At 41.4% G+C, this 60948-nt stretch overlaps 5 protein-coding genes across 6 annotated transcripts in view; 3 read left to right on the top strand and 2 right to left on the bottom strand.

The window, feature by feature from the left end:
- Positions 1-464: 464 nt before the first annotated feature.
- LOC120052902 (clathrin light chain A-like) lies at positions 465-8155 on the bottom strand. The gene is made up of 5 exons (XM_039000113.1): positions 7852-8155; positions 6717-6754; positions 6314-6431; positions 5923-6034; positions 465-1895 (listed from the first exon to the last, which is right to left on the bottom strand). The coding sequence occupies exons 1-5, from the start codon at positions 8042-8044 to the stop codon at positions 1724-1726; spliced, it is 633 nt and encodes a 210-aa protein (XP_038856041.1). The 5' UTR covers positions 8045-8155; the 3' UTR covers positions 465-1723.
- A 2783-nt stretch (positions 8156-10938) lies between these two features.
- On the top strand, positions 10939-20792 carry LOC120051990 (sialic acid synthase-like). Of its 2 annotated transcripts, none has more exons than XM_038998869.1 (6): positions 10939-11070; positions 12517-12732; positions 12851-12950; positions 13115-13269; positions 13501-13767; positions 18521-20792. In XM_038998869.1, exons 1-6 carry the CDS (start codon positions 10939-10941, stop codon positions 18722-18724), a joined length of 1074 nt encoding a protein of 357 aa, XP_038854797.1. In that variant the 3' UTR covers positions 18725-20792. The 2 variants fall into 2 exon arrangements, with proteins under 2 accessions (XP_038854797.1, XP_038854796.1); XM_038998868.1 differs by lacking the exon at positions 10939-11070 and adding an exon at positions 12311-12403.
- A 462-nt stretch (positions 20793-21254) lies between these two features.
- Positions 21255-25320, top strand: LOC120052901 (sialic acid synthase-like). The gene is made up of 6 exons (XM_039000111.1): positions 21255-21488; positions 22446-22661; positions 23303-23402; positions 23612-23766; positions 24135-24401; positions 24725-25320. The coding sequence occupies exons 1-6, from the start codon at positions 21357-21359 to the stop codon at positions 24941-24943; spliced, it is 1089 nt and encodes a 362-aa protein (XP_038856039.1). The 5' UTR covers positions 21255-21356; the 3' UTR covers positions 24944-25320.
- A 6892-nt stretch (positions 25321-32212) lies between these two features.
- Positions 32213-47461, bottom strand: LOC120052219 (sodium/potassium/calcium exchanger 2-like). Its single transcript, XM_038999043.1, has 10 exons — positions 47254-47461; positions 46520-47211; positions 36152-36184; positions 34783-34906; positions 34456-34548; positions 33962-34041; positions 33668-33808; positions 33405-33494; positions 32733-32899; positions 32213-32462 (listed from the first exon to the last, which is right to left on the bottom strand). Exons 1-10 carry the CDS (start codon positions 47459-47461, stop codon positions 32213-32215), a joined length of 1878 nt encoding a protein of 625 aa, XP_038854971.1.
- A 7691-nt stretch (positions 47462-55152) lies between these two features.
- The window catches only part of LOC120051989 (DNA repair protein complementing XP-A cells homolog), a 6551-nt gene continuing 755 nt past the window's right edge, over positions 55153-60948 (top strand). The window contains exons 1-4 of the mRNA XM_038998867.1: positions 55153-55630; positions 56174-56279; positions 58321-58486; positions 59623-59740. Coding sequence (XP_038854795.1) covers positions 55339-55630; positions 56174-56279; positions 58321-58486; positions 59623-59740 — 682 coding nt within the window. The 5' untranslated portion in view covers positions 55153-55338. The remainder of the gene's footprint in view (positions 55631-56173; positions 56280-58320; positions 58487-59622; positions 59741-60948) is intronic.

Raw genomic sequence — 60948 nt, 5'->3', positions numbered from 1 at the left:
CGAATCACTGAGCTGACAAGATAAAAATCTGTCATTCTGCCCCTGAACAAGGCAGTTAACCCACTGTTCCAAGGCTGTCATTGTAAATAAGAATTTGTTCTTAACTGACTTGCCTAGTTAAATAAAGGTAAAAAAAAACATTTGAGATACTGCATATGTTGAGATGGTCTTCGCCCTAATGATGGGAGTCTTCCCAAAGGCAGGCGGTCTGCTTACCGAGGACAGATTTTAACAGGAGTAAACCCCCTCACTTCACCTCTGCCATTTTTGCCAGATTCATTTGAACCCAAGGTCAAACAGCATTAGGCCCTCCACCACTAGGGGCACAAAACAATTTCATTGAAAATGCAGTATAAAATATGTTATTTGTCTCACCTGAAATTTTACTTCCACCAATTAGGTGCAACCATAATTTGAATGTTACGGACAACACTTCAATAACGATCCTGACGACAAAAGTTTAATTCATGTTTTACTGATATTGAAATCGATGGACAATGAACATTAAAAGCAACACTTGGTGCCACAGTTAATCTTTAAACCACAATTCTACTCTGTTTATGACATTAACATTTTTTATATTGCCTGTATATGTACATTAGGTACACGCATATAGAGTACATGATGTTTACCAGGGTTGGGGGCAATTCCATTTCAATTCCAGTCAATTCAGGAAGTACACTGAAATTCCAATTCTCTTCAATGCTTTTCAATTATCAAAAATTTGATGTGGAATTGTGTACTTTCTGAATTAACTGGAATTTAAAATGGAATTGACCCCAACCTTGATGCTTACACACACATATAGATCACGTATATTTACCGTACTTGATTTGTGGTTCAAATGGGAAAAAATGCATAGATTGAAATAGTCACAATAAATGCCACAAGCTGGTTCTAAAATGGTTTCCAACAACACACTTAATAAACAGAGTTTGGTCCTTAAAAGAATAGAAACAAAAAATAAATGTGTATACTTATTTTGTTCTTTAATGACGGAAAGGAAGATGGAGAGGAATATCATCAATCCATGTACAACAACGACCCCAGGTCAGGTAGGTGGGTTTGGTGGGAAATGACCCCCAGGTCAGGTAGGTGGGTTGGGTGGGTGGGAAATGACCCCCAGGTCAGGTAGGTGGGTTGGGTGGGTGGAAAATGACCCCCAGGTCAGGTAGGTGGGTGGAAAATGACCCCAGGTCAGGTAGTCGGGATGGGTGGGAACAACCCCAGGTCAGGTAGGTGGGTGGAAAATGACCCCAGGTCAGGTAGGTGGGTGGAAAATGACCCCAGGTCAGGTAGGTGGGTTGGGTGGGTGGAAAATGACCCCAGGTCAGGTAGGTGGGTTGGGTAAGTGGGAAATGACCCCAGGTCAGATAGTCGGGTTGGGTGGGAACAACCCCAGGTCAGGTAGTCGGGTTGGGTGGGAACAACCCCAGGTCAGGTAGTCGGGATGATACATTTCCCTATGAGAGTTTGGTTGCAATCTGGGTCCAGAGAGGGTTAGCAACGGGTAGAGATACAGCAGTCTCAATTCACTCCCTTCCCCTCAATGTTAACAGATCTGTAAGGTGAAAGCAACATGGTGGATTGTGGAAGCTCCACCACTACACTGCTTATACAGTACGTATGCAGAGCCTTCAGATATTCAAACACTGAATGGTTAGTGCCAAGGGGGAGGGGTAGGGACTGAATTGAGACATTAACAGAGAGAAGAGGGTTGGGGTTAGCGGACCAGAGGGGCCTGCTTGAGGGAGATGAGGACAGAGCGCATGCGGGACACATCTTTGGCCTGCTTGCTGGACTTTGGGTTGAAGTCGCAGAGGCGCGCCACGCGCTCCCACTCGGTGCCCGGGTTGTTCTCGTCCATGTCCGACAGCATGGCCTCCTCGGCCGCTCTGCAAAGGCAACACAGGAGGGGAACAAAGCTTTAGAGAGGGAGGGAGCAGGCCTGGGCCCCAGAGATCAGCAGAGCTTTACAGAGGGCCTTACTGCTTCCTGCTAACACACCACCTCCTCTGCAACACTTCAGGGATAGACATGGGGAATCCCCATATAAATACATGCAGGTAGTTTAGATCCCTTCAGCATGACATAATTTAATGAGTTGCCAATAACATTTAAAAAAAGGATTCATTATTGACCTTAGCATGGCTTTTTCATGTTGTAGTGCAACAGTTTTAGTGAGGTCTGAATTTAAAACTTTGCTTGAGGAGGAAGTGTCGAGTAGACAGCAGCGGAGGCCCAACTCAGAACAGTCCAGTCGACTCCACTACATTACATCCAAAAATAAACATTCGCCGGGTGGCCACATCAAAAACAGACGAAGAGAACAGGGCTGGATAAGAGCACATAGCATGCCCCTATAACCCCGGTCATACAGCTAGTTAGTCACCTGCTTTTCCCTGTCAGTCTAACCAAGGGGTTTTGGAACGGCTATAAAACGCGGTTTGGTTGGTTAAAAATGCAGTTCGTCACAGAACTGGGCGGGGTGACGCCCCTAACTTGCCTTTGGTTACGTTCAAATATTCTCTCAAGATCCCAAGTATAGCATTAGGAATATGTTTTGCTTTATGTCCTTTATACTTGATGAGAGCGCTTCGTGGCAAGTTAGTTTTTTAACAACCAAAACCTGAGACTTTGTCATGCATTTGCATTTTGCTGTGGTTGGAAAGCAGACCATTTGAAATGCAGCAAATACATGTCACAATCTTCACTGATAACTTATATCATCTTTACTCCAATACCAAACCCAAAAAGGGAATCTAATTCCACTAGAAGGCGTACAATACATAATACCTGAAATGAAATAAATTAAAATGGTACCGTGCCACAATCACAATAAGACATTTTGAAATGCAAGCCAGAGGGCATAGCAAAACCCAATCCCACCCACTTCCACTGCCAAGGAGTTAACAAAATGAAAGAACCCCTCTATAAACTGGAACACAATACACACAGCAAAATGGGGATGAGAAGCCAATGAAAATTCACTGTCACAACGAAACTACAGATACGCACAGGACCAGTGGACCAACGCATCACAGGAGGAGGGACACCCAGCTTCTAAAATACATGTAATTGGCAGTGGATTCGTATTCATCTACAGCAGGGCTCTCCAATCCTGTTCCTGGAGAGCTACCCTCCTGTAGGTTCACTCCAACCCCAGTTGTAACTAACCTGATTCAGCTTATCAACCGGCTAATTAGTCAAATCAGGTGCGCTAGATTAGGGTTGGAGAGCCCTGACTACAGTCTAGTCTAATTGTGCACTACTATTGAATATCGTTTTGCCATTTTTCTAGGCTAATTTACTTCTCCCTACTAGGATATTGTCTTAGTTTTTTTTTTTTTACTTAACTGGTCTAGGCGGTAGCAAGGATGGTTAATGTGTGTGCTTAAAGGTGCATAGGAAAAGAAACAAGGAGAAACAGATCACAAGTCAGATATATAGAAATGAAAAGTAAATGAGCTTTATGCAGATGACAAAAGCCAGCATGCATTTTCCCAGAGAAAAAATAAAATAAAACGGTCATTTTCAGGGGGGGGGGGGGGGGGATTGATGTTGTTGGTGCTCTAAGAAGTGTGCTTAGCTTGCAGCCTTCATCTGCTGTGCCATTGGGTTGGTTGGGTGAGGCAACAATACATGCCCTCTCTGCCTCTAGCTGTGGGTCTTTGGTTTGGCGGAGACAAGGACGCCGGGTTATACGGGAACATTTGCTCTTCAGCCATCAAATTAATGAAAAGTGGCAGAGAGATACAAGGGCTGCAATACTAAGAGGGCGAGTTAGGCAACAACAGTAGCGTGTCATTCTACTGTAGACAGTGGCTTGCTAGTAGGTACTAAGATCACATTTACAGACGTTTGAAGCAGCGGTGTGTCCAAGGCGCCTTCAGTTTAGAAATGCAGACGTACAAGCAACATCACCGCAACAGTTGACGGTCTACATCCAGGGCTCTGCGACAGCACCAGGCTATATGGGCTACTGAAAATAGACTTCAACCGTTGGATTTTGTCGCAAGCCGCCTCCTACGAGCCTTGGATTGTGCTAGCCGGAACGGCTCATAGGAGCAGGAGCTCATCTCCTGTTTCTGTGGCGTGCACCTCCCTGGACAGGACGCTAGTCTATTGCAGGGCCTTACCACCACATGGTATCAACACGCAGCTGAGGTAGCTACGGTTGCAGCTATACGGTTTCATCAATACATTTAACGTGGTACATCCCAAGTACCACACCTAACCAATGTTTTCTACATAGCGTCAAATTCTAGTTCTCCATGTACACATATGAATAATACAGGTATAGATATACAGGGATCTAAGAATACAAAACATTTGCAAGTGGCATGATAAAACGAAGGGACATATAGATGGATCATGGACGATGGAATTAAACAAAACCAAACTAAAACAAAATGGCCACTCGATGTACTACACTACAGTTATGGGAACAGAATTTATATGGAAACTGGGCGATGGAGCATTAAGGCTGATGCAATGACATTCAGCCTACAAATATTCACTGCATAAAAATAAAGACACCAGGTGGGTTTATATTCGTAAAAACATGCAAAAACAGTCACGCACACTCAAGATAAACGAAAGTCTACTTCTTTGAAGAATAACATCAAAACCAACAACAAAAATGAAGGGGAAAGCCGAACGTAAAAATGTGTGTTAAAATGGAAGATGCGGCGTACGATTGACGCGAAAAAAGAAACAATGTTAGTTTAGCAACATACACATAACCAATCAGGTCAGAGAAGGGTTGTTTGTAGAAATCCTCATCCAGCACCCTGGAGACACAGGGGATGTCCCAGAGGAAAGCAGCAAGCAGGAAAGAGAGAGAGAGAGAGAGATCGGTAAAAAGGAGAACAAACGACAGAACAAACCCAGCCCAGAGCTCACACACACACACAAACGTCCAAAATGGCACCCTATTCCCTACCTAGTGCACTACTTTTGACCAGAGCCCGAGGAGACTACATAGGGAATAGGGTGCCGTTTGGGACGTGATTTACAAAGACCAACAACATAAGAGGGTAGGTTAGAGGTAGCTAGACATTTGACAGAGACTGGAACATTGGCTGATATATTATTCAGAGCAGAGGGAGAGCTTGGGTTACAGACGCTCAAGTTAGTATAAAGTCTAGGTTTTCACTGTCTTGAACACTGTAGATCACTTGAAGAACGGCAAGGAGTTCCAAAACCCTTATCCTAAGACTTATCAAACTGAAATATATATATATATTTTTTTTTTTAAACATCCTACATTTCTGTTTGCTGCTGGGGCTGTCCTGTTACCTTTCGATAGATATTAACACCAATTGATATTATAATTCCTGATCTCAACCAGATATTTCGGAATATTCCGTGCTCAAATGGCTTGTGGTTCAAGGGTCAATTCTGGGGTCTCGTCATTTAGCAACAGCGTTTCACCTCTTAGCAACACCATGCATAACTTGGATTGCCGCTCCAGGTCATTATCAGAACTAAATTAACCTGTGAATGAATATACATGATTATTTTTCATTCCGGGAACATACTGTACTGATCTTTTCACTGTTCTACCATAGACTGCACACAGCTAGCCTACGTCTTAGTTTAGGTCTATTTGAACCTTGAAACACATAACAGGTAGTAGAGAACATAGAGGGACCAATAGGAACCATTGCAACACAATAACTAACTATTCTGCAAGGGGATTTCAGCAGGAGAGCATGTTATTTATACTCAAATGGACAGGGTTTCCTTTCCACGGCTCCTGTAGAGAAAAAGTGAGTCAGTGGACAAAAGGTTCCCTTGGAGTCCAGTGGGTTTTAGTCCTCCTGGCTCAACCTGGGGCTGTTTTTACATTGAAATACAATGACTAGACTATGCATTTTTTACAATGACTCGACTATGCATTTGTCTATGCATTTTTACCTGTTGTTCACTTTAGTCTTCTCCAGCTGCTCGTCCTGTCTAGTGTGCCACTCCTCCAGCTCTACCTTGGCCTTGTCCTTCCACTCAGACTCCTGCTTACGAGAATTAGCGTCTGGGGAAGGGGAGATTAGGAAGAAGAAGAGGTCTTATGATTCACACAGTACAGGCAATTCTCTTGAAAAGTAAGATCACATAAAGAAGCCTTCTAAAACCAGGGGCGATTTCAACATGTGCTTAGTGTTTTTCTTGCATTGCAAGTCAGGGACATACATTTTCCAATGGTTGTGGTGTTTTAAAGGGGCGTTCAGCGCTTTGGATTCCTTCTATTCTATTGTTATGCTGCACGCTGCTATGGTCCTCTAGCCAGGATATACCAGGGGCCTATCCTTACCTAGGACCTCGAGCCTCTCTCTCTGCTCCTCCCTCCATTTACGCAGGCTCTCTGGCTCAGCCTGCAGCCGGTCGGCACTGGAGATGGCTGAGTATGCATCAGACGGGCCGTTGCTCTCCTAACAAACACATGGCTGGTGTTCAACAGGGCACACTGTAGCAAAATTAAAACGTTTCTCATTGGACAAGTCGATAGCATGTCCCCCTTTTCACTCTGAGCATTTTCCCCCCCCGTTTTGTGCATACTGAACACAACCATGGTCAATAATGACACAACCATGGCATTTAGTATTCATTAGGCTATGTTAAAACAAACATGCATGGTTAAGTATTCTAATGTTCTCCTTGAGTCAATATAATCACAATCTCTACTGTATGACAAAATGGAAAACTTAAGATATTACCTCATGAATGTCTCCATTAACAGCACCATCCACTGCATCTGCAAAATAAATTAAACATTTATCATGAACAAAGCCACATCAAAGACAAGGAAATGGCCTACATCATCAATTAACATTACAGAGCGGCTGTGCATCAGACTTTTCTATGCGTCTTATATTATGGAATAAGACAGATAGGATGGTTGCATTTGCTTTCAAAACCACCACGACCCATCACAAATCAGCAAGCTTTCACAATGATCAAATTCAGATTAATTATGGATTTGTCATTGTAAATTTGAAAAATACTAACGTTACACGTAGGTTTGTTCTAGTCTAGTGCATTGGTGCATAAACGCTTGGTTAGGCAATATCTTTACGATGAGCGATTCATTCATTGTAACTAGCTAGCTACATCCCTTCCTTAAAGAGTTGAATAACATGAAAATGTTTCGGGCCAATGTAGCTAACTAATCGGTCAATAATCTCACTTCCTGAAGGCGACAGTTTTGTATGAAAATCCAATGGTCATTGAGCCATATATCAAATTGCAGTAATGAAGTGGCCAGTATGTTGGTGCAGTGGGATCAATCAATGACAGGCTTACGTTAGCAAGCTAACCAGGAAATAGACGTTATAACTAGCTAACCTGTCATTTAAAGACACGATATTTTCTGTTAGTTGATTCACGACACTTCACAAAACATCAAGATGTCAATAAGTAAAGTTGCGTGTAGCTAAATTAGCTAGCATATACACATGTAATGTAGCTACTAACTAGCGCCGTTAGCGAGCTTACAAAATGGGGTAACTAGCGTTACCTTGCGCATTACGAGCTAGTTTCCCGAATTTTTTTAAATAGATGCCCTGAAATATTGGATCCAGCCAGCTAAAATGACGTAACTTGTTTTTCTCACGATCTCTTTCATTCAAGTCCCCTGCAGACAGTCGATGTAAGTTAGCTAACTAGGTAAGGTATCTCGTTGGCTGGCTAGTTTCCTAAGTAAGATGGCTAGCTTCAGCTAGCTAACTGTGTAACTGGCTAGCACATTGCTAGGTAATTATTGCCAATTTGCTAGGCTTTGACTCCACAAAATTATACGAACGAGCTAGCTAATGTAACTTGATACGTTAAGAGTTCAGGGAACATTGTTACCGTTTGTGTCGCCTGTCAGATTGTTGTCTAGCGACGTTGGAACCTCTCCGCTGTCCAGGATGCTGAATCCTTCGTCGTTCTCAATCCCCGCGATCTCGCTTTCTTGCTGGGCCAAGAAAGCGGCAGCGGGGTCTTCGTCCGTCCCATTGCCGGCCGCAGCCTGTGGTGCGCTGAGCATGTCAAAATCGTCCATATCTAGCTATTTGATGATGGTGGCTACCTATCGATAACGTTACAGTATCTAACGGGGAGTAGATCAGTGGATGAACTCGAGAGTTAAGGGAGGAGAGAATGAAAAAGCGGAAACGCTAGCAGGGCCAGTCAGAAACTAGGAATTGTTATTGACTGTGCTGTGCACCACCCACAAAAGGAATATGATTACACCTGATACGTAAGGGTCCCATGATCTACAGCGTGCCTAGGGTTTGCCAATCTTGAATCTCAAGGGTACTATAGAATTAGGAATTAGAATATTAGTAATTTAATTTATAGCCATCTATATGCAGGGTACAGCAAGTGTGCATCATATTTTCTGCACTATAAAAATGTGTAAAGCAACGATTGTTTCAAAGAAGAAAAAAAACATTTTAAGTGCAAAGACACGTGAATTACACTGTCAACAATACTGGCTAGTCTATGATCATAATTTTCAACTCTCCTGAGGTCAATCGAAGATATAGAGTCAATGGGATATGGGATGTCTCTGATATCTATACGCAATTTGATAGGCTTCTAATTTCACTCAAGTGGTATATTTGATAATTGGTGTCTATTATAGCAGTGATGGGCTACTGTCGGCCTATACTGTATTAGATTCCAAATGCATATTTTTTTTAAAGAGCCGTTTGGGAGCCAAAAGAGCCGTCTCTTTTTGGTGAGCTGAGCCGAACGAGCCGGCTCACTGAAAAGAGCCGGAAAGCCCATCACTAATAGGGTGGCGCACAATTGGCCCAGCATCGTCCGGGTTTGGCCGGGGTAGGTCGTCGTTGTAAATAAGAATTTGTTCTTAACTGACTTGCCTAGTTAAATAAAGGTTCAAAAACAAAGAAACAAAAACTAATAGAGCAAGCTAGACCACTGTCCTCTTAGTACTGAATAACTTACTTGCGTACACATTTTCTTCATGTTTTCAGTGGTTGTGTCAGGGTTGTGTGGTGGTTCTTCATGCCTGCAGATTTCCCCTCCATAACTAATCAATATCTACGGCCTGCTCTGGCTTTTCCTGGAATGCACGTCTTGGCTGGGCTCCAGTGCTAGTGGGCATGTACTAATGAGCTCCGGAAACCAGAACTAGCAAGATGTCAGCCCCCACAAATCGGTGTCCGAGGCTGTCTGTAGTTCTTATTATAGCTCATTGATGACGTACCATGTTCACGTCTTTCAACACATCCTCTGAGATGTCCTTTCCTGTCTCTGGAAACGTACTGTGACTACCTCTATACCCACTTCTAAACTTCTCTTTTGCTTGCTTCTCTGTTTGTGCCCACCAGATTGTGGATTGGGAGGCAGAAAGAGCCATATCATCGGAATGCTCTCAGTCCTTGCCTCCCTTTATTTTTTGTTACAAAAGCTACTTTTCGACGGCTGACTGTATAGGTTCAATGAACTGGCAATGTCTCTCATTCCCATCATATTCCTAAATTGGAACCAAAGTTTATTCCCAGTAAGCAGTGACTCCTTCTAAAACGACTTTCATTCCAAGTTGTGGGTTATATTGTGACGCTTTTATAATGTATCCTTTCAGCACCAATCATCACTCACTAATTGTGTTCATTTTCTAGTCTGAATTTCTTGATTCATTCATTTATTTAGGAATATTTTTTATATGCACAATATATTCTCCTCCGGTGGGAATCTGTGTTAGATACAATTCCAACCCCAGAACCATACGCTGTTAAGTCCTAAATACTATCTCTATCCCCTCAGATTTTGTAACGGTTGCTCTATCCACCAGTTACTGACAGGATGTATCCAACTGTCTCACTCACTCACACACACACACACACAGGATGTTCCCTAAATGGCCATATCTAAGATTTGTTTAAACTTTTGAAACTCCACTCTCTACAGAAAACTCTCTGTTCCTTAAGTGTGATATCCTACCGACAACGCCAATTGATAAGAAGACCAGTATCTCAATATACCATAGACATATTTATCATACAAAAGAGCCCAAATTCAAAGTGACGTTTCAAACATGTACTCAACAAAGATGTCCAGCTGAATACATACATTCAATACAGTGCCATGTCCACTTACACCTACAGCTCTCACCCTCTCCCTTCCACAAAGATGTACTTCAGTACTTTTCCATCACCCAGGATTTCTTTGTGCATGTCACAGGATTTCTTATCAGTCAGGAGAGGCCTTGAGTTATTGGGAGTACGCATTCCTACAGTCCACTGCAGTCCACTAAATAATGACACTTCTCATACACAAAGAGCTCGAACCTAACACTACTTTCAATCCCTAAAGATACATAAAAACAATCTAGTCATACTAAGATGATATAATGCTATAAAAAGGTAAAGATATAAAACAGTAATATAAAACAGTATTTTACATTTTCTCAAAATAAATCATATTTTTAATAAACTGCGTTCAATGTGGGTATTTTTCCCCAGTAAAAAACAACATCCTACTTATAAGACCATCTCCTTCACTAATTGTACATCTCTAAACTGTACATGAGAGAGAACTTGGTCTCACTGTACAATTTCCTTATTGAATATATTTGCTAATATATTGGGTCGCCCACAAAAAAGGTGCCTGTCCCAGATTTGTTTGTGCTCTTGCCAAATTAGATTGACTAAGGAAGATTCCATGAGGTGAACAGAAATAGACTAGCACACAGACTACAAAAAACAGGTCCTAGCAGTCACTTGTTGCATGACTGGTGAGGACACTGGCTTATCATTGGATAGGCTGACTTTAGGGAAGTGTATAAAAGGGCAGACGATAAGCAATTTCTTCCTCGATCCACTGTGCAAGACTGCCTCTGAAAATCTCATCCTTAAAAAGATTGTGATTAATTTGCCATAGGCTCTTAATCATTTACCAACTTCATTTATCACTTTAATTTAAAAAATGCCTCTGAAATTCGAACTTGGTCCTGGCAGGATGATTGGGGGTTCTAACCCCTGTTTTATTATTGCAGAAATTGGACAGAACCACCAGGGAGATATTGAAATCGCCAAGAAAATGATCAAGATGGCCAAGGTAATGGAAGCTAAATGAAGAGACATTGTAAGACTTTAAGGACTAAGACTTTCCTGGACACAAATTAACCCTAGTTCTGGACAAAAAGCATGCTGAATGCAGAATTGAGTCTTTTTCTTGTCCAGGACTAGGCTGGATCTGTGTCAGAGAAACTGCCCTTTAGTGTGGCTTAAGCTTCAGTTTAATATAACAGGCTGGGCGACATCGGATAGAAAGGCACACATATACATGTATGAGTGTGGGGAAACTTAGTCATCCTGCATCCCTCCCATGTAAATCTTCCTTTAATAACCTCAAATCAAAAGGTAATGTAGAAATGGCAGGACTGCCTCCCGGGTGGCGCAGTGGTCTAGGGCACTGCATCGTGCCTATCCAATGATAAGCCAGTGTCCTCACCAGTCCTCACCAGTCATGCAACAAGTGACTGCTAGGACCTGTTTTTTGTAGTCTGTGTGCTAGTCTATTTCTGTTCACCTCATGGAATCTTCCTTAGTCAATCTAATTTGGCAAGAGCACAAACAAATCTGGGACAGGCACCTTTTTTGTGGGCGACCCAATATATTAGCAAATATATTCAATAAGTAAATTGTACAGTGAGACCAAGTTCTCTCTCATGTACAGTTTAGAGATGTACAATTAGTGAAGGAGATGGTCTTATAAGTAGGATGTTGTTTTTTACTGGGAAAAAATACCCACATTGAACGCAGTTTATTAAAAATATGATTTATTTTGAGAAAATGTAAAATACTGTTTTATATTACTGTTTTATATCTTTACCTTTTTATAGCATTATATCATCTTAGTATGACTAGATTGTTTTTATGTATCTTTAGGGATTGAAAGTAGTGTTAGGTTCGAGCTCTTTGTGTATGAGACCAGAGTCTCTGGGTTCGCGCCCAGGCTCTGTCGCAGCCGGCCGCGACCGGGAGGTCCGTGGGGCGACGCACAATTGGCATAGCGTCGTCCGGGTTAGGGAGGGTTTGGCCGGTAGGGATATCCTTGTCTCATCGCGCTCCAGCGACTCCTGTGGCGGGCCGGGCGCAGTGGCGCTAACCAAGGGGGCCAGGTACACGGTGTTTCCTCCGACACATTGGTGCGGCTGGCTTCCGGGTTGGAGGCGCGCTGTGTTAAGAAGCAGTGCGGCTTGGTTGGGTTGTGCTTCGGAGGACGCATGGCTTTCGACCTTCGTCTCTCCCGAGCCCGTACGGGAGTTGTAGCGATGAGACAAGAGAGTAATTACTAGCGATTGGATACCACGAAAATTGGGGAGAAAATGGGATAAAAATAAAAAATAATTTAAAAAAAATAAAAAATGGCAGGACTGAGGGGAAAGGTATTTTCTGCTATGATCCTGATACTGTACTGCTGCTGTGCATGGATCTGCATAAATGGAAGTAGGGCGTGTGTGTGTTTGACGCTATTACTCACGTTGGCATCAATTTACAGGACTGCGGGGCAGACTGCGCCAAGTTTCAGAAGAGTGAGCTTGAGTACAAGTTCAACAAGCGTGCCCTGGAGCGTCCGTACAACTCCAAACATTCCTGGGGAAAGACATATGGTGACCACAAGCGCCATCTGGAGTTCAGTCATGAACAATATAGAGAGCTCCAGAAATATGCAAAGGGGGTTGGAATCTTCTTCACCGCCTCTGGAATGGACGAGGTAAGAGGTTATTCCATGATTAATGTCTATTGAATTAGTTTGCTGTGACTGTGTAGATATTCTGGATTTCAAGCAAAAACATGCATGACTACCCCAACTGCTTTGCAACGCTTGTTAGATGGCTGTGGACTTCCTGGATGAGCTTGATGTGCCCTTCTTCAAAGTTGCCTCATGCGATGCCAACAATTTCCCCTATCTGGAACTGACTGCAAAAAAAGGTCAGTGATTTAAGTTAACACTGTGTTATATATGCACTACATCTTTGCCACACTACTGTGGTAAAAGTTAAATGTTATACTCTGAATGTGCTGTCAAAATGTGTAATATGTGTCATATCAGTGAAGTTAGTTACTGTAGAAATTACAACTTTGTTTAACTTCAGGACGGCCTATGGTGATATCCAGTGGGATGCAGTCAATGGCGACAATGAGACGAGTCTATCAGACGGTCAAGGAACACAATCAGAAGTTTACCATCCTACAGTGCACCAGTGCCTACCCATTGGATCCTGAGGATGTCAACCTACGTGTCATAGCAGTAAGACTTCCCATTGGTTTATTACAAGGAAGGGGTTGTCGAGCAGGATCAGCACGTTATCTGTTGTCACCCCGGGGTAATGTCATAAGGAAACGTCGGTTGAGTCAAGTGCACAGCAATGGAAGAGAGAGAGAGCGAGAGACAACAAGAATTTGACATATTTGTGTTCCGATGGGAAGGAAATGAATTGACCCATGGTATTTCACTCTCCATTTTCCTGACATACTGTAGGAATACCAGAAGGAATTCCCTGATATTCCCATCGGATATTCCGGCCATGAGAGGGGTATCAGCATCACCGTGGCAGCAGTGGCAATGGGGGCAAAAGTGGTGGAGCGTCACGTGACCCTGGACAAGAGCTGGAAGGGCAACGACCACGAAGCGTCGCTGGAGCCTTCTGAGCTGACCGAGCTGGTCAGAGCCATCCGCCTGGTGGAGCGGGCCCAAGGCACGGGCGTCAAACAGATGCTACCCTGTGAGAAAGCCTGCCATGACAAGGTGAGTTGGCCTCGGGAGGTTTAATTGAAAATAAATGTGACATACTTTTTGGAGACTGCCATTCATAATATTAACAAAGGGAAAATATTTATATAGTATATTTTTGACATAGTGTATTCGGAAGAATTCAGACCCCTTCCCCTTTTCCACATTTTGTTACGTTACAGCCTTATTCTAAAAAGTATTAAATCGTTTTTTCCCCCTCTCATCAATCTACACACAATACCCCAAAATGACTTAAGACAAAAAAAGGTTTTTAGAAATGTTTGCTAATTTATAAAACATTTAAAATCGGAATATCACATTTACATACAGTACCAGTCAAAAGTTTGGACACACCTACTTATTCAAGGGTTTTTACTTTATTTTTAGTATTTTCTACATTGTAGAATAATAGTGAAGACATCAAAACTATGAAATAACACATGTGGAATCATGTAGTAACCAAAAAATTGTTAAACAAATCTAAATATATTTACAGTTGACTAGTCCGAAGTTTACATACACTTAGGTTGGAGTCATTAAAACTAGTTTTTCAACCACTCCACAAATGTCTTGTTATCAAACTATAGTTTTGGCAAGTCGGTTAGAACATCTATTTTGTGCATGACACAAGTAATTTTTCCAACAATTGTTTGCAGACAGATTATTTCACTGTATCACAATTCCAGTGGGTCAGAAGTTTACATACACTAAGTTGACTGTGCCTTTAAACAGCTTGGAAAATTCCAGAAAATGATGTCATGGCTTTAGAAGCTTCTGATAGGCTAATTGACATAATTTGAGTCAATTGGAGGAGTACCTGTGGATGTATTTCAAGGCCTACCTTCAAACTCAGTGCATCTTTGCTTTACATCATGGGAAAATATAAAAAGAAATCAGCCAAGACCTCAGAAAAAGAATTGTAGACCTCCACAAGTCTGGTTCATCCTTGCAAGCAATTTCCAAACGCCTGAAGGTACCACGTTAATCTGTACAAACAATAGTACGCAAGTATATATACCATGGGACCACACAGCCATCATACCGCTCAGGAAGGAGACGCGTTCTGTCTCCTAGAGATGAACGTACTTTGGTGCGAAAACTGCAAATCAATCCCAGAACAACAGCAAAGGACCTTGTGAAGATGCTGGAGGAAACAGTTATAAAATTATCTATATCCACAGTTAAACAAGTCCTATATCGACATAACCTGAAAGGCCGCTCAGCAAGGAAGAATCCACTGCTCCAAAACCGCCATAAAAAGCCAGACTACAGTTTGCAACTGCACATGGGGACAAAGATCGTACTTTTTGGAGACGTGTCCTCTGGTCTGATGAAACAAAAATATAACTATTTGGCCATAATGACCATCGTTATGTTTGAAGGATAAAGGGGAAGGCTTGCAAGCCAAAGAACATCATCCCAACCGTGAAGCACAGGGGTGGCAGCATCATGTTGTGGGGGTGATTTGCTGCAGGAGGGACTGGTGCACTTCACAAAATAGATGGCATCATAAGGAAGGACAATTATGTGGATATATTGAAGCAACATCTCAAGACATCAGTCAGGAAATTAAAGCTTGGTTGCAAATGGGTCTTCCAAATGGACAATGACTTCAAAGTTGTGGTAAAATGGCTTAAGAACAACAAAGTCAAGGTATTGGAGTGGCCATCACAAAGCCCTGACCTGAATCCCATAGAAAATTTGTGGGCAGAACTGAAAAAGCATCTGCGAGCAAGGAGGCCAACAAACCTGACTCAGTTACACCAGCTCTGTCAGGAGGAACTTATTGTGGGAAGCTTGTGAAAGGCTACCCGAAATGTTTGACCCAAGTTAAACAATTTGAAGGCAATGCTACCAAATACTAATTGAGTATGTAAACTTCTGATCCACTGGGAATGTGATGAAAGAAATAAAAGCTGAAATGAATCATTCTCTCTACTATTATTCTGACATTTCACATTCTTAAAATATATTAGTGATCCTAACTGACCTAAGACAGGGAATTTTTACAAGGATTAAATGTCAGGAATTGTGAAACTGAGTTTGAATGTATTTGGCTAAGGTGTATGTAAACTTCCGACTTCAACTGTATATTTGTGATTCTTCAAAGTAGCCACCCTTTGCCTTGATGACAGCTCTGCACACTCTTGGCATACTCTCAACCAGCTTCATGAGGTAGTCACCTGGAATGCATTTCAATTAACAGGTGTGCCTTAATGCTTTTGAGCCAATCAGTTGTGTTGTGACAAGGTAGGGGTGGTATACAGAAGATAGCCCTATTTGGTAAAAGACCAAGTTCATATTATGAGTTCATATTATGACAAGAACAGCTCAAATAAGCTAAGAAACCGACAGGCCATCATTACTTTACTTCAGTCTATCCGGATTTTTTTTTTATTCAGGTGCAGTCGCAAAAACCATCAAGTGCTATGATGAAACTGGCTCTCATGAGGACTGCCACAGGAAAGGAAGACCCAGAGTTACCTCTGATGCAGAGGATAAGTTCATTAGAGTTAGTGCAGCCCAAATAAATGCTTCACAAAGTTCAAGTAACAGACACATCTCAACAACTGTTCAGAGGAGACTGTGAATCAGGCCCTTATGGTCGAATTGCTGCAAAGAAACCACTACTAAAGGACACCAATAAGAAGAGACTTGCTTGGGCCAAGAAACACGAGCATTGGACATTAGACTGAAATCTGTCCTTTGGTCCAATGAGTCCAAATTTAGTCAACAGATGATCTCTGCATGTGTGGTTCCCACCATGAAGCATGGAGGAGGAGGTGTGATGGTGCTTTGCTGGTGACACCATCTGATTTATTTAGAATTCAATGCACACTTAACCAGCATGGCCACCACAGCATTTTGCAGCGATACGGCATCCCATCTGGTTTGCGCTTAGTGGGACTATCATTTGTTTTTCAACAGGAAAATGACAATGACCCAACACACCTTCAGGCTGTGTAAGGGCTATTTGACCAAGAGGGAGAGTGATGAGTGCTGCATCAAATGACCTGGCCTCCACAATCACCCGACCTCAACCTAATTGAGATGGTTTGGGATGAGTTGGACTGCAGAGTGAAGGAAAAGCAGCCAGCAAGCGCTCATCATATGTGGGAACTCCTTCAAGGTTCAAGTCCGGATGATCAGGTTCAAGTCCGAGCTCTGGCTGGGCCACACAAGGACATTCAGAGACTTGCTCGAAGCCACTCCTGCATTGTCTTGGCTGTATGCTTAGGGTCTTTGTCCTGTGGGAAGGTGAACTTCACCCGTTGGAGGTCCTGAGCGCTCTGGAGCAGGTTTTCATCAAGGATCTCTCTGTTTGCAGAACTTTGCTCTGTTCATCTTTCCCTCGACTAGTCTTTCAGTCCCTGCCAATGAAAAACATCCCCACAGCATGATGCTGCCACCACTATGCTTCACAGTAGGTATGGTATTGGCCAGGTGATGAGCAGTGCTTGATTTCCTCCAGACGCGACGCTTGGCATTCAAGCCAAAGAGTTTAATCTTGGTTTCATCAGACCAGAGAATCATGTTTCTCATGGTCTGAGAGTCCTTTGGGTGCCTTTTGGCAAACTCCAAGCGGGCTGTCATGTGCCTTTTACTGAGTGGCTTCCGTCTGTTCTCTCTACCATAAAGGCTGAATTGGTGGAGTGCTGCAGAGATGGTCCTCCCATCTCCACAGAGGAACTCTGGAGGTCTGTCAGAGTGACCATCGAGTTTTTGGTCACATCCCTGACCAAGGCCCTTCTCCCCTGATTGCTCAGTTTTGCCAGCTCTAGGAAAAGTATTGGAGGTTCCAAACTTCTTCCATTTAAGAATGATGGAGGCCACTCTGTATCCTTTTGGACCTTCTATGCTGCAGAAATGTTTTGGTACCCTTCCCCAGATCTGTGCCTCGACAAAATCCTGTCTTGGAGCTATGGACAATTCCTTTTACCTCATGGCTTGGTTTTTGCGCTGACATGCACTGTCAACAGTGGGAGCTTAAATAGACGTGTGTGCCTTTCCAAATCATGTTGAATCAATTTAGTTTACCACAGGTGGACTCCAATCAAGTTGTAGAATCATCTCAAGGATGATCAATGGAAACAGGATGCACCTGAGTTCAATTTTGAGTCTCAAGCAAACGGCCTGAATGAAATAAAATAAAATACAATTTTATTAGTCACATGCTCCGAATACAACAGGTGTAGTAGACCTTACAGTGAAATGCTTACTTACGAGCCCCTAACCGACAGTGCAGTTAAAAAAAATATGGATAAGAATAAGAGATAAAAGTAACAAGTAATTAAAGAGGAGCAGTAAAAATTATAACAATATATACAGGGGGGTGCTGGTACAGTGTCTATGTGCGGGGGCACCGGAATACTAATGTAAATAAGGTATTTCTGTTTTGCAAACATTTCTAAAAAACAGTTTTTGCTTTGTCATTATGGGGTATTGTGTGTAGATTGATGAGGAGCATTTTTTATTTAATCCATTTTAGAATTAAGTAACAAAATGTGGAAAAAGTGAAGGTGTCTGAATACTTTCCGAAGGCACTGTATGTAGAAAATATACAACATATATCAATAATATACAAAATCAATATTTTTCCCATTGACATTTGTAATAATAACTTTCTCAAATTATAATGATGTTATATTAATTTTCTTTTATAAGGTAGGCCCATTATGTTTGTCATAAACCTCCCTTACATCAAGTATTCTCTTTGTACAACAGCACATACTGTAGGAGGAAATCTCCATATTATTTTCTCTTCCAGCTGGGGAAGTCAGTGGTGGCTAAGGTGGTGATACCCAAAGGCACGGTGCTGAGTATGGATATGCTGGGGGTGAAGGTGGGCGAGCCGAGGGGCATCTCTCCTGAAGACATGGGTCAGCTGCTGGGCAAGGCCATCACAGAGGACGTGGAGGAGGATGGGAGCATCACGCCACGTATGGTGGACGGCTACAACAACAAGGGCTGAGCCAACCAGGGGTGCGTTCGTTCAGCAGGACACAACGTTGTGGAACGTTCAGATAGAAAGATGCTATGTAAAACAAACATGTTAATATGCTGACTAGACAGGTGTTATGATATTGATGGTATGTCAGGACTGATCATCTGTTTACATTTCACCATTGTGGCTAGATGGAGTAGACCTACAACTTCATCTAGTGGACAACAGTTGTTTGACAACGTTAGTGTTGTAGCAACGTCTTACCCTAATCCTTTTCCTCACTTTAACCTCAGTCTCCTGACCTGTTATTTCACCTAACCTACTGTGTTGGTTCCCCTAACCTGCCACGTTAATTATCATAACCTGCTATGTAAACAGACCATCAATCCCAACTACTATCAGTATCACCAGACAGGCCACATTTCGTGCGGGAGCGTTGCAAAATAAATGTACCCATTATTCAACTATTTAACTGCTCACGGGTGTCTGCATAGCCTGGCGCTGAAATAGAATTTGGTTCTATTTCAGAACCTTAACACCTGCAAGTCCCCCTCTCCATTTTACTCATTGGTTTTCGCGAGCATACTAACCCACGTGGGTGATTGACAGTTGAACGAGAAGAGATTAATCAAAGAACCCTATCTAAAAACTAACTAGGTTTCCCCTTTAATCTGTGGATTAATTGTCGGAGTAGAGAACATGATTTTGTATGATAAAAAATTCTGCAAAGATCCAGCAAAAAAAGGGACCCTACATTTAAACTAAACGAACAACCCAACGTTCATGTCCCAGGACAAATTAGCTAGCAATAGCTAGCTAAATATCCATGAATGTGTTGTGTGTTTTGACCTGTCCCCAAATGAATATACCGTAGTTGGTTTTGCTAATTTAACCTGCGTGTCATGAACTAAAGTCTGATGGGGATAGTCAAAATCAACATGTGTATGCACTTGAGGGGCTGGTTTGGGGAAGTTGTAACCTGCTGACTACTGACAACACGCCTGCATCCGCATGCTTATTTTGTTCATCCACATCAGATGTGATCTTGACACTCAGGTTAAAACATCAAAGCCAACTGTGAACAGACTATATTAATTTGTGGACAGGTCGAAACAATCATGGACATTTAGGTAGCTAGCTGTTGCTAGTTAGTTTGTCCTGGGAGATGAACATTGGGTTGTTATTTTACCTGCATATTGTCCTGTTTTTAGCTGGTTCTTTGTAGAATTTTGACCCGGAGTCATACAAAATCGTGTGTTTCTCTACTCCAGCGATAAATCCACAGATGAAAAGGGAAACCTAGTTAATTATCTTTAATTATTCTCTCCTCGTGTCTGTCAAGCATCCACGTGGGTTTGTATCTTTTTCCTTATATCCAATAAGGAGGCGACAGTCAACACATGTGCATCTCAAATAGAACCAAGTTCTATTTTAGCTCTTGGCTACACAGAGGCACGTTTAAGCATGTGAGAAATGTGGGGGAAATGATTGAATAACATGTAAGTACAGTTGCAACGCTCGCACACGCAATGTAGCTGGCAAGGTTAAATATGGTAAACAAAAACTTAAAATAAAATAATTAAGAAAAACATTTGAAAAACTAAAGCTATACTGAAACTATAATTTAAGCCCTTTTTTACTAATGGGGTTTTCGAACAATGATGTGCATAAACCCTGGATGACTGACAGGTGGCGCTGTATTGAAGCCACCGTGCAGCCATCTTGGTAATCCTCCTCAATTAAATGTTTTTATTTTGGAAGTGATAGAAATGCATTTGTTAATGTCTACATTAGTTGCATCATCTCCCCCCCCCCCCCCAAAAAAAAATGATGGTCATTTCTGTGTAACAATCAATATACTGCTGGCTGTCACCCAATAATATATTTTTCAGATGCAAAATTCTACAATATCACATAAACATAACATGTTAAACGTGGATTTTTTTGCTGTTGTTGCAGCTGTTGTTGCAGCTGTTTTTTTCAGCTGTTAGTGAATGACAAGTTTAACCTTAATAACTCTAGCTGAAAATGTTATTAGTTACATAATATTTACTCTGCATCATAAGTGTTCATTGTGGACAATTAAAAAATGTTTGTGTGGCAGACTGTTGATCTTCATTCCTCTAAAACAGATGTTCATTTTGGTGTAACAAAATACACCTGGCTGTCATCCAAAAATATGTTTTTCAATTTCAAAATTCTACAATTTTACATAAACATAACAAATGTGCCTTGACTTCATTTTTTAAAATATAAGGTACATTTATTTATATACATGTGGTGGATGTTTACTTTTCTATATCGGAGGATGTGAAATTTAATTTTGTGTTAAGAAAAAGTCAAATATACGGTATTCAAATAATTATTGACGTTTATACTTCTTCTGTAATAATAATTTAAAAAGTATTAATTACAATGTCTCACATTTTGACTCTTGAGAATCCTGAAATGACCTGTGAGTGAAGGGAGAACCTTTATCTTGAAACATGAAGTGGAGAGGAAACCACGTGGATTCCGGATGTGCAACGTGGAAATTAGCTCGACTTCTTCCGCGAGAACACACACCTGACTGTCTCTGTACTACTGGTTCAGAGCAAGAGAACCTAGCCATCTTATCGCTACAAACATTTTAGGAAACCGCATTTATCACATTTCTAAAATGCCTCTGAAATTCGAGCTTTGTCCTGGCAGGATGATTGGGGGTTCTAACCCCTGTTTTATTATTGCAGAAATTGGACAGAACCACCAGGGAGATATCAAAATTGCCAAGAAAATGATCAAAATGGCCAAGGTAATGTTAGTAGCAAAATTAATCAGTTAACTTAGCTCAGCTGCTGTATTGGGGACCATGGTACTGACTTACTAGTTAACTAGCGGCCTCTTTAGTATAAATGCATTTGACTATTTTGGCCGTTTTAAAACTGACAGTCCAGTCTCTTGCAAGACACTGCTTCTTGTCTGACTGCTGCCCTGCTACTGTGCCAATGAGGAAATGATCGATTCCAGTGCCCATATGACTGTAAAATGACATTAGCCTGCTCTGTTGCTTGCTGGGGGTGTATTTCAAATTGTGAACTTGTGCAATTGAGACCATGGGCATCTATTGGTCAATTTATTAAGGACTGATATGGGTGGAAATGGATTTCCTGCCAGAGATATGGCACAACAGATACCCACCCCCATATATGAAATGATCACACCTTTTGACTGTGTTTTATGAAAGGCAGTGGGTGTGTTAGCTATAGATTGTTGCACATGATAATGTGATTTAACCAAAGATTTTTGATATCCATTCAAGTCAAGTTTTTAAGCTTTTTAATGTCACGTGCACAAGTACAGTGAAATGCCATTCTGGCCTTACTGTGAGTTAGGTTAGGTACTGTTTGGTGTAGCACAGTGACATTTCGACCAACCTTAACTTGGCGATGCTATCTTTGTTTTTCATTCAGCCAAACCTTTATCTTCCAAAATGTCATTGTCCAGTTGCAGGTTTGAATTTATTAATGTTTTGCTCTGAGGTAATCCGACAATGTCTGTCGCCATCTTGTCTATTTCAAGTCTTCTCTCATTGTTCGAGACAGGTGAGTGTCATCATGACATGCGGCACTTAGGTGGGTCCACACCCCAAAGTGCCGCACCCCAGTCGCAATAAATGATAGAAGATTTTAAACAAGGTTTCCTCCTCATCCTCCTTGGCAACACATTTTACAACTATGTGACCCTACTCGTATTGACAATCAATTCACAGGACTGCGGGGCAGACTGCGCCAAGTTTCAGAAGAGTGAGCTTGAGTATAAGTTCAACAAGCGTGCCCTGGAGCGTCCGTACACCTCCAAACAATCCTGGGGAAAGACATACGGAGAGCACAAGCGCCATCTTGAGTTCAGTCATATACAATACGTAGAGTTGCAGAACTATGCAAAGGAGGTTGGAATTTTCTTTACTGCTTCAGGAATGGACGAGGTAAGAATGATGGTGATGTGGAATAGGCCCATAGATCCCCACTGTGGAGGTGTCATAATACCCATAAAACCTAGCGGTCAAATAGGGAAATGGTTCCAATTGTTTCACAATTAATTTTTCCTATAGGGAATTTTAGAAATGCCTAAAATAAGGGCTGTGTTTACTGAATCCTCACCCTGGCGTGACGTTTTGATAACCATCTAAATCTCTCTCGGACAGGGTGATGATTTGTATATAGTTAATCCAGAGATTCTTACCTTTGCCTCGATTCAGCAGTGTCGTGGAGATCATCTTGGCATTTGTAGTTCTTTCTGACAGCCACATTAGCAGCTAAGTAGCATTTATTTTTTGTGGGGTAAATACAGGCAAATAAATTGATAAGTCACCTTGTCCTAGAGAGATTTACACGGTTATCAAAACGTCACGCCAGGGTGATCCTACATGAAACACAGCCTTTATTTTAAGAGTTTCTAAAATCCCCTATGGGAAAAATGAATGGGGGGGAAACAATTGGAACCATTTCCCTGTTTGACTGTTAGGTTTTTGGGGGTATTATGACTCCTACTGTGGTACTATATTGATTAGGCCTGTATAATGCATATAAAAACTGTATTAATTATTTGTTGTATATCTCTTGTTAGATGGCTGTGGAGTTCCTACATGAGCTTGATGTGCCCTTCTTCAAAGTTGGTTCAGGGGACACCAATAACTTTCCCTATCTGGAAAAGACTGCAAAAAAAGGTCAGTGGTTTTAAAGTTTACAGTATGATAGATATTGGGTGTCTTAGGCTGCTAAATGTAAAAATGAACATTTTAGCTTCTGAAGTAATTCGTTTATTTGGTCTACTTTATACTCGGGAAAGTGTAGTAAAACTTTTGCAATATCAAGAATAAAGCGAAGCATAGGTGTTTGTTGTGTGAAATCTCTCATCTCTTTGGTTTAATGCTAGGTCGCCCCATGGTTGTATCCAGTGGCATGCAGTCAATGGAGACAATGAGACGGGTCTACCAGACGGTCAAGAAACACAATCAGAACTTCTGCATCCTGCAGTGCACCAGTGCCTACCCATTGGAGGCTGAAGATGTCAACCTGCGTGTCATCGCAGTAAGAGTTTTTCATTGGTTTGAATGAAGGAATTGTTTCAGTCAAGATCACCCCTAAACACATGGTGCATCTTATTTCTGTTATTTATTTATTTTATTTACCCTTTATTTAACTAGGCAAGTCAGTTAAGAACAAATTCTTATTTACAATGACGGCCTAGGAACAGTGGGTTAACTGCCTTGTTCAGGGGCAGAATGACAGATTTTTACCTTGTCAGCTTGTTCCTGCCCAACGCGCTAACCACTAGGCTACCTGCCGCCCCAATGGACCACTAGTGCAACAGTCATATTGCTAGTCTGTGGTTAAGGCTAAGCCCAGAGAGAATACATGTTTCGAGGCAGGAAAATGACCCTTGATCTCGTTCATAGGAATACCAGAAGGAATTCCCTGATATTCCCATTGGATATTCCGGTCACGAGTCTGGGGTCCACATCTCCGTGGCAGCAGTGGCGCTGGGGGCAAAGGTCATTGAGCGTCATGTGACCCTGGACAAGAGCTGGAAGGGGAGTGACCACGAAGCTTCTCTGGAGCCCTCTGAGCTGACAGAGCTGGTGAAAGCCATTCGATTGGTGGAGAGGTCTCTGGGGACGGGCATCAAGCAGATGCTGCCCTGTGAGAAGCCATGCCACGATAAGGTACTTCCTGGATGGGCACTTTTCATTGTATTCCAACAGATGGCGTTGTTCTTAAGCTACCACATAGCCTGACTGCCATTAACCATTGCAGATGGCCATCTGATGTAAGACAATGGGGTCATTTTTTTTTACAAACATTATTTAAGCATTTATTCCAATTCAGGGGTGGGTGTGTGTTAAGGCTAGGTGTTTTTTTTCCCTAACCTCGTCATCTGACCTGGAAAAACTCTGTACCCTATAGGCTATATGATCTTTGGTTCGTTGCTTCAAACAGGAAAGGACGTCAGAACTTCTTTTAATACATTGATTGTGTTCTCTTCCAGCTGGGGAAATCAGTGGTGGCCAAGGTGGCGATCCCCAAAGGCACGGTGCTTGGCATGGACATGCTGGGGGTGAAGGTGGGCGAGCCGAAGGGCGTTCCGCCCGAGGACATCTTCCAGCTGGTGGGCAAGTCCGTCACAGAGGACGTGGAGGAGGACGAGAGCATCACCCCGGATGTGGTCGACAGCTACGGCAAAAAGATCAAGTGCCGAGTGGAGTAATCACCCTTGTAATAGCCTACTGTAACCATGGTAATACCGTAACCACAATGCCAAACAACACAATGCACTTTTACAGGCTGTGAAAAGATGGTTGTGGGAACATCGATAATCCAGATAATATTTAGAGGCCCAGGAGTTTCAGTTAAGGGGACATGCTTTATATTTCTGGTTCCATGTTTTTTTACTAGATAGAAGCAAACATTCAATGAATGAGACTTGACTACAAGTGCCTTGTTAAAGAAGAAAATACAAACTGTAGGTTCAGTAGTGACTGAAATGATTGCATTCTAATTGAATGTTTAACTGTTCATGTATAAAGGAAATGGCCAGTTATGTTAAGTTGCACTACAAAAATGTCAAATACAAAATGCCAAACATTAATGATTGTTTTTATCTTTTTCATACGAAATCACACTCCTTGATTGAATTATGTTATTTTGTGATACAGTTCTGTTACAGATGAGTGTTCAAAGTGAAAACATACCGTATGTACAGTACCAGTCAAAAGTTTGCAGACACCTACTCATTCCAGGGTTTTTCTGTATTTTTACTGTTTTCTACATTGTAGAATAATAGTGATGACATCAACTATGAAATAACACATATGGAATCATGTACTAACCAAAAATCTAAATATATTTGAGATTCTTCAAAGTAGCCACCCTTTGCCTTGACAGCTCTGCACACTCTTGGCATTCTATCAACCAGCTTCAATTGGTAGACACCTGGAATTAAATTAACAGGTGTGCCTTGTTAAAAGTTAATTTGTAGTATTTCTTTCCTTAATGCGTTTGAGCCAAATCAGTTGTGTTGTGACAAGGTAGGGGTAGTGTACAGAAGATAGCCCTATTTGGTAAAAGACCAAGTCCATATTATGGCAAGAACAGCTCAAATAAGCAAAGAGAAATGACAGTCCATTACTTTAAGACATGAAGGTCAGTCAATGTGGAAAATTACAGGAACTTTAAGTTCAAGTACAGTTGCAAAACCCATCAAGCGCTATGATGAAACTGACTCTCAGGACCGCCACAGGAAAGGAAGACCTGTAAGTAGGTGAACGGATGATCTCTGCATGTGTGGTTCCCACAGTGAAGCATGGAGGAAGTGTGGGGGTGCTTTGCTGGTGACACTCAGTGATTTTATTTAGAATTCAAAGTACACTTAACCAGCATAGTTACCATAGCATTCTGCAGCGATACGCCATCCCATCTGGTTTGCGCTTAGTGGGACTATCATTTGTTTTTCAACAGGACAATAACTCACCACACCTCCAGGCTGTGTAAGGGCTGTTTGACCAAGGAGAGTGATGGAGTGCTGCATCAGATGATCTGGCCTCCACAATCACCTGACCTCAACCTAATTGAGTTGGACCGCAGGGTGAAGGAGAAGCAGCCAACAAGTGCTCAGCATACAGTACCTTGCAGAAGTATTCACCCCCTTGGCGTTTTTCCTATTTTGTTGCGTTACAACCTGTAATTTAAATTGATTTTCATTTGGATTTCATGTAATGGACATACACAAAATAGTCCAAATTGGTGAAGTGAAATGAAAAAATAACTTGTTTCAAAAGAAATATTACATGGAAAAGTGGTGCGTGCATATGTATTCACCCCCTTTGCTATGAAGCCCCTAAATAAGATCTGGTGCAACCAATTACCTTCAGAAGTCACATAATTAGTTAAATAAAGTCCACCTGTGTGCAATGTGTCACATGAGCTCAGTATATATACACCAGTTCGAAAAGGCCCCAGAGTCTGCAACACCACCAAGCAAGTGGCACCATGAAAACCAAGGAGCTCTTCAAACAGGTCAGGGACAAAGTTGTGGAGAAGTCCAGATCAGGGTTGGATTATAAAAATATCTATGAAACTTTGAACATTCCATGGAGCACCATTAAATACATTATTAAAAAATTGAAAGAATATGGTACGGCAACAAACCTGCCAAGAGAGGGCCGCCCACCAAAACTCATGGACCAGGCAAGGAGGGCATTAATCAGAGAGGCAACAAAGAGACCAAAGATAACTCTGAAGGAGCTGCAAAGCTCCACAGTGGAGAGTGGAGTATCTGTCCATAGGACCACTTTAAGCCGTACACTCCACAGAGCTGGGCTTTATGGAAGAGTGTCCAGAAAAAAGCCATTGCTTAAAGAAAAAATAAGCAAACACATTTGGTGTTCGCCAACAGGCATGTGGGAGACTACCCAAACATATGGAAGAATGTACTCTGGTCAGATTAGACTAAAATTGAGCTTTTTGGCCATCAAGGAAAACGCTATGTCTGGCGCAGGCGCAAACCAAACACCTCTTATCACCCCGAGAACACCATCCGCACAGTGAAGCATGGTGGTGGCAGCATCATGCTGTGGGGATTTTTTTCATCGGCAGGGACTGGGAAACTGGTCAGAATTGAAGGAATGATGGATGGCGCTAAGTACAGGGAAATTTTTGAGGGAAACCTGTTTCAGTCTTCCAGAGATTGAAGACCGGGATGGAGGTTCACCTTCCAGCAGGACAATGACCCTAAACATACTGCTAAATCAACACTCGAGTGGTTTAAGGGGAAACATTTAAATGTCTTGGAATGGCCTAGTCAAAGCCCAGACCTCAATCCAATTGAGAATCTGTGGTATGACTTAAAGATTGCTGTACACCAGCGGAACCCATCCAACCAAGGAGCTGGAGCAGTTTTTTGTTGAATAATGGGCAAAAATCCCAGTGGCTAGATGTGCCAAGCTTATAGAGACATACCCCAAGAGACTTGCAGCTGTAATTGCTGCAAAAGGTGGCTCTACAAAGTATTGACTTTGGGGGGGTGAATAGTTATGCAGGCTCAATTTTCATATTTTTTTGTCTTATTTCTTGTTTGTTTCACAAGAAAAAATATTTTGCATCTTCAAAGTGGTAGGCATGTTGTGTAAATCAAAATGATACAAACCCCCCAAAAATCCATTTTAATTCCAGGTTGTAAGGCATAATAGGAAAAATGCCAAGGGGGTGAATACTTTTGCAAGCCACTGTATGTCGGAACTTCTTCAAGACTGTTGGAAAAGCATTCCTCATGAAGCTGGTTGAGTGTGCCAAGAGTGTGCAAAGCTGTCGTCAAGGCGAAGGGTGGCTACTTTGAAGAATCTCAAATATAAAATACATTTTGATTTGTTTAACACCTTTTTGGTTACTACATGATTCTGTGTTATTTCATAATTTTGATGTCTTCACTGTTCTACAATGTAGAAAAGAGTAAAAATACAGAAAAACCATTGAATGAGGCGGTGTGTCCAAACTTTTGACTGGTACTGTATAAAAAAAGAAAGGAACGGGTGCGTTCAGCAGGGCAATATAAATAAAGCTCATCTGCATGCTCATCGTCTTAACCAGGGTCTTGACCTGACTGCAGTTCTACACTGGGCAAATGCTCACCTTTGATGGCCACTGGCATGCTGGAGAAGAGTGTTCTTCGTGGATGAATCCCGGTTTCAACTGTACCGGGCAGTTGTGTGGGCGAGCGGTTTGCTGATGTCAGCATTGTGAACAGAGTGCCCTGTGGTGGCGGTGGCATTATGGTATGGGCAGGCATACGCTACGGACAACGAACACAATTACATTTTATTAATGGAAATTTTAATACACAGAGATACCTTGATGAGATCCTGAGGCCCATTGTCGTGCCATTTATCCGCCGCCATCACCTCCTATTTCAGCATGATAATGCAGACCCATGTCGCAAGGATCTGAACACAATTCCTGGAAGCTGAAAATGTCCCAGTTCTTCCATTCCTGCATACTCACCAGACATGTCACCCATTGAGCATGTTTGGGATGCTCTGGATTGATGTGTACATCAGCGTGTTCCAGTTCCCACCAATATCCAGCAACTTCACACAGCCATTGAAGAGGAGCGGGACAACATTCCACACACCGCAATGAACAGCCTGATCAACTCTATGGGGAGGAGATGTGTCGCGCTGCATGAGGCAAATGGTGTTTACTTCAGATAGTGACTGGTTTTCTGATCCACTCCCCTACTTTTATTTTTTTTAAGGAATTAATTTCTTTCGTTTGACTAGTTTCCTTCTATGAACTCAAACTCAGGACATTTTTTGAAATTGTTCCATGTTGCATTTATATTTTTGTTCAGTGTGTAATAAGGTGTCATATTCTATTCATGACATTTCTACCTGCAACGTTCGACTACGTTTGCCAACTGAATTTGTCCCGGGTTGCTGTGGTTCTTTTCAACCACTAGGAAGAGCTATTAGATTATGTTCTTGTATACACTGAGTGTATTAAACATTAGGAACACCTTCCTAATCTTGAGTTGCCCCCCCTCCCCCCTTTGTCCTCAGAACCGCCTGAGTTCCTCTGGGCATGGACTCTGCAAGGTGTCAAAAGTGTTCCACCAGGATGCTGGCCCATGTTGACTCCAATGCTTCCTACACTTGTGTCAAATTGGCTGGATTCCCTTTAGGTGGTGGACCATTTTTGATACACATGGGGAAACTGTTTGTGTGAAACCCAGCAGCGTTACAGTTCTTGACACACTCAAACTGATGTGCCTGGTACCGACTACCGTACCCCATTCAAAGGCACTTAAATCTTTTGTCTTGTCCATTCACCCTCTGAATGGCACACATACACAATCCATGTCTCAAGGCTTAAAAATTATTTAACATGTCTCCTCCCCTTCATCTACACTGATTGAAGTGGATTTAACAAGTGACATCAATAAGAGATCATAGCTTTCACCTGGTCAGTTTGTAATAGAAAGAGCAGGTGTTTGTAACCAAATCCATAATGTATGCACCATTGCACCCTATAATGAATCTTTGTATATTATAGAGGACAACATTTATTGGATAGTTTTGACTGGTTAGTTTTGGGTGATTTGATTCTGAAATAAAGCAATTGACACCTACATTTCAAACAAAGTTTCATTTATTATCATATGACATTTTTTACAGAATGACTGATATGATTTTTACAATATTATACATGATTCAAGTATACATGATTATGATTCATATACATGATTCATACTTAAATATATGGTTTGTAACAGAAATATAAAAGCATTGCCATTCATTGTTTGTTCTGTATTATGATACACTTCCACGCCATCCATATAGTTCTGCATATTGACAGTTTTTCCTTCCTGCTCATCCATACATTAAATGTTACACACACATAAGATCCATTGAAAAAAATATCAACAAATTGCACACTCTAGATATGAAAGTGCTTTACTTTAATGTGGCTGTCTAAAGTTAAGATGTTATCTGTCATCTAACAGTGTTCTGTAGATATCAACATTGAACCCTGAAGTAGTGGAAGCAATATTGGTCTGAATATAAGATGGAATGATCCTACTTTGAGTTTACTTTACAGTTTACAAACTGTTTGTATGCATACAAAGTGCATACACGAGAGAAAACAAATTGACAATGAGGAAATTGGCTTAGAGAAATGAACAAAAAGTGAAGGGGGATACAGTAATAAATGGAATATCTTTCAACTAAGATAATCCATTATTTTAGTTGTGAATATAGTAGCTCATTTATTTTGCCTATTCAGTTTCGGATGGTTCAATTATTATTGTTAAAAATCAAATATAGTATATCTCAGTGATATGTTTTGCCATTGCCAGTCAAAGTGTAAGCACCGTACAGCATTGGTAAGGTAACAATTCTGCAGCAACTAAATAGGTTGACATTTTTTATGATCGATCTTATAAAGGAGAAGAAACATATAGATTTTTTTACAGAGTAGAACTATTGATTATCCGGATAATATCATTCACATGCTATTTTGCTTTGGTCAATATAAAATCTTCAACCCCTATTTCTGTTCAGTTGATCATGAGTGAAAAAAAACCCTGGATGTTATTCAGATATACATTTTACCGTTTGCTGTATTATACAGAGAAAACAAGCAAACAAATAACGTATATAAAAAAATATATATTTAGATGTTGCCTATATGATTCTGAAGCATACAAACTGTATCAAACATGGAAAAATGATCATTTGTACAGAGTTCACAACCCCTCTTTAGATGTTTTTACACTTCACATCTGCACTGTTTGGGGTTTTAGTCTGGGTTTCTGTATAGCACCTTGTGACATCTGCTGATGTAAAAAGGGCTTTATAAATACATTTGATTGAAAGGGGTTGTTGTACACCGAAAGTGATTTAATATAGTGTGTGCCTACATCATATGGTGTGCCGAATTTCACACCTGTCGACCATTTTAGCTATTCACATTTGTCATGTTCCACAACTGATTTGCATATAGAATAAGTGGAAGTACTTTTACCGAAAAAAAATGGTATTGTTACGTTTTCAACCGTAAAAATGTTGTAGCATTAGGTACAGTAGATTTGCTCAACTGGATTCACCTTAATATTAAGTGTCAAACAAGTTGGAAAAAATATGGGTTGTGGTTAAGAAACAGAAGATAAATGAACATTAGATTTACTATATTATATTTACTTAACAAAACCACCCTCGTCATATTACTATCATTTTCTCTTCATATACACTTTAACCTTTTTCCAAACTTTGCAAGTTCATACAACCATGTACCAGTTATAAACCAAATCAGAACTGTACAAATTTTTGATTTTGATTTGAGAACAAAAACCTTCTGGGTTTTGCAATTAACCATTTGTAATATAAATACATCTGAAAACTAATTTACAAAAATCAAGAAAAACACTTCCGCTTGAACCGTGCAATCTTCAGACACTTCTCTGGCAGGTTCCACTTTCTGGTTACGACAATGCTGGACCTTTTCCAGAGCTCCACTTTATACAGCCCGTCAACGTTTTTGAGCCCGATTGACAGTTGATACCTGACTAATTCAAATATATTCTCTAATCATATCACATAGTCCTCTGGATTGGAGTAACCAGACATGGTCCCCTACTCTCCATCATAGGCGTGATTACAATCGCCTGTTTGTCAGCCAACGACGGATTTAAACCAACGGAAGCTCTCGGATGTGGTCATGTGACGTGGAGAGAAACCCACCCCGTTGGGCAGTAGCATCGTGAATCGATCGCTCATCGACAGGTCCGTCTGCCCTGTTCAAAATTCGCAAATTATAATCTGCAGGTTGTGCTCGGACATTTGAAATCAATCAATCACGCCAGGCTCGTTTTCTACTGCTCCTCACAACGGAAGCCCCCATTGACAACCGGAGGATTATATGATTGTGTGTGCTGTATGTGTGTGTTTGTGTTTCCAGGGGGTTTGGGGTTGAAGAGGGGCCTTCAGATGGAGATGGGACACACTATGATCTTGTCTTCCAGCATGACGCTGGTTACCAGGAAGAAGATGTATAGTAAAAACATGAGGCCTCCCAGCGACTTGCTCATCCTCCACTTGCAGGAGGCGATGGAGATGATGACGAAGAGCAACATGAGGAAGAGGAGCACGATGGCGCAGAACAGGCCGTTGCTGCTCACCTGCACCGCCTTGAAGTCATTGATTAGGCCGTAGATGAGCCAAGGGAACGGCAGGCTGGAAGGGTAGACGGAGAAACATAGAAATCACATGTACCGTTACCGTCTAGAGTAGACTATATGGTGGTAAAGTGAAAACATAGTTACAGTTGATCCTTTGACTTTCTAGGTTGACATTTTCATCATTCAAAAGAGCATAGATCTGTGCAAAACTACTGTAACATTGCAAATGTGGAGCGATAGCGCTTGCCCGAGAAAACATCAAAAGATGACTCATTCATGCAAACAGGAGTTGGAGCATTTTAAATGTGCTTTTAGACCGACTTACCCCACGGTGATGTCAAATATGTTGGAGCCTACAGAGCTGGACACAGCCATGTCACCAAGGCCTTTCCGTGCTACAATGACACTGGTGATTAGATCAGGGATTGAGGTACCAGCTGCTAATATGGTCAATCCCATGATCTCCTCTGTAATCCAGAAGGTCTCTCCAACCTGAGAGTGAAAATGGGTTAATTACATTGTTCAAACAAAGACGAAGAATCCGATTTGGCGTTATGACGTCTGGCAATAGACACGGTTGAAACTCAATCGAATGACTGGATCTTGTTTGGATTGGTTGGCTCTTGTTCTATAGTCGAGGTTAACGTTGATCTGACGGGGGAGCTAGTAGGTACAACTGGAAGTAGTTGCTTAGCTGTTAGGATTATGTGTCGTGGTCACACACAGACTGATATGCTTCCACCATAATCAAAAGACCATAGGTGAGGTGATGTAATGATTGACACATTTTTGGGCCTTATAACAGTCATCTCAATTCTAGAGTAAAGAATCATGCCGGCTCTATTCATGGCATTTCTACCTGCAACGTTCCACAACGTTTTACTTTGGGCCCTCCTGAACGCAACCCTGTCCTGTATCAGGAGTCGAAACGATAAAAACAAACCCTATGTTTTGATTGGCTCAGAATGAGAGTGACAGGTGTCAGGGAGGGGCTTACCTGATGAGCCCACCACACCATGAGGTAGGAGAAGGCAGCAATCCAACAGATTGAACCAATGAAGGTTATGGGGAAGAACTTCGCGGAAGTCTAAAAAAAAAAAAAAAAAAAATTCATGAAAACTTTCAATGTCCTTTTGAAGCGTCAGCGTCATAGATTTTCACAAATCAATCAACCAAACAACCTACCTACCAATCAATCAATCAATCATAGCTACACCGCAAATGTTAATGCAGTCTGAGGAGTATAGCAGCTCCACTTACCTCTCTCCTGACATCCGGCAGAGAGAGCCACAAAGGGAAGACGATGGGGAGGATAAGGAGATACGTTATTCGTTTGCGGTTCGTCTCCGGCCACTCCAAACTCAGAGGAGCGTCCTCATCTTCCTCCTCCTCCTCCTCAGCCTACCAAACAGAGAGGGGTAGGGGGTTAGAGAGAAACAGTGACAGGAATACCAAGGCTATAAAACATATTTGATTGAAACAGAACTCATTTATCCAGTGTGTGTCAGTTACTCTCTTAAACATCATCACTGATTTTGGAGGTATTTAGTAGACAAAGACTACCGGTCCTATGTCGCCATTCGCAGGCGAAGTGACTTCCACTGTCACGTTGGAACTGTTGGGGATGCTTTTGTCTGCGTAGAGAGACAGAAATAGAGAGAAAGGCCAGGAGTTAGACCTGAAGGAGAGACAGTGAGAGGCACTGGAGGATGTAATGCAATATATATTATGTATATACAGTATATTTAAGCAATAAGGCCTGAGGCGGTGTGGTATATGGCCAATATACCACGGCTAAGGGCTGTTCTTAAGCAAATATACCACAAACACCAGAGGTGCCTTATTGATATTATAAACTAGTTACAAATGTAGTTAGAACAGTAAAAATATATGTTTTGTCATACCTGTGGTATACGATCTCATATACCACGGCTTTCAGCCAATCAGCATTCAGGGCTGGAACCACCCAGATTATAATATAGTATATAACATGTATAAAGTATTTTAACATATTTAACATTTACGTACATTTAAAATGTAAAGCTCACCTGCGACACCGTTGGGTTTTTCCCCGTCCCCACCACCTTGACATTTCTGTTTGGCCATCTTGTGAAGAATGGATGCCTTCTCTTTGAATCGCCCTGAAACACAATCATTGCTACAGAGAGTCAGTGATGAACCCCAACGATATGAACCTAGCTACGGATTCCCCGCTAATGGAAACATAAAACATTACACATATTTTATTTTGTTTCCATTAATGAGAAATTATGAAAACATGTCTAATACAGAAACATATTAAAACAAATACATCAAATATAGATATTGGAAGTGTGTCTATATTGAAGGTGTGTCAAAAAAACATGTTGTTTTACCCCCCAGTCCCTCACCCTCACTGAGGGGGTCCAGTGTGTGGATCATGAGCTGGAAGATGCTATTCCTCATCAGGGTGTTGTGGAGGGAGGCTGATGATCCTCCTCTCTGGAGACGGGGCTTGGCCTGCAGTAGAGACCAAGGGCATAGGCTGCTTTAACATCTCTATACCAGATGATCATCTATAGCTTCAATACTAGATCATCTATAGCTTCAATACTAGATCATCTATAGCTTCAAAACTAGATCATCTATAGCTTCAATACTAGATCATCTATAGCTTCAAAACTAGATAATCTATAGCTTCAATACTAGATCATCTATAGCTTCAATACTAGATCATCTATAGCTTCAAAACTAGATCATCTATAGCTTCAATACTAGATCATCTATAGCTTCAAAACTAGATAATCTATAGCTTCAATACTAGATCATCTATAGCTTCAATACTAGATCATCTATAGCTTCAATACTAGATCATCTATAGCTTCAATACTAGATCATCTATAGCTTCAATATTAAATCATCTATAGCTTCAATACTAGATCATCTATAGCTTCAACACTAAATAATCTATATCTTTAATACATAGTTTTAATCTATAGCTTCAATGCATAACTCTAATCTATAGCTTTAGGTGTGGAGTCAATTTGGCTTTCAATTCAGTCAAGTGAACTGAGATACAATGTATGAATTGAGTTTCGATTTTACTTTACTGGTTTGACCCCAACCCTGAACTCACAATGAATCTGTGTCTTTGGTACACAGTGGCGTAACAATGATGCAGTTGAACACAGCGGTATGCACAGTGAATGCACAGTGTGACGTGTCAAGTGCGTGAGTGTCAATAATGAGGGTCTTGTAGCGCAAACCAGCGGCGTATATTTAGAGAGTTGATATATTTAGAGAGTTAGGTCAACTTTTGATCTAATTCTAGACATTCAGTTACATAGCACTGTTTAAATATTGCCCATGTTAATGGGGAGCCAACATGGCTGCCATAGAATGTTGAAGTGTCATGTAAATGCATCATAATGCTCCGTCTAGACATTCAGTTTCATAATATTTGTTTAATATTCCTCAAGTAATGTTAGTGGGGAGCTAACATGGCTGCCATGTTGAATGTTGAAGTGTCATGTAAATGTGTCTTAATGAAGAAACGCCATTGGCCCAACACTCTAAACACATGGCTCTGGTGCAAACTAACTGACACATTTGTAGACCTTGATATTTCATTGTTTTCATGCAGCATTGCGTTCTATGGCAACATGCTTTGTGTGCTTGCTTAAGAGCACTGGATATTCAGTACTGTCAATATGACAGTACACGTACAAATACATATTAAGATGCAACAACAGAACATAAACATACCGTCAACTTGTTTTCCTCCTCACCCGTGCTTGCCTTCAAAGGAAAGAAGTAAAGAGAAAGAAATTAATATATGAAGTCACACAAAATCGCACATAAACAGAACATATAATCTGCCAAGAAATGCTAGTTATTGACAAGACGATGTAGCCTAATTAATTAAATAATTTATCATGATGGCTGCTTTTATCAGGATATGAAACTGTCAATAGGCCAGCCAGTTTCAAAATGATCCATAGAGAATGTACAGGTTGTAAGGCAGCTGGGAGGACAAAGCCTTTAAAACCTACAGATGCAGCTCCTTTCATCTAAAGCCAACAGTTCTTCAGAGGACATATACAGGACAGTTGTGGGGACAGAATCCCATCTACACAACTGGTTGAGAGAGAAATTCAATTGAGAAAGCATACTGATTTTCTGTTTGGAATGTAAGGTACAGTATGATACCATAGCAAGCAGTAGGTTTCCCTGTCTAAAATAGGAAAGCCATTTGTGAAGACTTATTTGAATAGGATACATTGATGAATACTATGGGACATGTATAGCAAAACAGGCTAAGATGACATGGCGTGTTGGGAATGCACAAAGCAAAATATCATATGATTGTATGAGAACATTGGAACATTTGGTTTGTGGCGTACATACATGCACACCACTGTTGCACAACATAACATGCCCGTTCTGTTAACCTCTATAGAGGATTGCTTTTGGGTTTTTTCAAATTATATATATATTCTATATCACAAGGACCGTGGTTGAATCTGTGTTTGAAATTCACTGCTCGACTGAAGGACCTTACAGATAATTGTATGTGTGGGGTACAAAGATGTAGACATTCATAAAGCATGTTAAACACTATTATTGAGTCCATGCAACTTATTTTGCACATTTTTGCTCCTGAACTTATTTAGACTTGCCATAACAAAGGGGTTGAGTACTTTTGCTTTTTAATTGATAGAAACATGGAAAAACATTGACAATATGGTGTAGCATGTAGGCCAGTGACAAAAACATCTACATTTAATCCGTTTTAAATTCAGGCTGTGACATAACAAAATGTGGGAAAAGTCAAGGGGTTTGAATACTTTCTGAAGGCACTGTAAAATCAATGATTTGAAATGAATGAATAACTTCAATTACAACCCTGTGCAAAGACAACAGAACTGTGCAACACCTTAGCAGCTTGCTATGGTCAGACACGTTGTTATACTACCGTAACTGTGTATCTTCGCACGACAAAACAAGAGAACAGGCAAACATGACATACTAATAATTACCTTTTAAAACGGAAGAAGAAACAGCTTGAATTATAGGAGCTAAAAGTCTTGAGTTACAGGAGCAATTTGACTACGCAGACATCGACCAAGTGTTAGCCATACTGTAGTGTTAGCCTAATGTATGTTTGAATTCTAAAACAGATTATGATTACCCACATTTTTAAAAAAAACAGAATTTCAATTATTTTCTTCAATTAGCATTGTTGAAAACCCTGAACAGCCCTGTTATTTGTCTACCAGAAAATGGGACAACAATTACACAACCATTTTGTATCAATGTAGACCGAGTCATGTAGTCTAGTTAAGTGCTTCCGTTGGAGTTAGGAGGATCCATCCATTGGCACTAGTAGCCGTCTCTCAAAGTGTTAGCGGATGAGCGTTAGCCATGTGAGCGCCCAAACTAAGGCCTTTCCAGTAAGGCAGGCTAAGGCCTTGTGCTGTGTTTGATTCCCGGCGGTTGACTGTTGCCTAATGCTCACATGGCCCTACAGGTTATACAGGTTATTGGGCATTGAGCCTAATAACCTGCAGAGCATCTGCTGCCGGAGCTTAGGGTTAGGAACGGATGGATTGGCAAGACGGAGAGCTGTTGGAGGTTTGCATTGTGGCCTGGCTTACTGTGGGAGGCAGGTAGTCTAGCAGAACATTGGACCAGTAAAGGTCGCTGGTTCGTATCACCGAGCCGACTAGGTGAAAAATCTGCCGATGTGCCCTTGAGCAAGGCAATTAACTAATTTCTCCTGTAAGTTGCTCTGGATAAGAGCGCCTGCTAAATTACTAAAATGTCAAATGTACAGACGTGGTGACTTTTATCCCGTCTGAAACCACAGGTAAAACACCGCCACATAGTCACATTTCCAACCTGTCCCGTTCTCACCACACTGCCCAGTTTGCTTAACAGTTGGTCCGCTGCGTGTAATGTGATCTGAAATGGGCGCCATTATCATAACTAGCACACAAACATTTCACTGCACCTTTTATATCTTTTGTAAACTGTGTATGTGATGAATGCCTTTTATTTTTGATTTGACGGCGACAGGACATAAACACTGACAGTTCTTAACAGAACTCCCACCTAGGTCAGGAGGGGAGTGGGTTTGGAGAATACATTGCTTAGTTAGCAGAAACTCAAGGTTTTCGGTGTAGCCACAAATAGGGTAGCAACAAATTGGGTAGACACAATACAAATATGGCAATAATATTTAGCAAATTCATCTTTGTTCAACTGAAAAGTAATTGGCCTTATACTAGGCTACAGTTTATAGCATTAACCCTGTACTGCAGTAGGCTAAATCAGATTCACACAGAGTGTTTCTTGGTAGTCTTAAACAAATCTACTTTGAAACAAAAGTATAAACCTCACACACATGGTTATGGGCATTAAAAAGACACCTGTACCTGTCACATATAGGGATTAAATGTATTACATTTTGAGTTTGCATCCCAATATTACACTTTATATACATCACAGAAGACTTAAATATAACAAAACCATTTGACATAAAGTTTATTTTAATTTTTTATAATGTTGATTAATTATGAAATTATGAAAAATGTTAACAGTCCACCCATGAGGCCACTAGAGGGCAATTTGGTCATTTGACTGCAGGAAAGGGATTTATTAAAGAACAAATAATGATTTGACAAATTCTGTAGGCCTATCTAGACAAACATTTTGTGGTGAATTATGTATGAGTCGACATATAAGAACAAATACCAAAAAGGAGCACAGGATGAACTGTGATTCATATGATTATAATAGAGCCTCATCAAATTCATAGTTATTAACTCTTGCCAAAATTATATTATAACAGAGGCATAGATGTCTCTAGGTACAGAATCTGGGTTTGAGTAAACAATGCACTAATGGGTGATCCATTTGCTCCACAAACAGGGTAATGGAAGTTAATTCAAGTTCACTGATTAATAGGGATCTTTACATTCACTGCCATTGTTTTTATATCACGTAGCTTGGGCTCCCTAACTCTCTTTATACCTCTGCAATAACAATGGAAACATACTTATTTTTTTACTTTAAGTACTATTTTCCACAAAGTGTTTTGGCTGTAAAAGCGTATTCAAACACTAGACATGTCCTCATAGCTTAAACAATATTTACCAAAATGCTGGGGAATGGCTTGGAGAGGGAATTTGCAGGGTTTTCAAACTCTCCATACATGAACATACATGCAAACACACAAACTGGACATACATACATACACACATATATACACACGCTGTACTATAACAAATATCTGGAAGAGAAATTCAACATATAACATCTGAATCAGAGAGGTCCGGGGGGCTGCCTTAATCAACATCCATGTCTTCGGTGCCCGGGGGAACAGTGGGTTAACTGCCTTGTTATCTAATGCGATTAATTAAAATGTCATTAATTCAAACTGCCAATCAAAATTATCTTTAAGATCTTCATAAGGAACACGTGAAGCTTTCGAAAATAACTATTATTCACAGTATACTGTAGCCGTAAGTTCCATAAGGCAGCCAGCCAGGCAGCCAGCCAGGCAGCCAGCCAGCCAGCCAGCCAGCCAGCCAGCCAGCCAGCCAGGCAGCCAGCCAGCCAGCCAGGGCTTTCTGCAAAGCCGGGAGTTTCTGCAAGTATCCTTGCGAGGCAGAAGTCAATTGTATCCACCTGACCCGCCAAGCTCCCAGACTTAGAGAGGATTAATCCACAGAGATAACCGTATTTAGAACAGTAATTTCAAACCCTTCATGTGAACTCTCATAACAACCTTCACATGTCACAACGTGACGTTTGATTCGACCCTCACACTTTTATTACACTTATTTTGTATTTGGTTGAATATTGGCTGTTACTTGGGTGGGGTTACAACCCTTAAGGGCCCCAGTGTCCATTGGATATAGAAGATCTTGGATATAGAATAACATGTTAAGTGTGTTATCGGTACCCTTTCTTCATGGGAAAGAAGTTAACCCAATCACAATACAAGTACACTTTTAGTTACAATTAATAACAAAGACTTGAGCATAAGCAATATAGACAATACAGACATCAGCTGTTTTTATGGTCTTCCCTATTTCTGAGCCAATGAAACACACTGTAGCTGATTGGTCAGTTGTGGCCCTGGGGTTTAGCACAGGAAGTGAACCCTCACAATAAAGGTAAACATTATACTAAAGCAGGGCTCTCCAGCCCTGTTCCTGGAGAGCTACCCTCCTGTAGGTTTTCACTCCAACCCCAGTTGTAACTAACCTGATTCATCTCATCAACCAGATAATTATTCGAATCAGGTGCGCTTGATTAGGGTTCAACTGAAAACCTACAGGACTGTAGCTCTCCAGGAACAGGGTCGGAGAGCCCTGTACTAAAGATTATGGAAGCATAGTCCACAATCATTTACATGTCATTGAGAGGCATGATTGAAAGGAAAATGTTGATGGAAATACGTGAACACTGGTAGTTGCTCTCTATCTAAATCATCAGTGAGGATTTTGCCCTGCAAAATAAGCATGCAGTCTTGTCTCTTGCAGAAAATCTCCGGCAAACACTTCCTAGTGCAGTCAGATCATGCTGGTCAAAAGCTCTTAAATGTGAGTTCCAATGTCCATACTAGCATACTATTTAGAATGCATTCCCAATTCATTGCTTCATTCTAAGTACTGTATGCTAGTGTATTATACTGAACAAAAATATAAATGGAACATGCAACAATTTCAACTATTTTACTGAGTTACAGTTCATATAAGGAAATCAGTCAATTTAAATAAATAAATTAGGCCCTAATCTATGGATTTCACATGATTGGGGATACAGATATGCATCTGTTTGTCACAGTTACCTTTTTAAAAAAGTAGGGGAGTGGATCAGAAAACCAGACCATTTACCTCATGCAGCGTGACAAATCTCCTTCACATGGAATTGATCAGGCTGTTGATTGTGACCTGTAGAATGTTGTCCCACTTCTCTTCAATGGCTGTGCGAAGTTGCTGGATATTGGCGTGAACTTTGAAAGACGCTGTCATATACATCAATCCAGAGCATCCCGAACATGCTCGATGGGTGACATGTCTGGTGAGTATGCAGGCCATGGAAGAACTGAGACATTTTCAGCTTATAGATCCTTGTGACATGGGGCTGTGCATTATCATGCTCAAACATGAGGGGATGGCGGCGGAAGAATGGCACGACAATGGGCCTCAGGGTCTCGTCACGGTATCTCCGTCAATAAAATGCAATTGTGTTCATTGTCCGTAGCTTATGCCTGCCCATACCATAACCCCACTCTGTTCACAACATTGACATCAGCAAACCGCTCGCCCACACAGCGCCATACACGTGGTCTGCAGTTGTGGAGGCTAGTTGGACGTACGGCCAAATTCTCTAAAACAACATTGGATGCAGCTTTTGGTAGAGAAATTAGCATTACATTTCTGCAGAGCTCTGTTGGACATTCCTGCAGTCAGCATGCCAATTACACGCTCCCTCAAAACTTGAGACGTCTGTGGCATTGTGCTGTGTGAAAAAGCTACACATTTTACAGTGGCCTTTTATTGTCCCAAGCACAAGGTGCACCTGTGTAATGATCAGGCTGTTTAATCAGCTTCTTGATATGCCCCACCTGTCAGGTGAATGGGTTATCTTGGCAAATTGAGAAATGCTCACCAACAGGGATGTAAACAAATGTGTGCACATCTTTGAGAAATAAGCTTTTTGTGCGTATGGAACATTTCGGGGGTTTCTTTTATTTCAGCTCATGAAACATGAGAACAACACTTTACATGTTGCTTTTACATTTTTGTTCAGTGTGTATATATAGTGGATATAGAGAAACATAATGTGAAAAAGATCCTCTTCTGTTCATTGCTAGTTCTTTGAGTCACTGTAGGCTTCTGTGTCTTTAGTCAGTCAGCTTTAGTCAGTCAACTGCAGCAGGTTAGTTACATCATGCCCAGGGCTCGATTCCCGATAGCGATGGAACTTATGCTGCGTTCCTAACCAAGTGGGAAGGACGTAATTACCAGTTGTGAAGTCATGAATACAGTTGGACGCATCATGCGTTTACGTGCTTTGAACTTTGTCAAGAAAGGCTGATTGGCTAATGGCCAACAAGCTGTGTCAACCATAAACTATAAGTACAGCTATCATTCTTGTAAACAAATGATCGTGTTCCAAAACCATGTTAAAAGATTTCTTAAAAAAAATAATGTTAGTTGTTACATTTAACTACCGAAAATGCAGTTATTGAGGTAATTTCCTTAGTAGGCGACGTCAGAGGTCAGCATGTGGGATAAATTGGAGCTCAGGGATGATAGACAAGTTTCCCACTACTGATTAGGAGTTGGAAGGGAATGTAATTGAAATGTTCCAGTCATATGTGGTAAATACCACCTTCCCAATGGGTTAAAATGCAGCATTAAGCTTAGGAGCGTTTTAACAATGCATCGTTCCTATAACAGCTGAAGATCTTATGCGTTTCCCAAAACACCACAACACGTTCAGTGTTGTTGGATCATATGTCGATACTGATAGGATCGAAAGAAAGGCAGCACTGCTGTCGGATCAGCTTTGGCCTTTCAAGTCTTACTTTAACAGTATAATTATTCCACAATACTGACGACGGTTCAGCTCCTATATAGATATTATCACTTATGGCTGCAAAAATTGAGGCAGATTATTCTGATGCTAACCCTATACCAATGCACTAGATCACAAATTAGGTATTGCGCACATGTTGTTACACAACATTAACTATACTGACGCAATTACATACAGTAGCCTAGAATTAGCACACAAAAAAACTCAGTTTATTGAACATTAAATTGATGTCAATATGGTTTAAATATACAGGTCTTTACTGTACTCATATTTTAATTCAGTCATCTTGATTTTCAATTAAGAATATTTTTATCCCTTGCTTGTTTGTAACAATTGCAAAAACATTGGCAAATTTGTAACTGAAGTTATCGGCGGCTGGTCACAGAAGATACAGATAGGCCTAAACATATTGATGCTATGTTTAGTGTAGATCTTCTGTGTATAAAGTAACGGAGAATGGCAAATACGCATCTAACGACACACTTAGCTGTTGTACGAGTGGTCTGGAGGAAGTTGGTAAATAATGAGCGTTTTCAAGTGCAACTTTACTAACTGTCACGTTCCTGACCTGTTTTCTGTTAGTTTTTGTATGTGTTAGTTGGTCAGGACGTGAGTTTGGGTGGGCAGTCTATGTTTTGTGTTTCTATGTTGGTTTAATGGGTACCTGATATGGTTCTCAATTAGAGGCAGGTGGTTTTCATCTCCTCTGATTGAGAATCATATTAAGGTAGGTGGTGTCACATTGTTTGTTTGTGGGTGGTTGTCTCCTGTGTCAGTGTCTGTGTATGTTACGCCACACGGGACTGTTTCGGTTTGTTTGTTCGTTCGGTTTATGTAGTCTGTTCCTGTTTCATGCGTTCTTCGTGTCATGTAAGTTCTTATGTTCAGGTGCGTCTACGTCGTTTGTTGTTTTGTAGTTTGTTAAAGTGTTTTCGTGTTTTTTCGTCTTTACTTTAATAAATCATGTCTTATCACAACGCTGCGTCTTGGTTCAATCCCTGCTCCTCCTCTTCGGATGAAGAGGAAGAGGAATTCCGTTACACTAACGATGGTTTTGGGAAACAGCTCAGAGCTTTAACGATGCTCCTACGAGGGTTCTAACAATGAACTTAGCCTTGAGATGCTTTTGGGAAACTGGGCCCAGCCCAGGAGTCAGTCGCATTATATTTGCTGTCGTCACAAATTGTAATCAGATAAGGGTTAAAGAAGGATTGGAGTCTTAGAATAATCAAGTATGGTGAGTTCTTCCTGACTTCCTGACTTCCACCATCTTACATATATATGCATCTCTCTCTCTCTCTCTCTCTGCATATATATATATATATAGCTTGGGTTAAGAACACAGACTACTCTGAATGACAAAACAATAAACACAATTGGTTAAAAAAAAATGTTTTTAACTTTTCCAAGTGTTGAGTGAGTTTTGCTCTCCACACCAGCAGTAGCACTTGGCTAAAATTACCTGTGGTAAATGGATTGGAGGATTTGCAGAGGGATTACTTAAGAACTACAGACATATGAGGGCAAGCAAGTCGTACATCATGTGCTGGCTGGTTAACAAAAAGCCCTAAGGAGTCAAACCAGTACAAGGATGAGAGACTCCCTGTGAACAGGGCAGTTTTTCTCAGAAGGACGGAATACAAACAGAGTTTTTATATCCCCTTGATGATAGAAATAGTAATCACCTCTTCAAGTTGGGTTTAATAATGGCACTTGCATCTCACCGTTAAGATCCGAGGTGTAAACTGAACGTACCACACATCGAATAACTACTGATCAAATACTGTATGTCATGTGAAGATGTAAGAGACAAGTTTGCCGCTACCCACTAATTGTTGCTGTCACTACAACATTGGTTCTTATATAAAGAAAAAAATGTGGCTCGTAATTTAGTTATCATTAATTAATTGAAATAAGTATTTTTAAAGTACTGCTTGCTGGAATCATATATCAAACCTCATCGCTAGGTTTTTCTTTACAATATCTAGTGTCTCAATGTGGTGAGACGATGATAATAATTAGTACGTATGGATATTATTTTCTTCTCAATGCCAAATACAGGCCTATAATCTAGTCCAAATTGCACAGTAGTGTTAAAGTAGAAACCCCTGAAGATCTGGAATTGGGATGCAATGCAAGTCAAAAGCTACAGGTAAGCCCTAACAATCACAGCCAACATCCAGCTAGGGTTCACCTGGGCTCCGTAAGAGTGTGACTCTGAGTATATAACATCTGAGAGCAATGAATCAGACTCCAACTGAAGACAAAGACAAGAACATAATATCTCCTACACGTTGGACACGTGTAGGAGATATGTCACAACAGTAGAGTTTTGAATGATAATGATGCAGTTTTTTTGTATTTATTCTATCTTTATCTGTACACGTAATTTTATTTGCTGTGTCTTTTGGGGTTGGCCCTACATGTTTGATACCATGGAAATGTATGTATAGCCTCCTTAAAATCTGAAGTTGCGTTAGTGTTGTTTTTTGACATTAGGGCCAGCATTGCTTTAGAATTACTAGCTAGCCGATCTTGATAATAAAGTCATGATGTTTAGTACATGCGGGAGTTTTATGAAAACGGTGAATGTTCAAGCTACTTTAGCCTACTGTCTTTAGCTCAACTCTGGCCATGAAGAGATGTTGAATGAATACAGCTGTTGAGAAGTTGGTTCAAGGGGACACACTGTGCAGTGCACATTGTTGGGCCTATCCACTCAAACGTGTCTATCCTTTGAAGAAATGTGGCCACACCAAACTACCCTCTGGAGCCATGTTGATAATAAAAATTGGAATCTCCAAACATTGAGACCTCGTCAGAGTAACCACCCTCCCCCATTTGCAGCCCGTTACAGATATTGACAGTTGGTTGGTTCCAATGTTTAAAACTCCCTCAGATAACCACAGACCACTGAATTCAGTATACCAGTTAACGTGTAACCGATTTCCTGTAGGTCGATGAATGTCGAAGTTAATGACAAAGTTAATAAATGGTGTGTAATTACAGTATCCATCATCAAGAAGATAAAAAGTCTACATATTTATTTCTTAAATGGCATATAAATATTTCCTAAACATTGGTTGTGTAAATGTGTCTTGTGTACAGTAATATGTTTAAAACATTTAAGGGAAAACTAGATTGTGTAACGTCAGTTGACTGACTACTACGAGTGCTGTATGTATGGTGAGCCAGCTTTGCAAAGGGCTCAGAGGCCTGGTATTTAATATGGCAGTGGATGGAAGACTCCATGGAGCGACCTGCTTGGTGGTTTGACTTAGTCATCACGAATAGGGAGGGCCATCTCTGTGTGGCCATGCACAGGTGACATGCAGCTAAACCCAATGTTAATCCCTGGGCAGGCAGAGGTTTTTGGCGTCTGTCCGTCTACCTGGCCCACAGGATGACTTTTAAATACCCTTCCCTTACGCTGCACGCGAGTACCCTCCTGCCAAAAGCAAAAGGAACGTGAGTTAAGAATACATCTGGGGAGGAAAAGGTGGCGGCAAAACTCACCTTAGGAGCGGCCTCCACCTCTTCCACTTGATTCTGGCCCAATTTACTCTTTATGAAGGTCTCTACATCTGCATTGAACTTCATAAATGTCACATAACTCAAGTAGCACATCAGCAAGGCGATACTTTCCCACAGAAAGATCTGGTTATCCAAAAAGAACAGGATGAGCATCAACAGACCAATGATGTAGAAGGAGACGTCTCTAAAGAGGGGCCACCAGGTCAACTGGAGAACCTCCCTGGAGAACAACGCGCACATCCCGATGACAAACAGGATGTTGAACACGGCCGAACCCACAATGGTTCCTATGCCCACGTTGCTGTGGGAGATGAACACCCCGATGACGGAGGTGAAGAGTTCCGGGGCAGAACCCCCGGCCGCCATGAAGGTTGCCCCGGCAACGTCGTCCGAGATCTGTAGTTTCTCCGTGATCACAGTCAGGGCCGGGACAAAGAACTCGTCGCACACAATGGCTAAGGCGATGAACATGTACAACATCCCAAACATGTGCAGACAGACGGCCCCCTGCCTTCTCTCCTCCAGGTTGAAGAGATCTGTGGGGTAGTCCCCCGGGTTCATCTCATCCATGGAAGACTTCATGGCCACGGGCATGTCCTCCATCATAGAGACGTTGTGGCCTCCCTGGTGCTTGGTGGTGAGCAGAGTTCTGTGGGGGGCCGACTGCAGTAGGTCTCCCCCGGACATAGCAGCGGGGGAGGAGGAAATTAGATCACCTCCATTTCCATCAAGCCCAGTAGAAGAAGTAGTCCACTGGAAGGCACCCAATGAGAAGACTGTGCTGAGGGTCACGATGCTGAGGACGAAAGCTAGAATCCTTATGGGCCTCAGTTTTCTCCGGACGTGGAGGTAGTGATGCCTTCTGCTCAGGGGGAAGGAGTCCTTCTGGGACCCCATGTCAGCACCTGGGAGCATCAGTTCCATCGCTGTTGCATAGGTGGAGGCTGAGGCTCAGGCTGGCTGTGAGGCTGCTCTGGCTCTGGCTGGTTTAGCACGAGCGCTTGCCTTACAGTGTCGAGGAGAGCATAGTCCTCTAAACACAACAACCGACGGGTCCCTGATGTTCTCCAGGGTCTGGGGCATATAAAGGTTTCCTCATATTAGTGTCTGGAAAACACAAACGGGGAAGAGAGAGGATTATTACAAGGTAAATCATCACTCACATCTGTAGAAATATCAACAGGTGCAATGTGAACCTTAGTTTAGACTAAGTTATAGGCCTAGGTCTAGATTTATATACACTGAGTGTACAAAACATTAAGAACACCTGCTCTTTCCATGACAGACTGACCAGGTGAAATCTATGATCCCTTATTGATGTCACTTGTTAAATCCACTTCAATCAGTGTAGACGAAGAGTTGGAGACAGGTTAAAGAAGTATTTTAAAGCCTTGAGACAATTGAGAGGTATTGAGAGGTATTATGGTAGTAGGTGTCAAGAACTAAAACGCTCAACAGTTTCTTGTGTATCAAGAATGATCCACCACCCAAAGGACATCCAGCCAACTTGACACAACTGTGGGAAGCATTGGAGTCAACATGGGCCAGCATCCCTGTGGAACGCTTTCGACACCTTGTAGAGTCCATGCCCCAACGAATTGAGGCTGTTCTGAGGGCCAAAGGGGAGTGGGGATAAAATGCAATATTAGGAAGGTGTTCTTAATGTTTTGTACACTCAGTGTACAAGCCCTGTGTCTCAACATTTACTGTACACCTACCAAGGACCAGTAAGCTATAGGCCTAGTCCTTTCTTTGAATTCCGCTTTAATCAAAATTGGCAAGTTACCACAGGCTAAATTGGTTTCAGGGATTATTCAGCGCTATCCCAGGGACCGGTGCCTCTCACGGACCAGGGCTTGAGAAACACTGCGATAGATCACTATTGTCTGTCCAATCTAATGTATATACTCTAGTTGGTGTGTTTGTACGTAACCATAATTGAAATACAGCTGTCTTACCTTACAGATTAATCCTACCCAGTTATCTCTAATATTTGTAAACTCGCTGATTTTAAAAAGCCTGTGCTGTTGAAAATCAAATCTCAAATCTCTGAATGGCATTCTCACATAAATCAATATCATTGCTTAATGAAACATAATAGATATTGATTTTGAAATATGAGCACTTTGCATGAAGCAAATGATTTCAAATACAGTCGGTTGACTTTATTACAGTTTGATTTCTCCATGTACCTGTATCAGTACCCACAAGCTTTGCTTAGCCTAGGCTATTATGGTTATCAAAACCTTGGGAAAGTATCTTGAAAATCTTTCCAATATCTTTAAAACATGCACCTATTAGTATGGTTATGACACAGCAGATATCTAAAAGCAGAAGTCGTGTGTTAGGTGAGGTCATAGGTGATAGCTGTTTAGAATTGTTAAACCAATTATGCTCATTTAAAACCTCCAAGCTTACAGTTCACATTTTTATTACTGGCAATTTCCTCCAACGATAAGACTCAAAAGGAATGTAAAACATTGTAAACAGCAAATATATCCTTAGATCAAAAATGAGCCCTATTCTGTTGCATAGTTGCAGAACACAGACCAAAGCCAATCAACTAACCACCTAGTTCATCTTGCAAGCCACCATCCAAACCAATGCAATATCAAACGCAAAAATATCTTCAGAACAAAAAGAAATCCTCACAAAACAATGCATAACAATTGAAAGAAAAGTAATAATTTACCACACTTGCAGTCTCCTGTTGGATGCTGTACAGAAGAAAAAAAGGTAGGTGGTGAGGAATTTGCCAGTAAAGCCAATCCTGATTGACAAGTTCCTGTAGGCTCCAACTGTAGACTGTGAATAGCTAATGTAAATCTGCTCTAAAATTTCCTTAGCACCGAAGGGGTGGAGCTTACAGACACGAACAGTCAATCCTGTGGTGAGGTGACTCCTCCCCCTCTACCTTGTGTACCTGCCTACCCGGCCACGTGACAGGAATCAACCTCTTCTGTCTTTATTTGACTTGAGGTGAAAACGTGAGATCATGTTGCTAGAAAGACCAGAACCCAACCCTATTGATAGGCCTTATCCTACCAGGCCATTTTATTGTAGCCTGGCCTCAAAGACTAGATGTAACATAGTCAATGTAAATCTATGGCTCTCAACTTAGTATCATATGTTATTTTTGGTATGGTTACATAAGACAGTTTGTATAGTGTAATAACCAAAAGAGCTCTACCAGTAGGTTGATACACATACACTAAATGACCAGTATGCGGACACCTGCTCGGCGAACATCTCATTCCAAAAGCATGATCATTAATATGGAGTTGGTGCCCCTTTTGCTGCTATAACCGCCTCCACTCTTCTGGGAATGCTTTCCACTAGATGTTGGAACATTGCGATGGGGATTTGCTTCCATTCAGCCACAAGAGCATTAGTGAGCACTGATGTTGGGCGATTAGGCCTGGCTCACAATCTGCGTTACAGTTCCTCCCAAAGGTTTTCAATGGGGTTGAGGTCAGGGCTCTGTGCAGGCCAGTCAAGTTCTTCCACACCGATCTCGACAAACCATTTGTGTATGGACCTCACTTTGTGCACGGGGGCATTGTCATGCTGAAACAGGAAGGAGCCTTCCCCAAATGGTTGCCACAAAGTTGGAAGCACAGAACTGTCCAGAATGACATTGTATGCTGTAGAGTTAAGATTTTCCTTCACTGGAACTAAGGGGCCTAGCCCAAACCATAAAAAACAGCCCCAGACCGTTATTCCTCCTCCACCAAACTTTACAGTTGGCACTATGCATTGGGGCAGGTAGCATTCTCCTGGCATCCGCCAAACCCAGATTGGTGAAGCGTGATTCATCACTCCAGAGAACGCGTTTTCACTGCTCCAGAGTCTTTACACCACTCCAGCCGAGGCTTGGCATTGCGCATGGTGATCTTAGGCGTGTGCGGATGCTCAGCCATGGAAACCCATTTCGTGAAGCTCCTGGCGTTGCTTCCAGAGGCATTTTGGAACTCGGTAGTGAGCGTGCGCTTCAGCACTCGACGGTCCCGTTCTGTAAGCTTTTGTGGCCTACCACTTCGCAGCTGAGCCATTGTTGCTACTAGACGTTTCCACTTCACAATAACAACATTTACAGTTGACCAGCGCAGCTCTAGCAGGGCATACATTTTACGAATTGACTTGTCTATGAAGATTGCATGGCTGTGTGCTCGATTGTATACACCTGTCAGCAACGGGTGTGGCTGAAATAGCCGAATCCACTAATTTGAAGGGGTGTCCACATACTTGTATATACAGTGCATTCGGAAAGTTTTCAGACCCCTTCCCTTTATCCACATTTTGTTAAGTTACAGCCTTATTCTAAAATGGATTAAAAACAAAAAAAATCCTCATCAATCTACACACAATTCCCCATAATGACAAAGCAAAAATAGGTTTTAAATACTTTTTGCAAATATATTACAATAAAAACCAGAAATACCTTATTTACATAAGTATTCAGACCCTTTGCTATGAGACTCGAAATTGAGCTCAGGTGCATCCTATATAGACAGGTGTGTGCCTTTCCAAATCATGTCCAATCAATTGAATTTACCACAGGTGGACTCCAATCAAGTTGTAGAAATATCTTAAGGATGATCAATCGAAGCAGATTTGGGCGAACGTTCACCTTCCAATAGGACAACGACCATAAAGCACACAGCCAAGACAACGCAGGAGTGGCTTTGGGACAAGTCTCTGAATGTCCTTGAGTGGCCCAGCCAGTGCCTGGACTTGAACCCGATCGAACATCTCTAGAGAGACCAGAAAATAGCTTTGCAGTGACGCTCCCCATCCAACCTGACAGACCTTGAGAGGATCTGCAGAGAAAAATTGGATAAAACCCCCCAAATAAAGGTGTGCCAAGCTTCTAGCATCATACCCAAGAAGACTTGAGCCTGTAATCACTGCCAAAGGGGCTTCAACAAAGTACTGAGTAAAGGGTCTGAATACCCAGAGTCAGATGAACTCGTGGATACCATTTGTATGTCTCTGTGTCCAGTATGACTGAAGTTAGAGGTAGTTTCATGAGCCAATGCTAACTAGCGTTAGCGCAATGACTGCAAGATTATAGCGCAATGACTGGAAGTCTAATCTTCCAGTCATTGCGCTAACGCTAGTTAGTAACATAAAAATGGTATCCACGAGTTCATCTGACTCTGGGGAAGTAGATAAAGGGCCTCATTGCCAAAATCCCGAAGTATCCCTTTAAGTAAGTAAGCCTTGTCTGAGCCAGAAGGGCCCAAAGGGCAGGAGCCTATCTCCTGATTGCTTTATCTACCTTTAGTTGAAAGCACTGACTGTAAGTCGCTTTGGATAGAGCGTCTGCTAAACGACCAAAATGTAAATGTACTACAATTGTTGCACATTTTCAAAGACATAGCTTTCAGTAAAGGAAATGTTTATTATGTTTTCTGTGGTAACATCAGTGGACTTTAGACTCATTATAAAGGAAAATAAAATAACATCTGGTTTAAAATACAATGTCACCAAGACTTAAAAGCCACACTGTGTTCGCTATAGACCTACAGTACCAGTCCATGTGTAGAATTGGGCATCTGTTAAAGACCTGTCCTTACGGAGGCTCATTGTCAAATGGCGCTGTAGGTAAGCAAACTCAGGGATGGACAGAGGGCAGGGGGGGGGGGGGTAGTATTAGAATCCTTTCAACAGCTTCTTCTTCTTCTTCTTCTTCTGGAGACTAAAGCTTGTGGTGGTGAGGTCAGGCTAAACACGTGAGCCATTAGTGATGTAATGCTCTGCTGCCTCTCTGCTGAAGGTGAGCTCAACTTATCTGACCTGTACTGGCTCTCTTCAGGTCTCTCTCTTGTCCCCCTCCCCCCACGGCCCCTTACATAGGCAGGCCATGAGGCAGCAGTTAGCCATCACCTGTTAGAAAGGTAGAATGAGGTAAAGAAGACGGGACATACATGTTTGTTCTACTGTGTGCCTGTTCTTTGGCTGTGAACCTGTTAGCTGTACAATTGCATGCATATGGATTTCAGTACAGGAACCGTGAGCCTTTTGACACAGAAATCTTTACAGAATTAATACATTACATGGTTTTCAAACCTGCTCCAAAGGATCGGTGGGTCCCCCACGGGACGGTTGAGCTAACGTAGGCTAATGCGATTAGCATGAGGTTGTAAGTAACAAGAACATTTCCCAGGACATAGACATATTTGACATTGCCAGAAAGCTTAAATTCTTGTTAATCTAACTGCACTGTCCAATTTACAGTAGCTATTACAGTGAAATAATACCATGCTATTGTTTGAGGAGAGTGCACACTTTTGAACTTGAAAAGTTATTAATAAACAAATGAGGCACATTTGGGCAGTCTTGAAACAACATTTTGAACAGAAATGCAACGGTTCATTGGATCAGTCTAAAACTGTGCACATACACTGCTGCCATCTAGTGGCCAAAATCTAAATTGCACCTGGGCTGGAATAATACATTATGGCCTTTCTCATGCATTTCAAAGATGATGGTACGATTCTAGCTTTTTTAAATGGTTGGTTTTTTCTTTGTATTATCTTTTACCATATCTAATGTGTTATATTCTCCTACATTCCTTTCACATTTCCATAAACTTCAAAGTGTTTCCTTTGAAATGGTATCAAGACTATGCATATCCTTGCTTCGGGGACTGAGCTACAGGCAGTTAGATTTGGGTATGTAATTTTAGGCGAAAATTGAAAAAAAGGGGTGGATCCTTGATTAAATGCTCTTGTCTATTACCATGCTGAGATAAAATAATATGCTCATGACTTTTATAAGTGTACGAAGGCACTGTATAGCAGAAGTATAGGATAGAAGTGTAGTAGAGAAGGGCACTAGTTACAGGAGGCTGGTGAGGGGAGGATGGCTCATAATAAGTGAATGGAATGGTATGGTATCAAACACATGGAAACCATGTGCTTGATACCATTCATTCCATTCCAGACGGTATTATGAGCCCGTCCTCCCCAATGAATGTGCCACCAGCCACCTGTGGTACTAGTATACAGCTAAACTACTTTACAGGTTAGGTTACTTTGAAGCTGACCTTGGTTAGGCCTATGAAACCGGCCATCACGGCTATATTAAGACGAACCAAGGCAGGCTAAATATATTACATAACAGGCTAAATTGTCATTTAAGGTAGAACTCTTATAATGCTCAAACTGAGGTGTTACAGGATTCTTATTTTCCTTTAAATGTGAAATTATATTAATAATTTTTTTAAATAATTTTGTTTTTAGAGGCATATAAGGTCAATGCCAATTTGTCAATCCCAAGGGTTCGAAAGTTACTGCATGAAGCAATGATATTATTGACATTGGGACCACAAGCACATGGAATACCGATATAGCCTACAGTAAGTCTCCATTTAACACTGAATTGAACTGTCTTCTATTAGTGATCCCATAAAAGACTGTTATTCTTCTAATATACGGGGGAATATAGTCTATATTCCAGTGTATTGGCAGCGCTTGCCGTGATACCCTGAAAAGAGTAATAGATTAATGCAACTCTGTGAAAATGAGATTAAGATCGGTAATGACTAAAGCTCCTGTGCTGCACTGCTTTAAATAGATGCTAAGCATTGTGTATGGACACCCTTAATTAATGGGTTACTGCAGTGGTTAATCAAACTTTTTTAGCTGGGACCCTATTTTTTCCGCCAGAATTTTTGGGGACCCTATTCCGCCCCAAATCACATGACACAGCCTAAAATCAGTCAATTTTGATTTTTACATCAACAAATAACCTTCAATTCATTACATTTTCATCTCTTATTAAAATGAAATACATTTACTCAATAAAATGTCATTTTTAAAATGATATTTCTCAAAAACATTTGTATATTGTCGCATCCAATAATCTGTACTCTTAATGTTCTGTTCCTTTAAAAAATCAATATATGTATTGTTTTTTTGGGCCTCCCCACTGCAGTTCCCCCAGTGGGGTCGTGACCCCTACTTTGGTTACTGTGAGAATGACCCTATGTTGCTAAGTGGGAACCATTACCAGATTAGCCTATCTATGGGGTGGCAGGTAGCCTAGTGGTTAGAGCGTTGGACTAATTACCGAAAGGATGCAAGATCGAATCCCTGAGCTGACAAGGTAAAAATCTGTTATTCTGCCCCTGAACAAGGCAGTTAACCCACTGTTTGTAGGCTGTCATTGAGAATAAGGATTTGTTCTTAATTAACTGACTAGCCTAGTTAAATAAAGGTAAAATAAATACAAATGTGTGGACTACCTGATTCTTTGGAAGGAAAGAGAACAGGGTGGGTCATGGTAGAATATAATTCAAGTTAATTAAAAACAGAGAATGAACATTTATAATGAACAAGACAACAGCCACTGCAGGTAGAGTCAGAGCCACATGTTTAGCTCTTTACCAAGCAGAGATATTGCTACAGCAAGCCAATTACATCAGATATGGCAATGAAGGACATGGACAAGAAGGAACAGGATAAAGCTGTGAATAACTATTAGTGCTGGGTGGGAATGTCAGCTCTCCGGTGACACCTCGCGATCACATAGAGAAGCTGCATCAGTTTCATAACAGCACTTTTATTTTGACATGATAACAACCCGGAAGTTGGTTGTGCGACCGACAAATGGCAGCCGCCGGTAACTCGAACACACCGCTGTGTCCACGGGTTAAAACTAGAAACACAAACAATTGTACCCCTCTTAGAGCTCTGCCAGCTGTCTTGCTGGTAAACAACTTTACTTAATTGCAATTTCCAAGACGCTGGAGAGTTTAGCCTACAGCTAAGTTAGTTAGTGCATGCTTTTTTGCGATGGATCTGTTGGAGCCTCCCACGCCGGTGAAGGATAATGCTTCTTCTCCTTCGGAGTCCAAAGCCAAGAACTGCGATCTGTCCCCCGCGATGAGAGCCAAGATCGAACGAAACAGACAGCGGGCTCTGATGCTGAGGCAAGCCCGACTGGCCAGCAGACCATCGGCAGGAGAAGGGGGTGGAACCTCGGCTAAAGTCGCTAAGATAGTCGACTCTGGAGGAGGGTTCTTCATTGATGAAGAAGAAGAGGGACAGGAGGAGCAAAGGACAAAGGAAGTGGTGCATCAACCAGGTATGTGCATTTATAGTCAATCAAATATGGCAGGGGGAAGTATTCATATTTGTTGCATGATGTAAACTTCAGACGTAATCTTATCTCCTCTGTATGTCTGGTGTAACAAAGGAAGATGCATTGTTTGTTCATGTGCGCCCCTTTGTGGATTCATGTAATACCACATGCCAGTTGCTGAGTGGAGTCAGTTTCTTTCAATCAGGTATTACTATTATAAATGATGTCCATAATACATTATTTATGGCACAGAGACAACCAACAAACCACTATCTGAATGACTAGTAGATACTTGTTTTACTGACAGGACACCTTGGCTGACCTCTCTTCCTAGCGCTCTCTCTGCATTGATTGTGATTCTGGATACATGTGTGTGCGCTAAAATGACTCAAATGTAATCATTTAAGTGTAGTAGTAGTGTATTGTTGAGCCTGGGTGCCAGTCTGCTTGGCATCACAATTCCATAAGTAGTCTTTGCGCTCTTGAAAACTAACTGGCATTCAGGCTAGTGTTGAGTTCTACTGCTCTCTCTGACTGTCTTCCTAGCTCCGGTGATAGAGGCAGACTATCTGCTGTGTGATGACTGTGACAAGCCGTTTATGGATTCCTACCTCAGCAACGGCTTCGATCTGGCAGTCTGTGACAACTGCAGGTAAAAGTCTTCTTGTGTCAATGACAACCAACTTAAATAACGATATTGTTATATATATATATATATATATATATATATTATAGTACAGTGTGCTTCTCATAATAGTGTTCACATACAGTACCAGTCAAAAGTTTGGACACACCTACTCATTCAAGGGTTTTTCTTTATTTTTACTATTTTCTACATTGTAGAATAATAGTGAAGACATAAACTATGCAATAACACATGGAATCATGTAGTAACCCAAAAAAGTTAAACAAATCAAAATATATTTGAGATTTTTCAAAATAGCCACCCTTTGGCTTGATGACAGCTGTGCACACTTAGCATTCTCTCAACCAGCTTCATGAGGAATGCTTTTCCAACAGTCTTGAAGAAGTTCCTACATATGCTGAGCACTTGTTGGCTGCTTTTCCTCCTCTGCGGTCTAACTCATCCCAACCCATCTTAATTGGGTTGAGGTCGGGGGATTGTGGAGGCCAGATCATCTGATGCAGCATTCCATCACTCTCCTTCTTGGTCAAATAGCCCTTACACAGCCTGGAGGTGTGTTGGGTCATTGTCCTGTTGAAAACCAAATGATAGTTCCACTAAGCGCAAACCAGATGGGATGGCGTATTGCTGCACAATGCTGTGGTAGCCATGCTTTTTAAGTGTGCCTTGAATTCTAAATACATCACTGACAGTGTCACCAGCAAAGCACCATCACACCACCTCTATGCTTCACGGTGGGAACCACACATGCGGAGATCATCCGTTCACCTACTCTGTGTCTCACAAAGACACAGCGTTTGGAACCAAAAATCTCAAATTTGGACTCATCAAACCAAAGGACAGATTTCCACCGGTGTAATGTCCATTGCTTGTGTTTTTTGGCACAAGCAAATATCTTCTTCTTATCTTATTGGTGTCTTTTAGTAGTGTTTTTTTGCAGCAATTTGACCATAAAGGCCTGATTCACACAGTCTCCTCTGAACAGTTAATCTTGAGATGTGTCTGTTACTTGAACTTTGTGAAGCAAACTCTAATGAACTTATCCTCTGCAGCAGAGGTTACTCTGGGTCTTCCTTTCCTGTGGCGGTCCTCATGAGAGCCAGTTTCATCATAGCACTTGATGGTTTTTGTGACTGCACTTGAAGAAACTTTCAAAATTCTTGAAATGTTCCGGATTGACTGACTTTCATGTCTTAAAGTAATGATGGACTGTCGTTTCTTTTTGCTTTTTGCTTATTTGGGCTGTTATTGCCATAATATGGACTTGGTCTTTTACCAAATAGGGTTATCTTTTGTATACCACCCCTACCTTGTCACAACACAACTGATTGGCTCAAACGCATTAAGAAGGAAAGAAATTCCACAAATGTATTTTTAACAAGGCTCACCTGTTAATTGAAATCCATTCCAGGTGACTACCTCATGAAGCTGGTTGAGAGAATGCCAAGAGTGTGCAAAGCTGTCATCAAGGCAAAGGGTGGCTACTTTGAAGAATCTCAAATATAAATATATTTTGATTTGTTTAAGACTTTTTTTTGGTTACTACGTGATTTCATAGTTTTGATGTCTTCGCTATTATTGTACAATGTAGAAAATAATACAAATAAAGAAACCCTTGAATGAGTAGATGTGTCTAAACTTTTGGAACTGTATGCGCAGGACAAGTTGATCAGTATAACAGGTTTACTATAACCACATTCACTATAAAACATTTTTTTATTTAACATTTATTTAATTAGGCAAGTTTGTTAAGAACAAATTCTTATTTACAATGACGGCCTACCGGGGAACAGTGGGGTAACTGCTTTGTTCAGGGGCAGAACGACAGATTTTTTTCCTTGTCAGCTCAGGGATTCGATCCAGCAACCTTTCGGTTACTGGCCCAATGTTCTAACCACTAGACTACCTGCACTATAGTATTACATACAGTGCTTTAACTTCCGTTGTATTGCATTGTGCTTCAATGGTAAGAGGATGCCAAAATGCATCTGAAGAGGTATTCTATCTTGTCTTCCCTCTGTTAATGTCCCCCCCCCCCCCCCATCAGAGACAACGAGGTGAAACACAAGCTGATATCCCGTACAGAGGCTAAGCAGCTCTACCTACTGAAGGACTGTGACCTGGACCAGAGGGAGCCAGTGCTGAGGTTCGTCCTGAGGAAGAACCCACACAACCCTCACTGGGGAGACATGAAACTCTACCTCAAGCTGCAGGTAGGACGAGCTAACCGATACCAACCATCACTGGTTCTAACCGGCTGCTTTCCCTCAGCCTGGTAAAACCAGACTGAACACTCTGCTCTCACCAATATTGTTTCAATCAGTTTGAATGCCAGGCTAGCTTTCCCTCACCTTGTCCTCAACTGACTGCCACTGTACCTGTTTTCCCCTACTATTGTTTGTTTACCTCTACCTCTACCTGGACTTGTCTATAAGAACTGTGTTCAGTTTCAAAATGTTGCATGCATTTCTTAATGATGAATGCATATTTGATGGTAAATACACTACCGTTTAAAAGTTTGGGGTCACTTAGAAATGTATTTGTTTTTGAAAGAAAAGCTTTAAAAAAAATGTGTCCATTAAAATAACATCAAATTGATCAGAAATACAGTGTAGACATTGTTAATGTTGTAAATGACTATTGTAGCTGGAAACGGCAGATTTTTTTTATTTTTATGGAATATCTACAGAGGCCCATTATCAGCAACCATCACTCCTGTGTTCCAATGGCACGTTGTGTTAGCTAATCCAAGTGTATCATTTTAAAAGGCTAATTGATCATTAGAAAACCCTTTTGCAATTATGTTAGCACAGCTGAAAACTGTTCTGATTTAAAGAAGAAATAAAACTGGCCTTCTTTAGACTAGTTGAGTATCTGTAGCATCAGCATTTGTGGGTTCGATTACAGGCTCAAAATGGCCAGAAACAAAGAACTTTCTTTTGAAACTCGTCAGTCTATTCTTGTTATGAGAAATGAAGGCTATTACATGCAAGAAATTGCCAAGAAACTGAAGATCTCGTACAACGCTGTGTACTACTCCCTTCACAGAACAGCACAAACTGGCTCTAACCAGAATAGAAAGAGGATTGGGAGGCCCTGGTGCACAACTGGGCAAGAGGACAAGCACATTAGTGTCTAGTTTGAGAAACTGCCTAGAAGGCCAGCGTCGCGGAGTCGCCTCTTCACTGTCGACGTTGAGACTGATATTTTGCGGGTACTATTTAATGAAGCTGCCAGTTTGAGGACTTGTGAGGCGTCTGTTTCTCAAACGTTTCAAAACTTTTTACGTTGCGTGACCCAGCTGTATTTAGGTTAGATCAGTAAACATGATGTTGTGCTGTGATTCCAGGTGGAGATGCGCTCCTTAGAGGTGTGGGGCTCTGAGGAGGCCCTGGAGGAGGCCAAGGAGGCCAGAGAGGAGAACAGGGAGGTGCAGAAGCAGAAGCGCTTCAACAAAAAGGTTAAAGGTCAGTAACACTTTTCTGATCCTCACTCAGACGTAATGCCATCTCAATAAATAAGTCACTGTAATAGGAATTCTCAGATTAGCAATTGTTGGTAAAGTTCATTTAAAAAAAATCTAGTTCCAACAGGGAGACACCACCCAGCACAGAAGCAGAGAAAATGTCTAAATGGCCTCTTGGAGACAGGTCCTTTATATCCTAATCAGACAGCACCAAATGTTCTGGAAACCCCAGCCTCTTGGAGACAGGTCCTTTTATATCCTAATCAGAAAGCACCAAATGTTGTGGAAACACCAGCCTCTTGGAGACAGGTCCTTTTATATCCTAATCAGAAAGCACCAAATGTTGTGGAAACACCAGCCTCTTGGAGACAGGTCCTTTTATATCCTAATCAGAAAGCACCAAATGTTCTGGAAACCCCAGCCTCTTGGAGACAGGTCCTTTTATATCCTAATCAGAAAGCACCAAATGTTGTGGAAACACCAGCCTCTTGGAGACAGGTCCTTTTATATCCTAATCAGAAAGCACCAAATGTTGTGGAAACACCAGCCTCTTGGAGACAGGTCCTTTTATATCCTAATCAGAAAGCACCAAATGTTGTGGAAACACCAGCCTCTTGGAGACAGGTCCTTTTATATCCTAATCAGAAAGCACCAAATGTTGTGGAAACACCAGCCCGAGAGGCTTGTAGTCTAAACGAAAAGGCAGTGACTGTCAACTGCTACAGAATCAGAGTTCACAGAACATCATCAGTACAATACAATGGTGAATAATCAGTGTCCTTGTACATCCAGTCTGGCATCAACCACCATCAACAGATATGACAATAATCCATAACGTTCAGTATCGAGTCTAGTGACCATCAACCTGCACCTTGAGTATCACAAATAGAACAGTGGAAATACTGTGTCTTAAAGGGAAAATATATTTACATGCTGAACATTGTATGAATCACTCTAAACTGAATATGAACTTTAGTGATCTTAAATTTCCCCATTAGTCACCTTTTCTCATTACAAAACTCTGAGAGATACAGTAACATAGAGAACACACTAGCACCTCCAGTGGATTATAGAAAGCAGGTTGTTGTTTTATTTCCTCATTATTGACTTAAAACGAAAAAGCTGCTGTGCTTGCCATTTTTTGGGGGGGTTATTGCGCTTACGTATCAGAAGGCTGTAAACACAAGTGATACTGGCAAACAGGTGTGC

The sequence above is a fragment of the Salvelinus namaycush genome, chromosome 8 (assembly GCF_016432855.1).
Source record: "Salvelinus namaycush isolate Seneca chromosome 8, SaNama_1.0, whole genome shotgun sequence".
In the NCBI taxonomy this organism is placed as follows: domain Eukaryota; kingdom Metazoa; phylum Chordata; class Actinopteri; order Salmoniformes; family Salmonidae; genus Salvelinus; species Salvelinus namaycush.
The sequence above is the reverse complement of the archived record's forward strand: the minus strand, read 5'-3'. Positions and strand labels throughout refer to the sequence as shown.

Coding starts and splice junctions, on each gene's coding strand:
- LOC120052219 (XM_038999043.1), bottom strand. CDS start 47,461: ATGGAACTGATGCTCCCAGGTGCTGACATGGGGTCCCAGAAGGACTCC. Junction 47,212..47,253: donor TGGGCTTGATGGAAATGGAG/GTGATCTAATTT, acceptor TGTCCGGGGGAG/ACCTACTGCAGTCGGCCCCC. Junction 32,463..32,732: donor ATATTTGACATCACCGTGGG/GTAAGTCGGTCT, acceptor CTACCCTTCCAG/CCTGCCGTTCCCTTGGCTCA.
- LOC120051990 (XM_038998869.1), top strand. CDS start 10,939: ATGCCTCTGAAATTCGAACTTGGTCCTGGCAGGATGATTGGGGGTTCT. Junction 12,733..12,850: donor CCGCCTCTGGAATGGACGAG/GTAAGAGGTTAT, acceptor AACGCTTGTTAG/ATGGCTGTGGACTTCCTGGA. Junction 12,951..13,114: donor GGAACTGACTGCAAAAAAAG/GTCAGTGATTTA, acceptor GTTTAACTTCAG/GACGGCCTATGGTGATATCC.
- LOC120052902 (XM_039000113.1), bottom strand. CDS start 8,044: ATGGACGATTTTGACATGCTCAGCGCACCACAGGCTGCGGCCGGCAAT. Junction 6,035..6,313: donor AGAGAGGCTCGAGGTCCTAG/GTAAGGATAGGC, acceptor CCCCTTCCCCAG/ACGCTAATTCTCGTAAGCAG. Junction 1,896..5,922: donor AAGACTAAAGTGAACAACAG/GTAAAAATGCAT, acceptor TTGCCTTTGCAG/AGCGGCCGAGGAGGCCATGC.
- LOC120052901 (XM_039000111.1), top strand. CDS start 21,357: ATGCCTCTGAAATTCGAGCTTTGTCCTGGCAGGATGATTGGGGGTTCT. Junction 22,662..23,302: donor CTGCTTCAGGAATGGACGAG/GTAAGAATGATG, acceptor ATCTCTTGTTAG/ATGGCTGTGGAGTTCCTACA. Junction 24,402..24,724: donor AGAAGCCATGCCACGATAAG/GTACTTCCTGGA, acceptor GTTCTCTTCCAG/CTGGGGAAATCAGTGGTGGC.